Source organism: Pteropus medius, unplaced genomic scaffold, assembly GCF_902729225.1.
Source record: "Pteropus medius unplaced genomic scaffold, Ma_sr-lr_union100, whole genome shotgun sequence".
NCBI classification, from domain to species: domain Eukaryota; kingdom Metazoa; phylum Chordata; class Mammalia; order Chiroptera; family Pteropodidae; genus Pteropus; species Pteropus medius.
Genome location: NW_024349802.1, coordinates 16,601,324 through 16,673,412, shown reverse-complemented (window position 1 = coordinate 16,673,412; position 72,089 = coordinate 16,601,324). Strand labels below are relative to the sequence as shown.

Genomic DNA, 72,089 nt, shown 5'->3' with positions numbered 1-72,089 from the left:
TGTTGTGATGATTGTATGTACATTGTGAAAAAATTTCTCCCATATAGTTAATTAACACATATATCACTTCACATGTTCATCTTTTTTTTTTTTGTCAGAACATTTAAGTTCTATTGTCTTAGCTAATTTCAATTATGCAATATAGTGTTATCAACTATCATCATAGTTTACATTAGATCTTCAGACCTTATTCATCTTATAGCTGAAATTATGTAGGTACTGTATTATTGGCTGTATTGAAACCCGGAAAATTGGACTCCAGAGCCCACTAACTTACACTTTTTAACATTTGGCTCGACATCCAGAGTTCATTGAGGACAAGGATGGTCTTGCTCATCATTGCATCTTGGGCCCCTAGCCCAGTGCCTGGCACATAACTGTTGGTTAAAAGTTTGTAGGCAAACAATTTTCTGAACACTTAAGATGCCTAACAATGGAGCTGGCTGCCTTATGGAAGGCTAAATTCCCCATCTTCAGGGCTAACCAGACAAAAGCAAAAGTTGAATGATGTTCTCTCAGAGACTTGTAACTGGATTCTTCTCTGAATGGAAAGTTGAAGGATAAGATCTTTCTGAATCTATGATTTCTTGATAGTGATAAAAATGCATTTTACAATATTTTCCAGGTGAAAATTATATCAACCCATCTGTGTGGTGACAGTATCTCAGAATTCTCTGGGCAGAAAATAGTCACGGGGCTATTAGGGATTTTGGGATGGTAAAACTAGAATATTTGCTGAATTATGCAAAAGCTGCATTTAGAAAAAGGAAGTTTAGAACCAGAAAGTTTAGAACAAGACTTCTCAAACCCCTCAGAGATACCCCTTTATAGTGCTGGTCTTGATTTTAAAGAGCTTCTGCAAACTCACAGCCATGACAAATGTAGATTCTCCTTGATATAATAACTAATAACAAGGTTTGTCAGTGTCTCATAGGGTCCATTGGAATCAGCATTACCAAAATACTACTCGTGTTCCTGTAGCATCTAACGATTTTCCAAGCATATTCTAATGATGATAATGATGATGATGACGACGACAATGACAACAACAGCAGCAGCTACAACAACATGTATATCATTTAACACTGTTAACATTGTTATATGTTCTGAGTATTTTCCTTCCATGTTATTTGTTAATCCTTATAATAGTTTTGAAAATTAAGTATCACTGGTATTATCTTTAAACCTACACAAAAAGGACTTCTTTGCCATGGACCCTCAAGTTTTAGGCTTCTCTCTAGCCCTTCTCTAGCCATGCCTCTCTCCACAGGGCTAGGAGTTGTAGGACAAAGTTAGCTTCCTTGTTCACACTTAAAATCCTCTTCTCAACTACATCCTGAAACCCTGAACTCCTTAACTCCATTGCTGGGCAGACTTGATCCTGCTTATGAGGCCTCTGTAAATGTCCCCAGGTTTATCCCCCCTGAGGTAGACTGTGTTGCTGGCATGCATATGCTTCACCCCGAGATGTGACCTAGGAGTGACTGTTTGCTGGGGTTTGAGTGAAGATTGGACACGCAGGCTTTGGTGTGCAGGTGTATGTGCACAAGCTTTTCATGAGGTATGACAGGACTGGGGTTGGAGATAGGAGACAGACTGCAGGCCAAGAGAGGGACTGATGCCTTGATGCCAACTTCTCCATGCCATTACATTCCATTGAGGAACTACAAAATCTGAGAACTTTAAATTTCAACCTGGACTTTCATGCTGCAAGGGAAGCTATGTTTGCCAAGGTAGGAAGATAGAATTTTATTTGTGCGTGTTAACTATAAATATTAAATAGTTGGGCTGAATAAATTGTAGACATATGGTACATGGGCTTCCATTTTAATTCTTGTCCTGAGACCCCCAAATATTATGCATGTGCCTGAGTGTATTAATCCCATTTAAAAATATGTCAACAACTCTTAGTTGACAAATGACTAGCTTATGATCATAAAGTGAGACTAGATTTAACGCCAGCACAATTTGGCCTGGATGCCTGTGCCCTTTCTACCACACCATGTTTTCTCTCATGTATTTTCCAACACAATCCTCACTTCAGCTCTATGAAGTGGGGTACTTCTACTTCCATGTTCGCCAGTTGATGAGGACTCATACCCAATGAGCTGAAATAACTGGCACAGCCAGTTCTTAGCATATTTTGGGGGGCCAAGTCTAAAGCGCTCTCCACACTTCTATAAGTAAGCCTTAGAAAGGTCAGGAGCTCAAATTGGTTTCCCTCAAATTGGTCTGTATTGCCAAATGCTATGTTTAGAAGATGAGAATACTTCCTAAGAATTTTTAACTTGGAAAAGAGAAGACTGAACCTGAGCCATGGAACCATTCAACATCTGTAATAGTTTGTCACTGGGAAGAAGAAACAGACTTGGTCTGTGTAGGTACTTCGAGATAGACCTAGAACCCATGGGTAAAAGCTAAAGAGAAAGATTAGGATTCAACATAAGAAAGAACTTTCCAACCATTAGAAGCTTTCGGTTGTGTCCACTCCAAGTTAATGAGTTCTCCACTGCTAGAGGTGTCAAAGCAGAAGCTGTCAGGAATGTTGCAAAGATTTCTGCATTCATTGTCTGGATGCCTCAGTGTTCTCTGAAGTCCATTCTAGAAATTCAAATTTCCAATACTCTGAATCTGTAAGAAGATGACCTTTAGTTGAGAACCACCTCTAGGGTAAGTAGAAAAATTCAAGCAGCCTCAGGGGCTGTATCGGATATCTTTAGTTCTCTTCTCCCTTCTTCACCCCGCTCTGTGCCCTGGGACACTAACTGGTTTGGACTGTCCATCAAAGGGCTCTTTGCCCTGTAGCTTCTGATAGATTCGTCCAATGGGGAATACACACAGAAGGGCGAGGAGGGAGGCTCCCTCCTTACAGGGTCTCCACAGACCGCTTTTCCTTCCATGCGTCAGATTCTGTCGGGTCATCCTCTCCACAGAGGCCTCTCTCCTTCTGGGATTTCCTCCTGTTTCCCCTTCAGGCCTAGGGATGGTAATAGAGCAACTTGCTGTCACTAGATCCAGGTTATGGAATATTCCTTGTGATTTCTGTCCACTATGCCCACACTTCAGTAAACAGTTCCCTAATTCAACTTTCCTGAAAGTAAACAATTTGAGTGTGCCATCCGTTTCCTGCTTGACCCCCAAATGACTCAGTAAGCTTCTCTAGCCTGAGGTAACCACATTTTTCTAAGAAAAAATCTTAGCTGCTGTTCAAAATAGGACAACCTTAGAACATTCTCCACCTTCCAAAAAGGAGGATCCAAAGCCCTTGGGATGTTGAAGAAGGAAGAGAAAGCCCGAGAAGGGAAAGAGCCCACCCAAAGCTGGTAGTTGCTGCATCTAGGGAAGCATATTTCACACTTTGGAATATTTTCCACTCAGAGTACAGTTACATCTCAGATGCCACCACAACAAATTTGGGCCACTGACTTAGTTGGTATAGTGGTGAAGAGTGTGGTTTCTAGAGTCTGAGTCCCTTAAGTAAAAGATTGATCACTCACTGGTATTGCGACTTTGGGTAAATGACATCTCTGAGTCTCATTTTACGCATCTAAAAATAGAAAAAAAATTAGTATATACTAAAAGAAGAAAAGATGCATCTGAAAATGCAAAGGGAAGGACTTGCAGAAATGACCGACTCAGCCAGTTATAGATTAACCAGCTCCTATAAATCTCTAAATGGCCTTCTAGAAACTCTTGCAACATCTATAAGACAAATGACCTGTAAATAGATAAGAGCAGTGGTCTGGAAATTCCTTCCCTCTGGTAGCCCCGTACCCAAAACTCTCCCTCTCCCTCCTAAGAAAAGAAGTGCACATAAAACCTCAGACAAAGGAATTACATGCCCCTTGTATGGACACTGCAAAGGTATATAAACTGTAAGAAATCTAACCAAAGGGAGCTCGTGCTCTGGTGCTGTTAAGCCCCATGTGCTCCGCTGGCTAATAAATTCTCCTTCCTCTAACAAAGTTGTCTGACCATCTGATTTCCTCCGTCGGGTGTCGCTCCCTGCCACAATACCTCTCAGGATTGCTACACAAATTAAATAATTTAATGCATGAAAAGTATTCATGTGCATAGTACCTGGCAAGGGATAAGGTCAATTTCTTGCCTATGAAGAAATTGAATAAAAAAAAAATCACAGTCCTTTTGGCAATAGATGTTTATTTCTTTAACCCTGTTTGTCATTTAGGAATTCATTATGGAGAGAGGGATTATTTTATCAGGATGTTGAATGCATAGCTGCATTCAGTGATGGGCTGTGATAGTTTCAGGGTGTGTTTCCTGGGGTAAGCATCAACATTAATTTACCATTTACTTATTAAATGACCTCTAAGTGTGTTCAGATTCTGTTAGGCCATGGGGACAGAAGATAATTAAGACACATCTCACTCTTCAAGAAGTCTGTATGCTAGTGGTGAAATTTTGCCTATCAGCAGACAATTATATTTCAATGTGACAAATAACATGGAAAATATATGACATGTAATGGTAGCATCAAAAATGGAGCTAGAAAATATTATTGGAAGAGCCAAGAAATCATCAAAGAAGAGAATCTAGCTGAAGGATGGGAAGAGGGCTCTAGTCTCATGTACAGGGTGAGGACCTGGTCCTTCTAAAGCATTCTCACAGTGTTCTAGCTCAGTGATTATTTCATCCTCTCATTGCCTGTCATGTTTAGTATCTATTCTTTGGTATTTATCCTGTGGATTCTTGTACTATTTGTTTGTTTTTGAAAATACGCTCTACATACTTATCTCCCAAGTTCAAATGAAAACTCCATAAGTCAGAAACCATTTCTCTGAATTATCAAAGAATACCCATGGGAGATTTTCAAGTGGAAAATAACACAATAAAAATGCAATTTTTAAGTCCAATTATTGTTTACTTGAGAAGTATTTATCGAGTGGCTATTATATTGAAGGTACTGCAATGGGTACATCATGTCTCTCCAACTACAAAGAAAACTCAGTAAGAGCAAGGACAATGTCTGTTTTGTTCATTATTGTATCTCCAGAGCCTAGCACAATACCATGCATTCAGGAATTCAATAATTGTTTAGTTAATGAGATGTAAAATATTTGTCACTGTGGTTTTAATGACCATTAAGGGTTTTAATGACCATCAAGGCACCTTTCTTGATCTCCAAAGATCAAGTGATCAAATAGGGTATAAAGTATATTTCAGATCAGGTCTTAGAAATAAAAAAAAAAAAGTAACGGAAGGACTTATTAGAAACTGACCCATTAGAACACGCACAACGATATACTGATTCGCTTCCTAGATACTTCAGCCTTGTCCACTTGGGAGGGTGGGGAAAGTCAGAGAGAGTCCCAGTCCAGGGCAGTTCTCATTGTCATACTTCAGGGGATGTCCACAGCTCCTGGTAAAGTTACACTTTCTAGTTATCGGAAGTCAAGGCTATAAGCTTCCTATGTATAAAGCATTTTTCTTAATTTTTTTCAGGTTTTAGTAAAAAATGCACATCAACCAAACAAATCATAGGGTTAATTCCCTGGCCTGGGTTAAAAAAAAAACATTTGTTTTGGGCCCTTTGAGTTACCGATTCCCATTGTTTTCCAGGAAAAATATTTCTAGCAGAAAGAGGCTCTATAATAGTCTATGAGTTATTAATTGTGACTAAAGTAAACCCAAAAGGTTTAGTTTTCATACCAAAACTTTCAGAAAGAATTTCCTTCAGGTCTATTTTACTTAAAAGCATTAAATGTAGAGTGGTGTGTAAAACAAGGCCTTATTTCCTGGGAAATTATTGTCTCTTATGCTTAGACTGCACTATAAATTATTCTAGAACCACCTCACCTTCACAACTGTAAAAATTCAAATTTATTTTTCCTTGCTTCCTGGAAAGATAATAAATACAAATAACAGATACTAAGCAGTAAGCAATTTCTTAGCATCAAACTTCACCATTATAACTTAGAACTTGTCAACAATTTTAAAGGAGATGACTGTAGCCCAAGAATATTGTAGTGACCGATGCGATGCAGTAAAGAAAAATATCTTTAAAAATTAATCACACTGAATTAATATCTTTGCTCATGATTTTATTAGTTTTTATTTTCAAGAAGTCACAATAATTGAGAAACTTTCTTTTATTCCAATTTGTTTGTTCATTTATTTGTTTCTGGCAGGATATAAGGAGATCTGAATAAATTGCCAGATATATTTATGCTTATTTTCCTCATAAATAATACATTTTAGAAATAATTAAAATTAAGGACATGTACTTCTTAAGGTTAAATTATAAGTTTATTCTATTCTATGTTTCTTCATATAATACTAATGTGTTTTTTAAGGTGATCACTTTGAAATTATTAGACTATTTTAGTCTATGCAATTAAGTCTTCAAATCCTCCTTTGGGGCTCCTAGAAAAACAAACTCATCTTAGTTTAGCAAAACATTTAAACCGTTTGCCAGTTTTAAACATATAGAACAAAAAAACATGCCCTCTTTCTAGCTGTCAGAGCTGTCCAGGAATGTATTGTGCAAATGGATAGAGTGAGTTTCCTGCCACTGGAAGTATTCAGCGGGCTGCCTGGCGGGCTTCTTTGTGGTAGAATTTAAGCAATCTATACGTGTGGATGGGATTTTTTATGATTCTCTGACTCATTTTAGCAACCAGCTTATGCTCTGAGAAAAATAACGTAATGAATCTGAAAATCTTATACATCAACAGAATGTTATTCTTTAGAGTAAATATATAGCATATTAAATCTCCCCAAATATCTTCCAAATGAAGTTTATAAAACTTAAATATAGAAAAAAGTAATTTATATATTTGGAGCAAAATGTTAATTTTTGGAATAGTTTTTGCCTAAAGGTTAGTAATTTTTGATATAATTACTCTTCTGTTGGCTGCTTCTTATAAGAAAAATATTTATACATTTTTAAATAATATATATTAACTATTCTGAGCTATTATTGATTCTAGGTATTTTGCTTTTTCAATTAAGTCTGGCAAACTCTTAGTACAAAAATGTGGTGTATAGGAAGGGCTATATGTATTTGTTATAATTATTTTTACTACTTCTGAAATTCTTGCTTAGAGAGAGATTTTTCTAAAGCATGGATTTGCTTAGAAACCATAGGCTTATGATGCTGTATTAGTGTCTGCAAGATGGAAGCTGAATGGCTCAACACCACATACACCAATCTTTGCAATCCCAGGGTACCCTCCTAGGTCTAGGAGAACTCACTAGAAAACCTCCACTTAACCTCCACCCTCTACCCTCCACTAAACACTGTTTCCTTTAGGTCCAGTGAAATTCTCACTGCATCCAAATCAGGGTGATGTACTTTACTAACTCTCACTGTTTCCTTAGAAAATAAATTCTGTTTATTTTTCAAGACTGGCTCAGCCATTCATCCCACAGATACTCTCTTGTCACCTCTTTTACAGCCTGCAGGCTTCCTAGGAAAGCAAAATGGTTAATAGCTGACATCTATGGAACGCCTAGCTAATTGCCAGGAACCCTTGAAGAACCCTGAATGTGGCCTACTTTTTAACTTTTGCAATCCTTTGAGGTAGTTCTGTTAATATTTCCTTAAGAAAAGGGAATCCAAACAAAAAAAAGTTAAGTAAATTTTCTAAGATCATGTAGCTAGTAATTGATAAACCTATTACTTGAACCCAAGTCTGTGACTTCAAAGTACATATTTTTAACTTCTCTAATTTATTATTATCTTTTACTTACAAGGCACAGCCTCAAAGAGAATTAAGGTATCACTCAGTTGAAAGTTTTCACTACTACATATGAGACTATTAATAATTTCAGTGAATCAAAATGAAAAGGTAAAATCATGTCTTCATCCCCCGATGAGTAATTAAAGAGACATGCCATTTTATAATAATACTAGTTAAATATCCTAGAATTCTTACTATGACAAAAGGATATGTTTAGCCTTTTGCAAAAATTATAACATTAGCTCACAGCAATTTGGTGAGGTGGGTTTTATAATTATTCTCATTATATAAATGAGGAAACTGAGGTCCAGAAATAAAAGTGATTCGTTTTAGTTACACAGTGACAAAGCTGGGAACCAACAGAATTCTGACTCTGCATCCGGTACCTTTGGAAACTGCGCTCTATTGGCTTCATTTAACAATGGTTCGAATCTGAAATTCTTTCAGTAAAATAACAGCTTTGACATTTCCATGGATAAATACTTGCCTATATAACAACATTATGTGGCATATCAAATTCATATGTAATGGCTCTAAATAAATGATTTTAATCTTATCTTTTACATATTGAAATGTGTACGAAAGAGATTTTGATTTTGAGATAGAAAATTCCATCCCAACTTTGAGATTATGTAAAAGTAGTAATAATTCTATACCATACATGGAATGATCATGTTCTCTAATCAAAATCAATTATTTTTGAGAACAAAAAAATCTGATTTTTGCTTCAGTTCTCAGCCTGTGCCAGGTAACATGGGGTTCAAGGCTTTGAATCAGAATAATAATCAGGTTTGAGTTATTGAGCAAAAGTAGGGATACTATCATTGCTCTTTTGGAATAAGAATGGAGTACAGGATAAAGGGCCTTGGACTTGGAAGGCGATCATAATAAGGAATTAGTTTAGTAAATAATACCAGGCCATATTCAGTGCTCAGTAAAAATGGAATGGACAAATGAGTGATATATTTTTAAACTTTTAAAATCTTGTGTTAGACAGATGACAGGTTGAGTCAATGTTGATTTCTACTCAATAAAGTAAGAATATCCTAATGACTCAAACAGGCCAAGAATGGATTGCTGTTTTTGAAAAGGGAGTTTTTGCAAAGAAGCAGAAGCTAGGTGATGATCACTTCTCAGGGACCTGCCAGGATGCTTTCTTGTATTATAACCAAATAATTTCAGTCTGGCAGAGTGTAAACATTAATAACTGACAGTGTGTGGCCACAAACAGATGGTATATCAGGTGACCTGTGGGCCTCATAGATAAACATGGAATGACCGGAACCCAGGCAGGCAGCCAAAACAGAGATAGGGCTGCAAGGAAGGTGAGCACCATAACAGAAGTCTGCCAGTGTTTTGGGGTGTCTGCCACTGGGCTCCATTTCTAGAACAAGTGAAGTGGAGAGGAGGAAAGAAGCAATGAGCACAACCCATAAGTGCAAAGAATCAGAGGGTCTGGCAACTGGGCAGGTTAGAGAGGTAGGAGCCTCAGGCTTGGGGAGCGGAGCAGTCATGGTCAGTACTAAGGTCTTGCGCATGTGGAATGAGATTCAGGAACTGGGCGTAGAAAGATTGAAACCCCAAACCCAGGCTTCTTCTTTGTTGAGTCACTCAGGGCTTGGCTGGGGCCAGCCTTAGTTATTTTAACCTCTGAGCCTGTTTTTGAGCATTAAATACCTCATGTTCCAGCAAAGAAGCAACTGGGAGTGATCAGATAGTTTCCTGAACTCTCCAGAAGCATCTTTCAGAACTCTACTAGTTCTTTTCCAGCATTTAAGCAGGCATTCTCAAAAAAGCTTAATTTTATGTTGACGGTGCTTTTTTTCTTTTCTTCTGAAAAGTTTTCAGACTCGTCCACGTGGACGTGTTTTGTTAAGACACGTATTTGTAGATCTGGCTTCTATTTCCTTGATCTAAAATTCCAAAGTAAACGTTTGAGCTTACCTTTGTTCTCTGAGAGACAGGAGTTACCTCTTCCAGAAAGACTGGTTTATTGGATTTTGTAATGCCTGCTATGCTTAAACATGAGGAAACAGAGTGAGATTTCTTAGATTTTGAGTGGGCTTCACTTCTAGTAACAGGTTTTGGCACTGTACTTAATTGTTCTTATTTCATCTTATTTGTGCATCTTTAAAATCTTAGGGCAATTCTCTTTTTATGTTAAAAGTGACAAAGATTTGCATGGTGGTGAGATGACTGTAGAGGACAGGCATGTAATGAGGAGTTTTAGGCTGTGGGTGTGCAAAGTAACCACCATCTCGATCACTCCCTGGCCATCTCTAGAAAAGCATTCATTCATTACTCTCTATTATTTGTGTGTCTGAGGCTTCTTTTTATGGGAACAAGAAGAAGCAATTCAGGGTTTGAGTTGGTGCAGAAAGCGAACAGAATGCTCGCTATACATTAGAATGCTATACGTTCTAATGCCAGAGCTGGAATAGTTGACATCTGACCTCAGGGTTATCTGAAGTAAAATGCCATAGTTTCTTTGCTTATTTGTTGATAGAACTCAAATTCAATTTATTTTAACTTAAATTAGGTAATTTATGAAGCATTAATTGAACACCCTCTTTATTTGTTCACTTTTCGGAACCAAGTAATGCACAGTAGTGTTTTCCTAACTTGAGAAAGAAAAAGACAACAGCTTCAGGTCCTCTGATTTTCCAGTTCCTGATACCAGTCTTAATTGGCCCTTTCCCCCTCCCCAGAATGTGACCCTAAGATGGTCTATTAGACATCTCCCCCAAAGTGAAATAAATCTAGAGGATTTAATTTCTAAACAAAGAGTCAGACATATGTTTATTTCACTTAGGTTCACTTTATTCTACAGAGAAATCAAGATATAATAGTGGCAAGAATATGTGGGAGAATAAATGTCTGGTGTGAATTAAAATCCTAAGATAGATTCAATACTTTCTAAAATGTACAAATTTTAGTTTGTTGTCAGTTTCCCTGTGAAGAGAAAATAGCAACAAATGAGAAATGCTGAAGCCATAGGCATTTCATTAGCATCCAAACTTCACCAATGAATCCCCCAAGATGTACCCAAGTCTCTCTACTTATTGATGTTTTAAGAGGAATGACTGCAATTTAGAAATATTTTAGCAACTGGTGTTGATTACATAAAGATAATGCTCAAAATACATCACAGTTTATGTCCCCCTAAAAATATTTTAATGCATTTTTATTTAAAAGGGATGCATATTTAGACACCTCTTTTCATAAAAGATTATAATTTTTCTTATTAAAAAAGAATGAGAACAATATGCCGTATATATTAGATGTTTATTTTCATCCACATATGTTTTGAAAATACTTAAAAGGAACTATATGTTTCTATATATTCTGGTATGTCATTCATCTTTTAATTTTTTGAGCTGATGCTAATATATCTTGCAGACGATTACTTTATAACCTTTAAACCACTTTTGGTTATTTGATTTTCTAAATGTAATTTTTGTTAGCACTCCAACATATATTTTGTTGAGAAATCATACTCTGAAACAGAACAAGTTCATTAGATTTTCCAGATATTGTCTCCTTTTGTACCAATCATTGGAGGGTTCTAATGTATCCAGACTTAGCTGTTGAAGCTCAACACTACAGATAGTTTATCCTAACAGATGTGGGCTGACATGCCCAGGAGCGGGGATGTTTCTTGTCCCTGGAAATAATCAAGCACAGACTATGAGATGACTTGTTGACTTTTTTGTAGAGGGAGTTGAAGCAATAAATTAGTAGGTGGAAATTTCCTTCCAACTTAGAGTTGTTAGGCTTCTCTGATTGACTATTGCTGCCAGAATATGTAGGGACAGTGACACCAGGGACTCCTAAACCCTATAAATCATGAGAATTTTTTTTCATCAGAGTCAGTGTGAAATGACTCACATATACCTTGTGTTCTAAATACTTCTTCAAATTAAGGTACATTTGTCTTAACGCATAATTACTACACCTTAAATATAGAAAAGTAGCAGTCTTACTTATGGCCATAAGTTTTGCCATCAGATCCACTAATTGGTGCATATATAACAAAATCCTTCTTCTCTTGGTGATAACTTTTTATACTTATTGCAATCGACCTGGAAATACATATTAAAAACCTTCAATTCCTTCAACCAAATTTTTATTCCTAGGATGTAGAATTTTCCAAGCAAGTTCAGAAGGCTCTCAATGCATGTGTTTCTTATTCCAATGGTCTGCTCTCATCTAACCTCTGAAATATATCAACTATAAAGATTTTTCATATGATATAAAATCATGAGTGATAAATTTCTTTATAGCAGGTAAGCAAATCACAATTTATTTAAACATAATATTTCGACTATACTGGTTGATGCATTAATTCCTAACACTCATGGCACATTCACAAGAGCCACCAGTCCCAGGGGAGCACACAGAGTGTGATCAGTTTTCTACGTGTTCTACTATTTCTCTCTTTTGCTTAAAAAGTTCTAGTGAATGCAAGTGTGAGATCTATTAGAAATACTACAGTTTTAAACATTAGTGCACCATTGACAACTTTTACCATTAATTACCAGTAATAAAATTATTTGTTATATACTTCACATGCATGTAGACGGACAAATGTGTTTTAGCATCGGAGATGAGATCCACCGTTTGAAATTCCTAGAGCAAAGCCAAGGTGATGAGCAAGAAGGCAATTACCAAGAAAGGATTTTCTGGGTTTCTCATCTATGGCAAATTAAAGAGTGTGGACAGTAAAGTCAAACACATTGGAATTCAAATCCTGACTATATGACCCTGGGACAATTATTTTACCTCTCTAAGCCTTAATTTCTCTACCTGCAAAATGAAAGTGATATACCTACATTGTAAGATTGAAGTAAAAAATATATAACTGGAAAGATGTGTGTAAAAAGCTTAGCACTACAGGACATGTAAAATATAGAATAAATAATAAAAGCTATTATTTTTATTCCTTGTCTTCACTTCCAAATCTACAAAAACTCTAGCTCTATATAGAAATCCTGCATTTCTAGCTCTTTCTGTCTCAGAGTTCCAAACATGATATTTTACTAATTGTTGAAAATCTCTACTTGGATAACCTGAAATTCACTCAAACTTAAAGTTGAATTCCTCTTCCCTTTCAGATATGTTGTAGTAATTAATTTATTCATTCCTGCAGTTACTATACTCCACGGACCTTCTAAATTATAGGGCTGAGCTGTCTGCTGGCAACACAAAGGCTAGAAAGCATGACATAACAGCAGAAGGGCCTCGGAGGCTAGTGGGGCAGAACAGAAATTGTGGCGCCCCATGGTGAGTCTACACCAGCAGGGCTTCACTTCCTCCCCTTGCCTGCTCAGCCCCCAGTGCCAGAACTGATGTCGTACTCACAATGTTTTTGGAGCAGAATTAGAGTGTAGCCAAAAGGATGGAAAGGCTGTTATAATAATGAGGAGGTTGTCTTATACTTTCCTACCTCATAGCCAGAGTTTAGGAAATATTGGCAAAAAGAAAAAAAAAAAAACAGCGAGTTTTATATTTAGGACGTGTCTGATCTTATGTAGCAGGCATAGGTGACAGAAACTGGACCAGTAGATGAAAAGTCTAGGGAGTCATATTTTAACTCAGTAGTGAAAATAGAATAATAGTTCATGCTGCCAAACAACGGAGTGGACTATTTTGTGAAGTGAAGTCCTCATAAATAATATCAAGTCAAAGCAGAGTCTGGATGAATAGTTCCCAAAAAAGGTACCCAAAGTGTGTGGATAAGAATTTGCCCAGTGTTGACCATTTAGGTCCACTTAGTGCCTGAAATGATACTATGAAACCATTTATTGATGAAGATAAAAAATGCATTTCAAAAAGCTTTCTTTACTATCTGATATGTATATCCCAGAATGATGTGGGCCGAAGATGATATGAGATATTGGCATCAGGGCAGGGGCGGTGTTATGAAGGAGATACTCACTGAAGATGGTTGTAAGTGCCAGAGCCAAGAACGGGACAAAGGCTGTTGCTCTCATGGTGCTGAAGTGGCCAAGGGCAGTCAGATGGAGGCAAAGAAAGTCCTTTCTGGTGTCGGCCCAGCCCACTCGGGTGCTGCCTTATATATACTATCAAGAGTTCCTGCCTCAGTTGTGAAATAGCTTTTTCCAGAAATGGAATTCTGGTAAGTGGTGAGAAACATCTGATAGGTATGGAAATTCCTTTATTGTCAAAGACAAATGGTTTTACATGACATTTTAATAGAGAATAGGACCCGATAGAACTGGTGTTATTTCCCTACCTCTTTATGTCCTTAAACGTTTGTGTGCTTTCACATGATTTGGTCATTAAAAAAAAAATCTGTGGCATAGGTATTACCGTTTTTTCCCCTCTACAGATGAGGAAGTGAAATTACAAGGAAGTAAAATAATTTCACTGCATTTTCTGTTATATTCTTTTTCCAGGAACTGTCATTAGCATGGCAGCCTTATAGGTTTTGCCATTTTCCCAGGTTCCCCTCTTTCCTCTTTTCTTCTCCGGCTTCAGATGAGAAATGTTGCCAGTGGAGACCCCAGACTGGGCACAGAGAAAAGACAACAATACTCAGGTGTTTATTCCACAAACACAAGCAAAAATTCATACTCTTTATCAGGGAGATGGTTTTCCCAAGAATCCCAAATTTGGGGAGATGGTACAACAGGTGGAGCTGGTGAGCACTCACACCACGTTTACCTGGTGTGAGTAAAGCTTTATCAAAGGCCCTTAGAAAGGCCCTCTCAAGGCCAATAATAAAGAGCTCTGTGATCATTTTAACCAAGAATGGATCTAGTGGCTACAATGGCTAGACTATCCCTGAGGCTTTCGCCATGATTTTTTAGTCTCCAGACACAGACTGGTGGTTCAAGAATAAGATGTTAACTTTGCCCTGGGCTATAACTACATAGATGGCCAGTGACATCTTCCATGAATACAATACCTTTCAATAGATAAGCCACCGATCATTTGGCCATGGTTTAAATAAGTTTAATTGTGCTTTCTTCAAACCATGCTTCATTTGAAATCTTTGATGAAGACTACAAGGACACTTATTTTAGAAGTGCCAACTTTCAAACAGAGTGACTCTATGAGATAACCTTGGAAGCATCTCTTGCGGTCTTGCAAAACTGGAAGACACTGTCTGTATCGCTAATGGAAGTAGTGCCAAAGGCTGGGAGACTAAAATTCACATTTCTTTTCAAAAGGATAAAGACAATTGAAACCAGTGTTGGGATGGTCTTGGAGGTGGGGGAAGGGCAGGCATCTTAATGTTATTGACAGGTGAAACTCTAAAGAGTCTTGCAGACATGAATTTATTGCCAGCTTTATCATTCCCTACATTACCTTGTGCAAGTTATTTAACTGCTAGATGCCTTAGTTTATCTTCATTTGATCATTTAGTAACTATTCATGAGCGTTTCGTGTGTCTTAGAGACTACATTTCAACTTGAACATACCATGATTAATCAGAAACTTTGCCACTGTCCTCAGTGTAGCTTGACAAAGACTCTCTCCTTGACCACAATTTAGTTAGGCTCCTCTGAGTCCTCTTCTTGACTAGGTCTTGAACTTGCCCTCAGCCTCCCCCAGCACCTCATGTCTTTGGCCTGCCCAGCCCTTAGCGTAGGTCTTAGCATAGAACCCTGATTAAGTAATTCTCCTACCATTGGTATTTGATCACCCTTGATTTCTGATCAAGTTCTTCGTCCCTCATCTGTAATGTATAAGCCCTTGGCTGACCTCAGTGAGAATTCTGTCCATTCAGTTTAGCAAAAATCCTCCTACCCTTGATATCTCCCGTTAATAATTTTCCATCTGTGACCTGACCTCCTCATTCTGCTCTTTGTCACCCTCATTTGTAGTTAGAGTTGAGCCCCGTCTTTCCTCCCTATTGCAGTAAGGGTACTCAAGACTATGCCTTGAATAATGTCTTCCTTACTATTTTAACAAGTATCAAATAATTTTTCTTTAACAATCTTATAGAATAAATTTATTAACAGCACCATCATCATAAGCCTGCGAGTTCTAAATGAGATTGAGTATACGAAGCATTTTTTTGGGGGGGTCTCACATATATTAAGCTCTCAACAAACATTAATATTTGATGACAATGACTATGATTAAGAATAGGATGACGGTGACAATGATCTGGAGAAAACATCCAGAAAGCATTTAGGAACCATCTTAAGGTAAGCAAATGATGTATCTTTGAGGCCTTATTGGAAATAATGGATCTTGGCATGATAGAAAAAAGGAACTTTGTGATGACCAGAGATGTTTGATAACGACTAGAGGTAATGAGAATCTTCTCATTTTAAGTGTCCCATTGGAGGCCAGGTGACTAACTTTCAGGAACCCCACAGAGGTGACTCCTTGATTGAATGTGAGAATAGCCTCTATCCACATTTTTTTCCCAAAAAATAGTCATAAGTAAGCTTTCATAACTAAAAGAGTCCAATACTACAAACAAATTAAGCTTTTAATATGTAAGACACTCTCAACATAAAGAATTTGTCTCAATACCCACATTACCCAAGCTAGAAACTAGAAATCTGACCACCGTATGCATAACTACGTGCCATTAAATGTCTTCGTCTCTCTCATTAAACATTTCCAATTAATTACTGTGTCTTTGCTAACTATACATACACAAATCAGTTTCTTATGTCTATCACCTTTGCCATGAAATTTATTGATGCTGACAAAAGTTCTAATGTGGAGGGTTGTGCAGTACAGGTACAAGATTATAGAGACTTTAACTAGAGTTAAAAGTGATTAGATTTCGCAGATATTTTAACAGAGGAGTTGACCGGGCCTGCTACTGGATTAGGTGTGGAGTTAGAGAAAGAGAAGAATCATGGAAGCTTCTGACGCTTTTGGTTGCAGCAACTGCTGGACGGTGGTGCCATTTCCTGAGACGGGGGCTGCTGCTGGGGGAGCAAGTCAAGCAGCTGAGATTAAGAGTTCGGTTTCTGGTATAAGCACGGTGGGTGTTCAACATATATTTTTACGAATTGAGAAACTGCGTTCAGTAATTAATTCCTATGCATTTTTTTTCCAAGTTCTGTGCCTTTATATATTCTCTTTTTTTCTTTACCTGGAATTACCTGTCCCCTACCCAACCCTACTCTGATGAACTGCAACTCAAAAGGGGCATTCCTCAACACTCCAGGCTGAATTTGTGTCGCTGACCTCTGTAGCATCATGGCGATTTAGAGATGTTTATGAAATACTAACCATGAATCAAGCATCACACTAATCACTAGGATTACAAAGATGTATTGTCCCCGCCTGCAAAGAGCTTATGATCTAATAGGGGGAGGAGAACACACCCACCAACTATTCAGTACAGCGTGATAAGTAGTATTACATACAACGAGCTGTGAAACAATGGATGAGCGAATGGTACGCAGTCAGGAACAGGCACTAATACTGATCGAGTGTATATTTGTCGCATATAAGGTGCTTTGTGTTATTTCGTTTAGTCATCGCTCCAAAAGCCCTATAAAGCCAAGTGTAATCCACTCAGAGTTATACAGTTTGCACGTGACTGAACTAGTTTATAAATCAACCTCTGACTTCTCAGTCATTTCTTTGCCAAACCAAATGCAGAGAAGGCTCCACAGGAAGGAGAAAAGTCAGCTGAAACCAAAAGGACGAAGGCCATTTCCACAGAGGGCTGGGGGCGGGGTTAGAGTCAGTGTCCTTCAGAGACAACTGGGAAGGAAGGAGCTGGGTAGGTAATACTATGCTCATGAGTCTGGGTTTTATCCTGTAGGCAATGGGTAAGGAAGGATTTTGAACAGAGAAGTAATAGAATCAGATTTACGCTACAGAAAGATTACTCCAATATATAACCTAGTTTAGACTTATGTCACAGCATTTATTAGTGTGTATAGTTATTTTCTAATTTGTGTTTATAACACGAATTAGAACCCCCTCTAGAGTTTGAACTTTAATTGAACCGAACTCCATTCCAATCCATGTATGTGTGTGACATATGTATGTGTATGTGTGTATGTGTGTGCACACACGTTTCTTGGAAGCCATTTGGGATTCCTTGTACAAAACTCTCTCCTGAATAACCAAATTTATATTTTTCTCAGTTTTCTTTGTAAACTGAGATATTATATCCATATCTAAGAAAGAAATTTAAACAGAAGTAAAGATCAACTTTTTGGGGAGGTCCTTTTAATGAAGTGCAAAAAGAAGCCAGTCGGTTAGGCATGAGTTTGAAGGAGAGGACAGCAAGTATCTCCACTCAACAGAGACGACTCTGCACCTGCCTCCACCCCTCCCCCAACCTCTGCTGCGATGAGGGAGGCAGCAGTCTGCGCCCAGGGATGACGAAGATGCGCTGAAGGTTAGCATTGCTCTGAGCCTGCAGATGCGGAGAGGTTAACACCTTCCTTCATGAAGAAACTGAACCTTTCCATCACTCTTCCTAAGGGGAGACACCATTAACAAGATTCGTTAGCACTAGTGTGTGTAATGGCAGAGCTGAAAGGACAATAGAGATTAGAGGCAGAACCTCATTTTGCAAATGAGGTAACTGAGTCTCTGAAATGGAATGTTCTTGCCACAGGCAGATGCTGAAGGTGGGAGCAGCAGAATTTCCTTAGTCCAGTGATACCTCCACCCCGCCTGCTGTTTCCACTGATCCCAGAGCCCAGGCTGATCACCCAGTGTCTTAAAACAACAAAGAAGGAGAGATTCTGACACCAGGGGTTGAAGCAGCCTGCCCCTCTGCCTTCGCTGCTCAGCAGGACCTGTGATGAGGCCGGATCCTGTACTAGTGAGAAGAACTTCCACCACAGGTCCCCTTCAGTGTCCTTAACTATAAGCTGGTTTGTAGGCCCAGGGTGCCATGAGTGCGCATGTTAGAGAACTTTCCCTTTCGTGAAATAAATGTTCCTGCATATGAATAATATTTATTCATGTAGATATATCCTTCTGGGCTCAGGGCCTAACCAGATATTCTAGCTTGTTAAAATAATCATAAAGAAGAAAAACACAAGAGCCAAGATATGTGGCCCAAATTCCGTGGGTCTAAAAGAGGGTCAATGACGAGCAATGTGGACTTGCTGTAAAACAGTAAATGCTAAGTTGCCTGTTCTGCACCAAAGAAGTGACATCTTCCTAGTTGCATTGCCTTCAAAAACACTTTGCAGGTCAAACAAAATACCTAAACAAAACACGTCCCTGTGATTTAGGTCCAAGCACTGACAGCTTGCATTCCTCTATTTTAGATAAAAGGAAAACATATCTTTATGGTAGCTTTATCCCCTCTATCTCCCTTAAGGCTACAGATATTTAGAGCCACCAGGAAATTGTGGAAGATAAAGGCTCTCTAGCCAGTTTGTCTAAGGAACAAGCTGTATTATGACCTCTTAAAAGTCACGTAGGAAATTATTTTTTAGTGTGGGGTTCAGGATCCTTTTTTTTCAAACAAAATGTTATATGAAACGCCACCATTTAAAATAGTCAAAAGCTGCACTTGAAGGTGGAGACCACCCTAAATGATCCCCTGAATTCCTTCGGTGACCCCCGACTTGCCCCTCCAGAATCTCTGGGCTTTGGGACAGCAATTTGAAAACTCATGGTCTTGTTGGACTCCCTCAGTTGGAGGTTCTGTGACCAGTCCAAGCTGGCAGACATAGTGGCCCACCCCTAGTCTGACTGTGAGGCAGTCAGTTTTCTATCTCTATCAGCTGCTTCGAGTGGGAATAAGTACAGTTTATGGAGTTAAGCAGGCTCATGGAAAAGTTTGCGGTGGAAGACACTGGCCCCAACTTCTTTTTTTCCCCATGAGGTACTCACAAGCTCTCAGTGCACAAGTGGCATTCATTTCCATAGGTGATGTAGTCAGAACCACAAACAGGCATGTACGCGATGGGGCAAGGGATGGCCACCACTGGGTACTTCTTGTAAATGCTGCAGTCCACCTGTGACAGACACAAGTGAATGTTCTGCCTTCCTCCTGGCCCCCAAGCTAGGATACCCCAGACTCTATAGTACAAGAAGCAAAATACCATCCTAGTCCCAGCTCAGACAGTCTGATGCTGCTGTGGCTACTTCTATTAGTAATATTATTACTACTAGGACAAATACTAGTACTACTAGGAATACTTCTATTATTACTAGTAGACTCAGTTAATAATTCCTGAGCATTTCTAAGCCAGACATTAAATTTACATCTTACATGAATTTTCTTTGTTTAATCTTTAGGTTCTACTATCATCCCTATTTACAGGTGGAGGAAATTAAGGCTTAAAAGAGAACATTTGTATAACATGAAAGCTAGAAAGTGATGTGGTTGGGATTTGAATCCAGGGCCTGGGAAATTAACCAAGGTCCTGCCCCGCTCACATGCTGTCCCTTCCGTGAGGACTTCACCAGCCCTCGGCTGGAAGTCACCTCTCTCTCCTTTAACTCTGGAATAGTTTATAAGGCTGTGGTTATTTAAATGTGTGTCATATTTCCTCAAACAGCAGAGATTTCTTGATCTGTGCCTACCTCCCTAACCATACGGAATTAATCCTACAGATATATTTCATAAGTATTTGTTGACTGACAGTCGATTGGAATTGAAATAAAAATGCAATTTGGTACGCTCACCGTTGTTAAAGGCAGACTAGCAGCTTCTGAAAGAGATATACAGATGGAAATGTTAAGAATAAAGCAAACACTTGAAGTCTCATTAATTAATGTAAATCTGATCCTATAGATTAAGATTCTGCATTTCCTCTGGCAACAGGTCTCAGCATACACTCTAATCTTACGCAAGAAGATTCTAGCTGTTTGCTGAGGAAGCCAAATGGCTGGTGGGTTAGGTAAGCCCTTGGTTCAGGCAAGAGAATTATCCAAATTTCCTCCCTTCATTACCATGGGATGTTTTCTGAAGCTCATTGTGTCTTTGATAATGGTTCGTAATCAGATAGCAATAGGCAGATATTCAGTGCGACTCCTATCTTTGATATTCTCCCCCTCCTAAGCGATACAAAATCATGTGATAAAATGTCTTTAAAGTGTAAGGATTGATTTAAGCAATGTTTCAACCATATAAAAGTCTAATTGATGACTCCTGGGCTTTGGAGAATTGTGTTTTATTTCAATCCTTCTGGATCGGTCTTGATAGGCATCCGAGTTTTTCTGCATTTTGCACCAAGGAATAGTATCTAATAACCGGAAAATTATCGAATAGTATCTAACAAGTTCCAGTGTCCTTTTAAAATGGTAGACTGATGAAGAGAAGGGTCCATTTCTGTGTTCCGTGGACAGAAATAAAAATCCTTGAAAAGGAAGACACTAGACCCAAATCTCCAAAGTCTAGCAGAAACAGAAGATTCTCCCAGGCCAGCACTGTTTCCACTCTAAATCAATACTCTTTCTATTCTAAACCAGCACACTTTAAATCCACATGACCAGACATTTCTCTCTAATGCTCACATCTCAGGAGAGGTTACTTGGAAAAACAGGCTTAATGGCTGCACAGGGCACTATCTCCCCTTAACTCACCTGAGCTGCTGCAGAAGTAGGTCACTGTACAGAGCAGAAGGAGACCCCCAATAGTCTTCATGCTGGAGGTGGCTATGATGCAGAGGCTGCTCAGGGCTGTCACAACAGCTGCATCAGCCATGCCCTCGGAAAGGGGCCATGTTTATATGGTGACACTTGGCCTCTCCACCTTTCCTATGAGGTCATCCAGAGTCATTGCTGGTTTTGAGAGGCTCTCAAAGCACAATGTCACACCCTGGGTGGTGGTGCAGTCCTTGTCACTTAATTGCTACTTTTTACCTGACCAACAAATTAATCATTTGCGGTAAGAAGTATTTTTCTGTCTGTCTAAGAGGTGGGGATTGTTATTTAAAATTCTAAGAAGAAATTAAGTTATGAAATAAGGAAAAATGTCAAACTTTATTTCACGAAGAGGGTATTAAACCCAGGACAGATCACACTTAGATTTATATGTTGGCTTCTGCAAAAATACTTTTTTTTTAAATTTTTATTTTTGAGGCAATAAACATACAAAGCCAGCTGGGGCCGAGTGGAAGGAATAGTGACTCTAGTATTTATGAAGTTCGGAGAAAAGCATTGACATTTTCTACCTCTGTGATCTCGGGTAAGTCACTTATGTGCTGTGAGCCTGTGTCAATCAGGAAGTCCTGGTTATGTTGTAGAAACATACAACCCCAAGATTTCTGTGACTTAAAACAACACAAGTTTATTTTTCATCCAAGCTGTACAGTCAGCTGACGGTACTGCGTTGCCTTCAATGAATCCCAAGTGGGCAGAGTTGTCACTATTTGGAATGTCGTTCACTGTCCAGCTGAAGTGAAAATGTGTTCTTGAGCATTTCCCCTTTCAACAATCAAATGTTCCAGGCCCAAAGTGACACCATTATCACTTTCCCTCAGTCGCCATCACATGGCCTGGCCCAATGACAGAGGTTATGGAGTGTGACCTTACCTTGTTCCTTAAAGACCAGGTGGGAGAGAACTGGAAATAGTTGGCAATGACACAGAAACCACGTAGAGCCTTAGATCCAACCCTGACGAGTGGTAACTGTTGCTTCCCACGTTAGACTTCACATCACTGGCGTCGTTTACGTGAAAGTGCTCTAAAGTGCGGTGCGTGCAGTTGTAATTGTGATTATCACTGCTACTGATGAGCCAAGAGACTCTGCTACGGGCTGCTGACATTAGCTTGTAAACTGCGCTGGGCAGGCACGGCTGTCCAAATGACTGCTGTTTGTCTACTGAGCTTCAGAGCATATGTATGAAAACCTTGGAGAAAGCAGAGGACTCTGCTTCTCCAATGCTTTGGTTGGCAGGTTTATTTTAGTGCAGTGTGAAGCACAGTCTCCAGGAAAGATAAAAAATTAATAATAAAAGGATAATAAGCTAATAACATTGCATGACTCCCTAAAATTTTGACTATTACATCTGTTTAGGGAACAATATAACAGTCAAGAATATGGGCAGAGAGCCCAGTGGATTTTATTTGGAATCCTGTTTCTAATTAATGTTGACGTTGCGACTTTGAGTAGATAAGTTAAACTCTGGATGTTTTAGTTTCTCATCTGTAACACAGAAATAATATTTACCTCACAGAATGGTTTTGAAAGTTAAGTGAGATTATGTATATATTTATAATGTCGTGTGTGTGCGTGTGTACGTATCAGAGTGCCAAGATCATAATTAGAGCTTGGAATATGGTAGCTAATGATATGGAACGTGAGCTTCATGACAACTCATTGAGAAAGGAATTTTTATTGCCCTCATTTTACCACTGAGTAAATTGAGGCTCAGAGGGTTTAAGTAATCTCCCCAAGATCACGATATGAATTAAAGGAGAAGACGATGTTGGCTTCAGTCACGGAAAAGAAGGGAAGCGAACGTTCTGATAAAGAGAACTAATTCTGTTTTATTGTTGCTATGAACATTTGAAGAGAATGAATCCTGAGTAAAAGCCATTATGTTTCAAGAAGAGGTGTCTTTTTTTGCAGTTTGAAACTATAACTTTATCAAAGATGAGTGGGAATGGGATTAAAGGGTGATCAGAATGAAGTGGAAAGATATGGTTATAATATTTTTTGGATGTTTGATAGCAAAAGGGAGGAGGGAAATGGAAGAAGCTAAAGCTTTAGCAAGATCTGGGATGACTGAACATGTCTTAAAGCTAAAGGGGAGAAGAAAAGAATAGTATATGCGGTGGAGGATGGCTAATGAGAGGAGTACAGAAAAATGGAAAATAAGATTAAAAGCCCAGGTGAAACAGCAGTCCCTCTGACAGAGCGGGCAGAGACGAGTAGATGAATATAAAGACAAAGATACTTTGAAAGGGAGAGGAAGATGAAGGAATCCATTGTAAGGTTGGCTCCAGTTGTTAACTTCTGGGGTTGCTACTTGCTGTGGAAAAATTATATTGGTCTGGAAGCTGGAGAAGGATGGAGAAGGCTTGGCGCAGACATTGATGAGAGCGTGTCAGACAGTCGACAGGGATATAAAAATTAATGGTCACTAGACAAAATTAGCACCAGATTTTAGCAGTCTCAGTCAGAACCATCCTAAATATTTCTCTCAAAATATGTTATGACGCTGAGTGAGAAATAGAAAAGGGATTTTAGGGATGGGGGTGTGTACTTCAGAGACTTGAGGGGGAGCCGTAAAGACTGTGGTAGGCTTGGAAGAGAGTCAGATGTTCAAGAGGTTCAGATGGGTTATGCACGGAGTGAGCAGTTAATCTGGTTTGGAGGTCAAGGTGCAGGCTACATGTGAATTGAGTAGATGTGCGGAATGAGAGTGATTGTTTATGGAGGCTGCAGCTAGTAGGCCAAGCGTCAGGTTAATGTCTCAAGGGTGGGACTGAAGTAATGACTCTCAGGGTGTACCCGAAGGTAAAGCAGATAAAGAAAGAGTGGAGAGAAAGGTCTTCGAATTTAAAAAGGTGAGGAAAAGTGAGGTCGAATGACCAGGTGTGGTTCTCTTTGGGTTTTGGCAGCTGTTTACACAGGAAAGGGAATTTTCAAGCCAAACCCTGAGCCACAAACGATGGAGGGTCCTTTGCAAGTGAAAGAAGGAGTCTGTGAAGATTTTGAAAAGCAGTCCACTCTGCACAGAGGGCAGTTTGTAATTCCTCCCTGTATTCTTAGAGGGGCCAAAATGTGAGGCCTTATCAGAGAGGACCTCAGTGACAAAGGTTTTATTCTAGGGAAGGCAACACAGAATTCAAAACATCAACAAAAAAACATAAGGATGAAGGAGAAGTTTCAGAGTGCTGAATCCCTAATTTCTTCTCCAGTGGATTTGGGTGTCACAGCGGGGGAGGAGAAAGGTGACCATCAAAAAGTGGAGAAGGGTGAGAGAATTAAACTGGAGCGGGGCCTGAATGGGGAGCTCCTGGGTTGTGAGCTGGAGGGAATAGGGGAACCAGCGCCACAGCTGGCAGTAATCCAGGTAAAAGACAATGGCTGTAGGAAGCGAAAGGTATAATAAGAAAATCGGCCATACTTTAAGCACGCGCTGTATGCTAGAACTGTGCTACACCTGCTATGGGCGTGATCTCATTTAAGACTTACAGTGATCTTAGGAGAGAGATGCAGTTATTTGCCCTTTTATGTAGCTAAGGTAACAGGGACTTGGACCGAGTGGCCAGTTTCAAGTTAAGAGCCAAGGATTTTAATTACTTTGGTGTACTGCCTTTAAATCTAAATTTAAGGTAGATTTGGAGACACATTGAAAATTAGAATAACAGAAGTAAAACTGGCAGATTCAGAGCAATCGGGAAAGACAGATGCTATTTTAAATCACCAGGCAGAGGGAGCCCAGGGCTGGAGCGGAGTGCATGGCATTTTCACCTGTGAGCATCATCTGGCAAGGAGGGGCCCAGCAGGAAGAGGGGATGCTTGAGAGGCAGGAGGCAAGGGTTCTTGCCCCATCCATCCACCCTCATCAATCCAAGGTGCAGTGCTGTGACAGTCCCTTCTATACTTTGTGCCTTCTGCTTCCCAGACATCTAGTGAGATTAGCTTAGGCTGGTGCTTCCAGTTTTCCAGTTAAAAAATCCCTCCTTGGAACGCTAATATGTACAAATGATAAATAAGGCTGAGGATCGGGGGTGAGTGGAAAGAAGTTGGAACTTTCCTTCATTCCGTTTCCCCTCCTAATTGCTGCTCTGGCCCACGCCTAACTCCCAGGCTCCGTCCTTGGCGTCCAGCACACACTCCATCCAACACCCTGAAGCCTTCTTATGACAGTTTAAAATCAGTGGCCTAGCTTGGGCTGGACTAGCTCTAGCCTTTTGTCTGCCTGCTTCTCCCTTCCCTATGTGATGCCTTCACACTCGAGCTCTTTTTTACCTTCCTTTTCCTTTTCCATGTTCATGCTTCTGTGTGCACTGAGGTACAATGACCAAGAGGATTTTTGCATTTGGATCTTGTGTCTGGAAGGACCTTGTTCCCTGCCTCTCATGGGAACCGGGAGTTAGCACATGCAAGGATCCTATGTTTTGGTTCTGTAGAATTTTCTTTGAATCACTGAGGCTACAGAGTTCCAGTCATTGAAGAAGATAATGCGTAGAAACAATAACAACTCTTGTTTCCTTTTGGTTTATGTTGCTCCTAGGTGGAGCAACTTCACACTATATAGATCTAGATTACACACACACACACACACACACACACACACACACACACACACACACACACACCTCCCAGCTCCTATTAGTAAAATCATGTCTCCCTTGTTCAGTGCTGAAGGAATATCTGTAACCCCAGAGTTAGCCAATATTAGAGACTATATTAGCCTTCCAGGGCTACCATAATACCAAAGAATGGTGATTTAAACAACAGAAATTAATTTTCTCACAGTTCTGGAAGCTGAAAGTTCAAGATCAAGGCGTGGGCAGGATGGTTTCTCTTGAGGCTTCTCTCTTTGGCTTGTAGATAGCCATCTTTTCACTGTGTCCTCACATAGTCCTTGTGTGCATGATCCTTGGTGTCTCTTCCTCTTCTGATAGGGATGAAAGTCCTATTAGCTTAGGGCCACATTTTGATGACCTCGTTTAACCTCGATTACCTCTGTAAAAGCACTGTCTCCAAATACAGTCACGCTAGGGGTTAGGGCTTCTACGAATGAATTTTGGGGAGACGCAATTCCATCTATGACATTCTGCCCTCTGCACCTTCCCCCAATTCCTTCTCACACGTGGAGAATCACAAATCAATGTCCTTCTTACATGTAGAGAATCACAAACCATTGATCATCAAGACCCTTTTATCCCATGAAATGTTTAGTATTTCTTGACAAAAGAATTCCTTGGTCAATCAGATTTGAGAAACCGTGGATCTCTATTTCATTTGGAGGGATTCACAATGCACTTTATTTTATTAAAGGCTCTATAAGTTTTTTGCAATACAGAAAACTTTTCACTTAGTTTAACTCAATTTTACCCCAACTTAATTTGTCACAGTTTACTTATTATTTTACAGAATATTTAATAACATCTAAAATGATGCTAGTGCTTTCTCGGACATTAAGAAAGAAAGATATACTCCAATTTCCCATAAAGTTATAGTGTCTAATATACAGAGTCGTTACCAAGAAAGATCACTGAATTTTTCAGTCTGCTTGGACTGCTCAGAAGTTTTTACCATATTGAAGAGAACTCCTTCTCTCTGCAGCTTCCATACATTCTAGTTCTCTACAACGGAGCCTGATAGAATGAATCTGCTCTATCTTTCTAAGTGAATCCCTTCAGACATAAAAGGCAGCTCTAGAGTGCCTGGAAAAGTCCTTTTTCTCCAGACGATATAGATCAGCTTCTTTGATATTTCCATAGAGTCTGTAATCCTGTAAGTCCTCCCTATCCTGACGCATTAACATAACATTACTTCATAACAGTGAAACACAAGTAAAAGTCAACTTCGTTTCCCTTCTCTGTTCCATGCAGTATTGTCCTCACTAGAGGTTCAGAGATGAACAAGAGAGCCAAGGACTCTACTTCTTGGAACTTATTTTCTTGTAGATTAAAAAAAAAATGACCATAGACTATAATAAAATGATTTCATATGCTGATGAGTATTTAAAAGAAAATATATCATGATATTGGGCTAGAGAATAATATGGAAATGGGGGCCAAATTTGATTGGGTGATCAGAGAAGGATTCTCAGAAGAGGTGCTATTTGAATAGACGTTTGAATGATGAGAAGGAGCCAGTCTAGATTGTTTCTCCGATTCCAGTATTCTCTAAAATGTCTTGTCATTATAAAACATTCAACTTGTAAATCAGACAGGCTCTAGCCTGTGTCTTGTGATTGATTAGGTTAAATGTTTTGTACTGAATTCTACGTGAGATTGGATTAAAAAATTCTTGCACTTATTTTTTTAATTGCCTTTTCTCCACGTTTGTCTCTTCTTATTATTTTCTATCATGAGCTTTTCTTATGGCGATTTCAAGTAGAGTCTGTGTTTAGGAGTTCATGGCCTCAAACATTCATTTAGTGTCTAGCTATTAAACTTTGATTATGTGTCTCACTTGTTATATGACCTTGTTTTATTCACTATCATCACAGCATTCATTACTACCTGCCATTGCCTGTTCCTCTATGTGTATATTATTCATCTGCCATCACTAAAATTCGGGCTCCACAAGACTTGTCTGTCTTGTTTGCTTGCTTATACCAACACCAAGCACTGTGCATTGCACAGAGTAGGAACTACTGAATAAATAATTACTGAATAAACGAGAGTCCTAAGATTCCATATTATGTCAAAAAGTAGAGTAACACAGGATTCGGCCAGCATTTGGGAGAAAAAAAAAATCTGTTTTACACAGTGAATTTAAAAAGAAAGAAAGCTTATCTCACTGGAACTTAAAACAATTCAACCATTTTCGATTGAACTTAATTTCAATAAGAAGAGGAAACCGTGACATGTTTAACATTCTCTTCCACATTTTTTCCAAATAACTCGAAATCATCTTTAAGTTGAAATCGCTGTCGTCTGAGTGAGCAAGGGCCCTTTTGCAGCCTTCTCTTCAGTGGCAAAGGCTACAAGGTAAATGTATCCCGACTGCTGACAGAGAACCTCCACCTACTTCTCAGTAGCTACCGCCACTGTGACAACGCAAGGAATCCACCCCTCCCAGCGGTGTCCAAACATAATCTACAAAAAGAAGATTCATTCAGCTGATCGACAGGCTCTTTAATCAAGGTAATGCCTGCATAGTTTACGATGAGTACTATCTAAACGTAGCATGTCCAGACCAGAAAGAAATAATAAAAAACAAGGCTTGAGAAATGACTGAAGTACCAGAGTTTTGTTTGCGTTTGTTTTTCCTGGAGAAAAGAGACTTGAGTGTGTGTTGCGTAGAAGACAGAAGATTCATCTTCTACTGTTAACTGGGAAAGAGAGCAAACTGTTTTGTTAGAAAAGGCTCTGATGGTTGAAAGCATCGTGAGTGTAGGTTTGGATTCCAGGTAAGCAGTACTCCCTTCTAATTGGACCTCCATGGCAATGTTTTTGCTCCACCATAGCAACAATAAAACCATCAGTGGGAAACCCTGATATATGCTAGTCCATTAGAAATATTGTGGAAGTCAGACTGTTCAGATGATCTCAGCCCTCACTCCAACTCGGTGAACCTATGACTACCTGAATTAGGCTTTCAGTCAGTGCATTTTGGGTTTAACTGACTTCGTTTTATTCATGTTTGTAGGGTGACAAAGACGAAGCAGTATACACAGTGATGCTAATTATATAATAAAATGCTAATTATATAAAAGTTATATAACTTTTATTATCAAAGTTAAAATTCTCAGAGAGACAAAGTTAGCCCAGAGAGGTTACCTTCCCGATGTCACTTCTTCAGTGACTTCATTACCTGCTCTTTCCATTTGGCCAGCTGTTGAGGATATGCAACAATAGGGGGACTCAGTCTAGAAATGACTGTCAAATGTAGATGTGCTTTCCCCAATTGCCTGGAGAATTAATACAGAACACAGATGCCCAGGCTCATTAAAATACGGTATGCTTAGGCCTATCTTTGTACAAAAACTTGTGCAAAACCAAGGAAGAAGGAAGTTGTAAGGTGCGTCCTTGTTGCCAGCAAAGGTGTTCTGTGTGTTATTAGCTGGAAAGGTGATTGAGAAAGCAGAGCTGTGCGCCCTCTTCTGGACACGTCCGGTTATATAAGGAACTAGTCAGACTAAGCTAGAAGAGGCTGACATCTAGTGGCAATAACAGGTAATGACACAGAGCACACAACCAAAGGCCACTTTTTTCACCTTTCATTTTCCCCAGCCTCCAATGTAGTAATGACGTCATCTCCTTGTATTAGTCAAGATATTTCTGTCAGAAGTGACAGTTTATAAACCAGATTAAGCAAAAAATATAAAACAGAATTTGTTAACTGATGTAATAGTAACCGTGGGATGGAGTGAGAATTAGGTATGCTGGAATGAGGGGGTTAAATGATATGGATTCACTCTTGCTCTCTCCAAAACATACCTGCCTCCCCAAAACGCCCCCCTTCTATTAGCAGGTGGACATTTTTCTCACCTAATGAAGATGGGCTTCATTCATTCATGAATATAAGGTAGAAAGCCTCATATTCATGAGTATTTTCTCTTTTGCTCACGTCTTTAAGTGAGATTAGTAGGGGCAGAGTCTGACCTTGCAGAGGAACCTGAAATTTGCAGTAAATTTAATTCAGGGGCATGTCAAGTAAGTCTACTTAATAATAGACCTTGGACATAAGCAAAATGAAAGCTGACTTTAAACAATCAGCAAGCACACAGAGATGAATATCTACCATTTCTTTTATTATGTTTATTTGTAATAAATGCGATATTTGATCCTCCATTAGTTTAATTCCTTTGTTTCCGATTTGGTCCAAATTTGGGCGCAGCGTAGAAGTGTGTTATTACACACCCTCAAATTCCAGAAGAAATGATTTTCAGCATTTAGTGAAAAGAATAAGCGAGTATAGTACTCTGTTATCCATTAATCACATTTTCCATATTTATGAAATTCAACATTATTAAGTTCCCTAAAGAGAAGAGAATAAAAGACTAGTATCACAAGGAAAGTGGGCATTGTTTCACATTCCCGTATCTTCCAAATGACATCCTAATGAGGGGATCTGCTTTCACAATTCCCTTTATACCCATCTCTTTTCCATTCCTGTTTGTCACTACCATAGCCTGCACATTTCTCCCCGATGTCTTGATTATTCAAAAAGTGTCCTGTGAAGTGTTTCAACAGAGGATCTTTTGTTTCTTAACCTATTCCCATTTTGATACCTTTCCATCAAACATAGCTATGCCCGATTTTTCTACCAAGAAAAGACAGCCATAGCAATAATGAGATGCATAGTAATTCACATATTTCACACTATAATAAACTTTTTACTAGGTTTACATGCCTATAGACTATTCTATTCTCCTTACTCTGGTATTTGTTTCCCAGAAGACTAGCCTTTGCCTATCTTTCCACCCTGATATATTACTGTTTTCTGGATATAGAACATTCATTTCAACACAATTTCTTTCTTTATTATTTCCTCCAAAGACACTGCCCATCTTCTCAATTCCAAATATTTTTCCAAGCAGTGAACCCTGTATAAATTGCCTATTCTATTTTCTTTTGCATTTTGTTTTCTTTAAGAAGTCTTTAACCTTCTCTTCCTTCAAGAGACTCCCTACCTTAACCTCTATATCAAGCATACCTTTGATGTAGAACTACTCACTTGGATCAGGGCTGTAAACATAATTGCTGGTAGGAGCCAAGTTGCTGATATAAATGAGTGAAGTGGGCCACCTTCACCACAATAGAGAGGTGAGTCTCTAGCTACCTGGAATGCCTGCACTCCATCTGGATGGGCAGCTACTATGAACCACCATTGCTTATTTCTTACATGCAAAAATTCTAGCTTCCTATTAGTACAATGTTTGCTTTTTCAAAATAAGTTGGAAATCAGAAAAATATTTTCTGATTTTTGAAATACTGTCAACCAATCCAAAACTTACTAAAATACCATTTTGGTTCCACAAAACCACTGCTGTTCTCTATTATCATGAATTCTTCTACCCATATGTTCTTTTTGCCAAATAAGACTGCACACTTCTGAAGGGTCTGGGATCTGTTTCGGGGACCTCTAAAGATAGGGGCTGTGATTCTGTATCCATTCTGGCCAAGATCCAAACTCTTTCGTTTTCTTTTTTCAAAGGATTTACACTGTTCGTAAATGGTGGGTATCTCTCAGGACTGGGAGTCCAGTTTGCCTGGATTTTTCTTCACAACACTACAAAAAGCAGACAGGGCGGAATGACTCCCCTCCCTCCATCACTCATTCACCTTTCCTTGAAACCAGTGGTAGAAACTTGGTTAATTCACTGTTTTCAGTTCTCATTCTTTTCCTTTCAAGAACATTTCAATCATCCTCTGAGTCCAGTACTTGCTCTGAAGATGAGCAAATCTTTTCTTTGTTGGACAAGCTTCTCACCCTCTTTCCTTTGGTGCTCAGCAATAACCCTCATGGGACGGGAACACGACGCTGGACGCCCATGAGGATTCCTCTCAAAGGAAGACGCACGTGAAGAAGCAAACTCAGCAGACCTGGAATGCTCTAATTATCTCTGGCAAAATAACCTATAAACTCTGCCTGATAAGAATGTTTTGTAACCCAAGGTCATAGGCCTCGCCAGATTGTTCATGCTCAGGCGAACGCCTGTTTTGTTCCCCAGTGGTCTCAAGCCACTCTGTATCAGTTTGAAATGTTTTTCTGGGAGGGGGTGGGGAGGTGAAAGACTAAGAAGTTGTCTGCAGTGCAGGTGCTGCATGCCTAGGTGGCTGGCCCCCAACACATAGCTGGAAATCAAGATTTTTGTGAGCTTCCCTGGTTCGCAGTACTTCATACCTGTTGTCACACATCATAGCTGGGAGAATTAAGCATTGCCTGTGTGAGTCCACCGGGAGAAGACAACGGAAAGCTTGTGCCTGATCTCTCCTGGACTCCACTGTGTGAGACTTCTGCCTCCACTGATTTTAGTCTGTATCTTTTCATTGTAATAAACCATCACCGTGCGTTTAACAGCTTTTCTGAGCTCTGTGGGTCCTCCTAGGAAGTTATCAAACTTGAGGGTAGCCTAGGTCGTGAGGAGTTACTGACAAGTCAGGCTGGTTTGTAAAAAATGATTTCTAATGGAGATAAAATAAATCACAAGGAATATTAGTTTTTTCATCTAAACTTTCCTTGAATTGATTTGAAAGTCAAAAGGTTATTAAAAGCCCACTGTTAATTTTCACCACACAAACACTTGGTTACTCATGTGTATCTACACCTGGATCTATGTCTATATCTACATCTGTATTCACATCTATTTATATCTTCCGAACAACATTTAGGGGTGTTATTTATAGGTACGTCAATATAAGTTGCTACAGAAAATTTGAGTGATTTTTAAAAATTGGATTTCTATAGAGTATCTGCTAACATCCCTACACAATTCAATCAAAATATTGTGTAAGATTTTCTTCTTTTTCTTTAATAAGTCAATTTTGAATGTTTGCTATGTTAAAAAAAAAAAGACATCACTTTATGTGTAGTCTGAAATCTTTTGGGAATAATAGAGGCTATTTTCTAAAAAAAAAAAATCCCACGAATCAGTAAATCCAAGTTCTTTGGCTAAGATTATTTAAAATTTCTGTGAAGAAATATAGAGGAAAAAAATGACGGTATTTTATTCTGAACTTACCATTGAGCGACACAAAAGAAACACTCGTTCTTGTAAGTGTGGCCGTTTGTGGCGCAAACGTACGCAGGCACATCCGGACACGGATAGTCTTCGTCAGGTTCCATGGGGTAGTACATTTTACACGGGGGCTGCAAATATTAGAACATTCCCCCGCCCCAATTTATTCTTGTCCTGCCACTTCTGTCCCACATACAAATAATGTCAAATATTCCTAGTTAAATGATCTTTTTCAAGGATTTCCTCTCCTCTGGGCTTTGGTCAGCCGAGTTTTTTTTGTTTTTTTGTTTTTTTTGCTGAGTGCAGTGCCTTCACCCATCCCATCATTTCTTAAAGTCATGAGCACTGTAATATCTCAGTTTGAAACCCACATGCAAAGTTTCCATTTAAAGTTGGAGTCTCAGTGTCAGAAGATCATTATAAGAAGTATGTGAGTAGAGATATTTATGTGTTTGTGAACTTCTAGAGAACAGGGGCTCAAATGCTGGTAAGAGTGAGGTTCATACTGAGACTGGGAATAAACCCTGTATTTAACCTTGTGACCTTGAACAAATGACATTTGTTATTTCATTTAATGCTTAGAGGTATATTTTACCATTATCATGCTTGTGTTATCTGGGAGTAAATCTAAGTCTGAAGAGGTTAAGATATGTGCTCAAGGTCACATAGAACACTGTTCTACTTCACCACTATGAAGTTGAGGTCTCTCAAGTCAAGAGAGTGATCAGATAGAATCAGAATTCAGAACTGAGGAATTTAAATTTACCTTAGGCCATTTAGAGAAGTCACGGTGTTTGAGTGCACCTGCAAATAAAGTACAGACACTATAGGTTAAAAGAAACGGTTTTCCATGGAATCTGATTTTACCCACTGAAGTTACTGACTGAAGAACCGTAATTTAATAACTCATTTGCACAAAATTATATAACAGAATTTGTGGGTGGTGACTACTTTATCAATTTATTTGTTCCTTTCATTTTCACACGCCTGACTTCATTTATCGATTGGCTGTGGCACTGAGGAAGAAAGAGTAAAAACCATTTGGGGTTGGATGCATAACTTGCCAACCTTGTCATTTTCATTAAGTTGCTTGACTTTTGTAGGCTTTAGTTTCCTCTTTGCTACAACTAGATTAGTATACACATTGAAAGTCTGTTATAAAAATTAAATATAACATAGGAAAGAAAGGATGAGGTCAGTTCCTACCAAGAGGCTGAATTAAAGATGACGGTGAAAGAGGATGAGGAAATTCAGGAGTTCCTTGGCTCTAGAGAGACTAAACCATGGTGAACTGTTTTGTGTGGGGGGCGCTGGTGTTGCCTGGGGACAGAGAGTGACCAGCTAGCTGTGAGAGAGCAAAATGAGAAAATACCTGTTATAGTTCTCCTCTTCTTTATTTCTCACTGTTGAGATGATATTTCAAATACCCAAGAATAAGTGTTTTTAAATGAGAGTATTATGCTAAGTGAAATAAGTCAGAAAAGAACAAGAACCTATTGTTTTCATTCATGTGCGGGATATAAAACAAAAAGCAACAAGGCTAAAACAAGCTCAGATGTTCTTTAGCCTGCTATCTTTTATGCAAGAAAGTAGGAAGAATAACAAAATATACATATACATGTTTATTTGAGCAAAAAGAAACACAGGAAAGAGAGAGACTAATGAGGCTGGGTACATACAGGGCGAGGGTGGGATTGGAGCGAAAGGAAAAAGGTACAATGACACATCTTTGAACCTAAACTTTGTTCATTTGGCTTCATTTCGTTTATGTTCAAAATGATTTTGAATTGCCCTTTTGATTTTTCTTGACCCACGCATCACCTAGAGGTATGTTACTTAATTTTCAGGTATCAGAGGATCTTCTATAGCAACTCTTTCTTCCAACAGTGCTGCCCGATTGATACCGATTTGCGTTACCAAGCTCAAAGGCCTATGTCTCAGCAAAACATCTCCTATCCAGCCGCAAATTATTCTTTGTCTTTCTTACAAGTAAAATAAATTCGATGTTTCTTTCCCAAGACCTGTAAGTTTGCTTACCTGAAAAAACAGTATGTGTCAATGTGGAGAATACCAGGAAAAATATGGTGATGCGAGGAAAGGCAGCCATTTGAGGTCCTCTAATGTCCTGCTTTGGTGAGATCTGTGAAGATGCTCAAGACAGTTTATTCCTAATCTTGCACAACTGGCTTTCCAAACATGAGAGAACCTACTATCCTGCGGTGGTGCCATTTCCGTAAACTTGGCCATGGTCGTTTCACACTGCCCTGGTCTCTAGGGATTCAGACCTGAGAGGGCCCTTCTGCTCTAAAGAAGGAATGAAAACAGTTAAACCAACTCTTTACTTTCTCTTCTGCCAGCAGCCACTGTACAATCACAGTCCTGGTTTGGAAGAAGAATTAGGCACACTGTAATGCATGTCACCCTACAATGCAAGTCATCTGAGTCCCTGGAATGCACCAGTCTCTCCCACACTAAAGCCCCACTTTTCCTCGCTAAGTCTCTCCTTCCAGGCCCGTTACTCTAATACAAAGCACAGATTGAAAATAGAACTGTTGGTCCTGGGTCATAAAAAATATGGATACCTTCACAGATTCAAGAATCAGGATATATATCAATAGCTAGATCAAAATATAATTTTTATGACTCATATATGGGTACTCATATATAGGTGTAGACATATACATGTGCATATATCTGGGTTCAAATTCTAGCTTCAACATCTTTTTTGATGTGAGCCTCAGAAGAAGTATGAAGTTCATAGGATATTGAGAAGATCAACTGATATTAATATAAGTAAAGAATGTAACTATATTAAATTGCCAATTTTGTTAGCTAAACTCTTCTTTTGTAAGGATGGAAATATTGAGGCCGAGAGAAGATACTTTCCAAGTAATTTCATCAACGTCCTCATGCTTCTTCTCCAAAATGCAGCTGGCAGACACGTAGAGAAATGAGGGAGAACCATATTTGGAGAGGAATTTTCCCTACTTCCATGTGGAGAGAAAACAAAAGGAGGTTGCTGGAGGAAAACAAACATACAGGGAAACCTACTGACAGAGAAGAAAGCCAAAGACATTCCATCACTGATTTGGTCTAAGAAAAGAGGTGAAGAGCTGTTACCTGAATAAACTTGCTACAAAACGTGAGCCTGCTGTAGTCACTCTGAGGTCACAGCTAGCCCTGAGCAAAGTTGCTGCAGTCAGGGACATCTAATGGCTGTTTCCTAGTTTGATCCTTCTCTTGAACCACCTCCTCTGCTATTTCATGTGCCAGCAGGCAGGAACAGACCTGGAGGTTCTGTTCTTGTGGTTTCTGATTGTGAGTCATAAGAACAAGAAGAACTTGTATCCATTTGCAAATCAGATTAATTATCTACTACATTCCAGATGATCTGGTGAAACTTCTTGCTGAATACAACACTGGTTCTAGTCTTCCTGGTCTCCTTTGCCTCCAGAGGTCACCTAGTCCATCCTGCTTCTCGGAAGGTTTACCTTTTTTACTTTCTAGGACATGATTTCTGTATCAGCCTGGGAAACTCTGGCACTGCAGCCAGTAATCCTCGCAATACTCAAAGCCTTCCAATTTCTCCACTTGTTTCCGCCTACTACGTCTCAACGTAAGCAAGTCTGAAAATTATTTGCCATAATCTGGAAAATTTCCATCTCACAGACTTCGAGCTCTCCTAGAGTAGTTGGTACTCCTTTTGCTGCTTTGTATTCCTTTCTCAGCCTGAGTTCCACAGTCTGACTTTTCTATTTAGCCCTTTGATGTGACCGTACTGTCTTGATATCTTGCTCTTTATTCTTCCTCTTTCTTCCAACCTGATATAAATTCGGTTTTCTATTTTCCTGCTCCAGAGATTGGTTGTGGAGTAAGGATAGAAGAAATTCCGTACAATGGACTCCACAATCCTACTATCATCACCCTTGACCTAAGCCCCGTAGACGCCTAAAGATGCCTCTTATTTAATGTCATGTTGCTTCCTATGACACCCATCTCCATATCATTACCTTTTTCTGATCTAAAACGCAAATCTTCTATTGGCTTTTCATCGCTTTTAACATTATTAACCAACTTGACATAATTGAAATTTATCAAATGCTACAACTGCTTCTGGCCATATGTAGTAGGTATACTTTCCCTGTTCCTATGACTAAGTACGACTAAAACACAAATAAAATAAACATAAGAAGACCATAAAGTGGAGAGAAGGTGGATGGGCTGGGGACCTGAGGACTTGAAGCATTAACACAGTGCTGAGTTTCCTGGGCTTTGTTTTGGCTTCATGTATCCTGGACTTGGAGGTGAAGAAGATGGCAACCTGGAAACCCCAATAGGCACAGACAAAAAAATCCCCAACAAAGCTGCCCTTTCTAGCTAAAGGACCAGAAAAGGAGCACAAATGTTATCTGGCCTTAAAAAATATATATCCACGAACCCATCACTCTCAGCAGCCCATTTTGCTGCTAGGTTTCTTGTGAGATCTGTTTCATAAATAGTAAGAAATAAAGGCAAACCAGGGGTAGCTGGACCCTCTACAAGGCACTAATGCCTTGTCTACATATTTCTCCTCTTTTATTCAATTTATGAGGTCTTTTTTCCTGATGGAATCAAGTAACACATTCATTATAACTATTTCTATGTAATTTACGACAGGTGTAGTCATGTTATTGACATTAACCAGATGCCAACAGGTAATAAAGAGGACCAGAATTTAATCTGACTCTACAATCCTTACTGATTACTCAGTAAGTGCTAGGCATTGTGCTAGGTCATAGAGACTGTATAATGTCCATTAAATGACTGCCCTGATGGATCCTAGAGTTTTACTAAAAGCAGGTGACATTCAGAAATTCAAGGAAGCAGTGTGTTTATTATCCAGATTTGGGGAGGTAGTACATGTAGTCATACAGATATGGTGTAAATACCTTACCCAAGCTAGCCTAGTCAGAATCTCATTCAAGAGAGCTTGGAATTAAAGCAGAAGACCTGTGTTTGGGTTTTTGAACTAGGAAGTCATAGCAGAGGTTGCTAGGTGTCTACCAATCCCCTTTGTCTATAGCAATAAGACTGTAGCTGGAAACCTGCTAGCCCAACTAGATTTGACATTTCCAGCCTCTAACAGGTGGCCATGTTTATGTGATCCAGTTCAAATTAAAGGACTAGGAGTGGAAGTAAGGCATGCAACTCCTGGATTATTTTTCTCAAGTGTCTACTAGTGCTCCCTGGAAGATAACAAAGAAGCAGTGTATTTTCGAAGCAGTCTCATCCATGCTGGAGAACTGACCTGATAGTTGACTGCCATCCATCCACCACAGGGCAGGAACAATCCTACAGTCAAACGTTAAGCAGCACATTAAGATATTAAAAGTCATGGCCTTTGCTTCATGAGAGCTTTCTTCATATCCAACTCCCTTCCTACCTCCCCAGTAATAAAAAGCATAGGGAGCAATGGTTGTACTTTTAATATTATGTAATAATATCTGCTCAATGCAGAAAGCAAACATAAAAAGCAATGATGGTAGAAAAGAAATGGAAAGCCGACCGGAACTATGAATGATCTTATACCGCCATCATGTCACCGTATTTACTAAACGAGTAAAACTGGGACAAATTCTCATTTGGATATTTAAGAGTATTGACCATCTCCATTTTTCTTATGGGTATTGGAAGCCAGCAAGCCCTCATAAATTTCCTGACCCCACTCTGGCACAGGAGTGGTGGGTAGACACTCCATGCAGGAGCGTCTGGGTGATGGACTTAAGGGTTGGCTTAAAGTGCCACAGTCCATGTAAGTGGGTATCAGAAGCAGCCGAACTGTCTCCATTTGATACAGAGTGGTGAGGATCTGAACATGAGAGCCAGTGGATGTGCTCTTATGCTAGGATGAAAGTATAACTTTCATGTCAGTTTACAGTAACATGGAATTGAAATTTAGACATCAGATGAAGACAAAAATATCTCAGGGAAGCCAGTGTAGAAAGCTGATAATAATTAAGAATCGAGAAGAACAATGTGCTTCTCATCTGATGCCAGTCTGAGCAGACGCCGAACTCTGAGACCTGTCCTCTACTGTTATTAGTCTTTGCCACCCTGAGGAGGAAAAAGGAAGAGGAAAAATATAAATTGAGAAATGGCACTTACATAAAATACTGATTTACTTTAAACTGACATATAGTTTGGGGATAAATGAAGATTCCAGATAAAAGCTAAGTTTATTACTGGAAAATAGATAGAAAAATAGAGGTACACTTCAGGTACACCTTATATACTTTGAATCTTTGCATTTGGAATTCCTTTCAGATCCTAAAATAATGATTACAAGGTCACTTTCAAAAACTACAACCTCTGCATTATCAGTTTCACGCATCTAACTTTCTTACAAACACTTCTTCTATTTCCAGCTCACTTCCTCTAGTACCCCAAACCCAGTCACGTTCTGATTCCACTTCTTCTGCTTTGAATTCACCAATAAGGAGTGAAACTGCAAAGCCCAAGACACATATCAATGGAATAGAATAGAGAGTCCAGAAATAAACACACATACATGGTTAATTAATTTACCACAAAGGAGCAAGAATATACAATGGGGAAATGACAGTCTCTTGAATAAAGTGTTGGCAAAATCAGACAGTCACATGCAAAATAATAAAACTGGACCACCATCTTACGCCGTACACAAAAATTAACTCAAAATGGATTAAAGACTTGAACAAAAGACCTGAAACCATAAAACTCCTAGAAGAAAAACACAGGTGATAAACTCCTTGATATAGTTCTTGGAGATGATTTTTTTTTAATCTGATACTAAGAGCAAAAACAACAAAAACAAAAATAAACGAGACTATATCAAACTAAAAAGCTACTGCACAGCAAAGAAAACCATCAATAAAATGAAAAGGCAAACTACTGAATGAGAGAAAATACTTGCAAATCATATATCTGATAAGAGGCTAACGTCCAAAATACGTAAAGAACTCATGCAACTCACAAAAACTCAGACAATCCATTAAAAATGGATTTTGTGTCAGAAGACACAAAAGCTAAACAGATGAACTGCCTAACAGGTATATGAAGAAATGTATGAGGAAATGTTTTTTCTTTAATATAATAGGATATTGATATTCTATGTCAATAGTTTTATATTTATATACTTTTTAAAAAGTTTAAGCATGATGGAGGGTATAAAATGACACAGTAATTAAACTAGGAAATGAGAGAAATCAAGAATTATAATTTAAACATGACAATCACTATTTCAAAATATTTTGCTTTAGACTAGATTTGAAATACTGGATAGTGGCTACAGGTGAGGTCAAAGAGTTTTTATATTTTACTGAAGATTTGTGAATTTGTGTGTATTTTATTAGAATAAACAAGCATGTTTAATTTCTGATGAGACAGAATAAAAGAGATGTTGGAGAAAAGAAACAATGGGGAAATAATAATGGTTCAAATAAATCAAACCCAATAAAAAATCTTCCTATGTGTAATAATGGAATAAATACACAATTCCCAAATTAAAAATAATGGTCAGAAGATCTGAATAGGCATTTTTCCAAATAAGTCATACCAATGGCCAACGAGTACATGAAAATATGCTCTAGATCATTGATCATCAGAGAAATATAAATGGAAACCACAAGGAGGTATCATTGTGTATATAATATAAAAAATATAGGAGATAACAACTGTTGGCAACCCTTTTACACTGTTGATGCTATGGTCTGAATACGTCTCTCCAAATTTGATGTTGAAATCCTAACTCTTAAAGGAGAAGATATTGGGAAGTGCGGCATTTGGGAGAAGCTTAAGTCATGAGGATGGGATCCGCATGAATGGAATCAGTGCCATATAAAAGAGGCTCCAGAGAGATTGCGAGTCCCACTCCAACATGTGAGGGAAAAGTGAGAAGGCACTGGTTAAGGACCAGGAACAGGCTCTTCACCAGGAGGTAACCATACTGGCACCTTGATCTTGGACTTCTCAGCCTCTAGAACTGTTGTTACAAGCTACCTAGTCTGTGGTATTTTCTTACAGCAGCCTCAATGGACGAAGAGGGTGGGTAGGAATATAAAATGGTACAGCCACAATGGAAAATGGTATGAAAGTGCTTCGAAAATTAAAAATAGAACTACCACTGATCTAGCAATTCCACTCCTAACTGTACATCCAAAAGACTGAAAAATCAGGATCACAGAGAGATATCTGTACTCTTATGTTTACTGCAGCATTATTCACAATAACCAAAATATGGAAACAAGCCAAATGTCCATCAACAGAAAAACAGATAAAGAAAAAGTGATATGCACATACAATGGAATCTTATTCAACCTTAAAAATGACAGAAATACTATCATTTGCAATAACATGTCACGGGAAGACATCATGCTGAGTGAAATAAGCCAGTCACAGAAGGACAAATGCTGCATGATTCTATTTATATGAGGTATCTAACGTAGATGAACTTATAGAAGCAGAAAATAAAGCCAGGGGATTGGGAAAGGGAAAAGAGAAATGTTGTGGCCTAATCAGTATAAAGTTGTACTAGATGAAAAGTTTCAGACGTCTGCTGTAAACTTAGTGCCTATGGTTAAAAACACGATCGTGCCCCCTGAATTTGAAGCAGATTAGTTAAATAGTGCTGACTAAATCTCTTCCTATTTCAAACCCTTCAGAGTCTCCCACTTAACTCTGAAGATCTGTCAACTGAGCATAAATGAATTAGGTGGCTTTATGAAAATTAAAAATGGCAAAGTTTTATGCAAATCGGAAACAGTACCAGGTAATACCCAGAGTATTTCAAAGAAAAGAGCAAAGTCGAGAGTTCTTACAGTAAAAAGTACATTCTTGAGAAGAATCAGTCCTGCATTCTGAACCTCTGGATTGGTCTGAGATGGTAATTTTCCAGATGTCTGGTGTTCTGGTTAACAGATGTCAGGCGGTCTGGATAATCTATGTTAGGCAGTCTGGACACATGAACATTCTTTCCTAAGTTATTTATTCTTTCTTAAGTCCTTCAGAGGGTTATCTATGGGAATATACATACCTCCAGGAGGCACCGATGCACAACTGAAAAGTTCAAAAGTTTAAATCTTCAGGCTAGTTAGGACAAAATCCAATCTATTCCTCATGCTTCAGCCCATTTGGTCTGACCAGCTTTGTCAGCTTGACTATACAGACTCTATTCTAAGTCAGCTTAGCTTTACTGACTTCATCTTGTTTTCTCCACTTATTCCTTAGATCAAATTATTCAACATATAATTTAGGGCATTGTCCCCTTGTGCGTATCAACTTCACTCTCGAGCCTTCCTTCTCTCCTGATCTCAATATTCACATGCTGTCCTCCAGCCCAGGTCTCAAAGCTGGCCACCCAACACTCATTTGGGAGCTTTCTGAACATTCCTGGTGATGAACTGATACTATAATTTTACAAGGTGTTTCTTTTGGTCAAAAGAAACACTAGAACTCTCTGTACTCGTACTTATAGCTTTATGAGACTCTCCATTTATCTCAAAATAAAAAAAAGTTTAATAAATGTCAAATTTCCAATTGAGTTGGAAAATACTGAAGATCTAGGTATGAAAATACTGAAGATCTAGTTACAGTTTCCCACACTTATTCTTCTGTTTCTTGCTTTGGTTCTCCTTTCTTTCCAACTCGGTAGTTTAAAAAGCTTTCACATCTCTTCTCTATTTTAGGGTTTCAAAGCACTACTTATTATTTTATTCCCACTCCATATTTCTGGGTACATCAGATAAAATTGTTTCAAACCTCCTGCTGAGGGAAGATCTACTGAGAATTATTTGTGCGGCATCTCTCACAAGCTACTTTACAGCCTCCAGGCAGTACTCAGAATACCTCGATGTCTTATGTGTCACGAGCCATCTATTTTACCCCCCATCAAGCTCCTCACCAATGACTGAATAAAGGAGACTCCTCAGCTGGGTGGAGGTGATTGAGAAGTAAAAGTGAACAAAATAGACATAGTCTCTAGAGCTGTTGGCCGGCCTCACTCCCCACTGCCTTCTCTGTTTCAGGTGGGTCGGGAGGGGATGTGCGAGGGTGGCCCTGGTGTGCAGCACTGCTGTGAGAATGCTCCAGATCGGTCCTTCCGGAAGTAACTGCTGCGTATTCTGAGGAAAACCTGAGATTCCAATGCGCATCTTTCCTTAAATGCAGTCAGGCTCCTACGGGCTGGGCCGAGGGCTGGAGAATGAGCAGCTCCTTCCTAAATGTGCTAAGAGAGTATGTCCTGGTGTTTCTTTTAGGTCTCTACCAGGCCTTCTGTTCACGTGTTTGTCTTCTTGATCCTGTAGGCTGGAGGAAGAAGAGGGAATAGTGCACTGTAATTAGGAATTTAGGGGAGCAATGAAGGTCCTTTGCCTGTAACAAACTTTCATTTGGAAATGGGCAATCCGTTTCTGTGCCATGTGTTATAAACACCTTTTGTGTTCCTTCCACAGACTTGATAAAATGTCTTTCTTTTCATCATGGATCAAAGCTATTTTCATCATTGCCTTGGCATTTCCTCTTTACTCTGGTGGGTCCATTTTTCAGTTCACACGCTAACAAAATGCAGGAAAACAACTACTATGATGTAGAAACAGAGGAGCTTCTTTTACTGGGTTTGTAATACTTAAATCGGCAAAATTAAATACCTTTAATTAAATGCCAAAATTAAATACCAAAAATAAATACCTTTTTAAAAATTACATCAGTGGATTGCCTTTTCTCATTTTCCGCCTTGGAGAGGTGGAGATAAAGAGGTGGATTAGAATGAGCAGTAGAACTTAGCTTTTTGCTCATTTATGACTAAAGACAATGAGCTTTTTTTTTTTTTCTTTTTAGAGGTCAGACTCCATGGTTGCTAAATGCAGAGTGTGGGGAGTAATGATGTCTTCTAGATCTGATATCCCTTGACCATCTGATTTGTTGTTTGCCAGTTATGAGTCTATTAAAGTCAAGGCTTTGTGTAAGGAGAGAATTCATTGATCCCTCTCCTGACAATTCATCTTTCTTTAAGCACAAGAGGACTAATTAATTTCAGAGTAAAGTAGATAAACAAAGGTGAAGTGTTGAATAGCCTCCTGATATTGAACTGAGTAGTAATTATATAGTAAGTAATTTCTTCATGTCAGTGGATTTAACCAAGGCATTGTCTTCTCTGAGTAGGATATCTCATCTATAAAAGGAGCAAAACAACTATGATATCTGCACAGGAGGGTTTGGTGATTATTAAACAATACATACAACTATTGTTCACAGAGTGAGATTAATTTGCAATTATGTTTTCAGATTTGAAGTTTTTTGTGAACTTATTATTTTGTTACCGCTGCAAAAGGCTCACCTCAGAACTTGCAGGTCTTGAGTTGGCAATTTGCATAGTATTTTGCTACTAAAAGATATGGGTACTTTTCACCAGAGGCTGATTGCTTTTCTCTTCTTATTTTTAAATTTTTAAATTTTCATTCATGTGCCTATTGCAGAAACTGCTTTTATACCTTCACCAGCCATTCGTATGACGGTAAGTTAATATTGATTAATTTGGAAATTGAAAAAGATAAACATAATTTTTTTATATTTTAAATTTTAATAGCAAGTTTCACCAAACAATGAGACAGAATGATTCGTCAAAAAGTTTTTTTTTTAAACTTTACTACGTTAAATTCAAGAAATAGAATCTTGCCAGCCATATAGAGCCATTTGGCATTTTAGACAAGGTAAAAATATCCCATTATTCAAAAAATTTCATTATTGGGTATAAACCTTGTTATACGCAAACATCTGATAAGGGTTAAAGTAGAATTGTTTATCCTAGCAAAACAAGAGGATTAAAAAAAAACAATTTTCTACTTAAAGGTGGATAAAATAATAATTTTCATATACTCAGAGTGGTATATAGAAGTGAAGAAAATGAATTACAGTTTTAAATATCTGAATAAATAAAGGTTACAAAGACATGTTAAAAGCACGTCATGTAAGAATACAGACAATATTATTTATGTAAATTGCCAGTACTGCCATCACTAAATTTTGTATAGTTATATACACATTTGCAAATACTAATATATATGAATATATACATATGTGGTGATAATCTGAAAGTATTAAAATATCTAGCAGTGGAAACACAGAAAGACAAAGGAACTGTAAAAAATTCAGTTTTATGATTTCTTGTGGTACAAATAATGAGGGGAAATATGAGCCAGGTATGAGAAGAAGTTGGAGCAGAGTGGCTACATTATAAAAAATACGTTCAGCCATTTGTCTGTTTCTTTAAAAAAATAATATTGGGTTTGTAAAAATATATCAATAGTATTTCATGTCTAAGTGGGCTGTAGGTAGTCTAATGTTTATTTTTAAACCTCAATATAGAATATTTTTATTCCATTTTGATGCATGGTATCTTGTATTAAGAATAAAGAACATTTTACTCAAAAAAGTTCATTATCTGATCAATTTTGTGTTGTTCTTTATGTTTCACAGCTAGACTGTAATGTGTATAAAGATCAGTTACATTTTTGCACCAAAGAACTGGATCCACTCTGCGGAACCAATGGCAAAACTTACGCCAATAGATGCACTTTCTGCAGTGAAATGCTGTAAGAAAACATGACTAAATATTGGCTCTTCTAATATGATAAACCATCATAAAATGAGAGGAAAATTCATGTTTCTGATAGCTTAGGCACAGCATATACAGAAAATAATTATTATCTCTGTAAATGCCACAGAAACACACTTTTACCTTTCTCTGAAGTTCTCATTTCTAAAAATAGTTTTTTATTTGACTTCTCAATATAACTTTGCTGAATATTCTGCTAATGCATAAATTAACTAATGTAAGTTAATTTAATTCTTAAGACTAACTAAAGGTAGTCCGTGACCAATATATTGGATTCTGAAGTCCAGATGATAACTGAAGACCAACTGTAGCTTCAAGCTACAGGAAGCATAGTTGAGCAAGAAAGCCTGCTGACTACACGAATCCATCACAGTGGGCTCCTTCATGCGAGGAAGCGACTTCTCTGCCAGTCCATGTTTTCTCCTAAATTCCACGATGGGCTCCAAACCTTTCTTAGAGAATAGGGCATTCGAGGACACTTCCACCCAAACTCTCCTCCTGTCTCCTGCACTCCAAAGGTGTTTGCAGTATAAAGATTCAGTCAGCCTTCTTACCTCCATCCTCATTTTCTCTCATAGATGTTTTCTCTTATTTAATCCCCCAAGTGGCTTCTACTTATAGAGAACCACTAAAACAATCTCTAATCCTCTCCTCTCTTAGGTCTGTGTGGGTTCCAAAACTGAGTCAGGACAAAGCAAATAAGGAGGACACTTGGGAGAAGGACATGTGCAGGGCTGGGGAGCAAGCGGGTCCCAGCTGCTTATGGAAGTGGAGTGCAGCCTCTCCACACTCTTCCGTAGTAAAATTCTCCTCATTTAGAAGCACTTAATGTAATGCCCAGGTAATTTTAAATGCTCTTTTTAGTAATTTTTTCTCTCTTTTTCTTTCTTTACAGAGAAAATAGTGGAGCATTTGAATTTAGTCATTATGGTAAATGCTGACTCCGCCTGAGCACACATTCCTATGGTTTTTATTGCATCCTATTTTGCAGTGGCTTCTACAACCAATTGGCATCTTCTCAATCAGGGTTTAAATTCCTAGATGACAACACAAAGTACACAAGATGAAACACAGGATGTTGAAGAATTTTTCCAATTCTAAGATCTTTTGATTGATTTTTATTCTGTTCAATTATTAAATGGCAGTTGAAAAACTATCTGAGTTTTGTGTTTGATAACAAAGTCTAATGCAATTTACAATCATAAATAATCAATAAATTTTAAATAATATTATCTTTATTAAAATACCCTTTTACAATTGATTAGTAGGTTAAAACACATGAACACTTTTGATAACTATAAACAAGTAAATATTTTCAAAGTTGAAAAAATAATACATTACTTGGGTGTTTATTAAAATTATAGACACTTGGGCTCCTTTTTATCTGAAAGAATCAAAACCTCTAGAAGAGGGATCTGGGCACTTGAATTCTAACAAGTACCCAGGACAATCTCATGATCACGAATGTTAGGCAATATGGACTTATATTCTAAAACACAGGACATGTCTATAATTCAATGAATTGTACAGCTTCTTCAAAGATATTGTATGATTTCTGAGGCTCGGGGGAAAATTACATTATTTTCTTTGTTTCCCACAGATCAGTCAAGACATAGGTTGGTAGTCTTTATGTAATCTAGATACTAGGCCTTTAGTATGACTTGCAAATGTTTTCTCCCATTTTCACATTGTCCTTTAACTTCATTAATAGTGTCCTTTGAGGCAAATTCTTTAAAATTTAATAAATTCCAACTTATCTATTTTTCCTTTGTTACTTATGCTTTTGGTGTTATATAGAAGAAATTGCTGCTTAATCCAAAAACTCAAGAAGATTTACAGCTAAGTTTCCTTCTATGAGTTTCACAGTATTAGTACTTGCATTTAGATCTTTGATACATTTTGAGTTAATTTTTGTATATGGGTGCAAAGTGATAATTTTGCATGTTACTATCCAGTTGTCATAGCACCATTTGTTGAAAGGACTATTCTTTTGCCATTTAATTTCTTGGAACTCTTGTCAAAAATCAATTGATTAATCGAGACAGTGTAGTACTGGTGAAAAAACAGACAGATGAGTGGAACAGAATAGAGCACCTAGAAATAGATCCATATAAATATAGTAAACTTATCTTTGACAAAGGAGCAAAGGCAATACAATGGAGCACGGATACTTTTCTCAATAAATGGTACTGGAACAACTGGATATTTACATGCAAAAAACCTAGACACAGATCTTACACCTTTCACAAAAATTAACTCAAAATGGCTCATAGACCTAAATGCAAAATGCAAAACTATAAACTCCTAGAAAAGGACATAGGAGAAAACCTATATGACCTTGGGTATGGTGATGGCTCGTTAGATACAACACCAAAGCCTTGATCCATGAAAGAAATAATTGATAAACTAGAGTTTATTAAAATTTAAAACTTCTTTTCTATGAAAGATAATATCAAGAGAATGAAAAGACTGGGAGAAATATTTCCAAAAGCCACAGACTGGGAGAAATATTTCCAAAGACACATCTAATAAAGAAGTATTATCCAAGATATAACAAAGAAATCTTAAAACTCACAAATAAGAAAACAAACAACCCAGTTAAAAAATGGAACAAAGACCTTAACAGACAACTCACCAAAGAAAATACACAGATGGCAAATAAGCATATGAAAAGATGCTCCAAATCATATGTCCTCAGAAATTTTAATAAAAAAAAATGAGATACTTCTACACACCTAATAGACTGGCTAAAATCTGGATCACTGACAATATCAAATGCTGGTACGGATGTGGAGCAACAGGAACTCTCACACATCGCTGATGGGTATGTGAATAGTACTGCCACTTTGGAAGACAATCTGGCAGTTCCTTACAAAACAAAATATACTCTTACCATAGGATCCAGCAATTGTGCTCCTTGGTATTTACCCAAAGGAGTTGAAAATTTATTTACACATAAAAACCTTTATTAGTACAGTAACTTTATTCATAATCCTCAAAACTTGGAAGTGACAGACATCATTCAGTACATAAGTAGATAAACAAACTTTGGTATATCTGGACAATGATATATTATTCAGTGATAAAAAGCAAAGAGTTATGAAGCCATGAAAAGACATGAAGAAAACTTAAATGCATATTGCTATGTGAAAAAAGCCAATCTGAAAAGGTTACATACTATATAATTTCAACTTATGATATTCTGTAAAAGGCAAAACTATGGAGATAACAAAAAGATGAGTGGTTTCCAGGGGCTGAGCAAGGACGGGGGAGAGACATGAAGAAGCACAGCATGATGACTTTTAGGGTAGTGAAATATTCTGTACGATATTATAACAATTGCTACAATTCATTAAACTTTGGCTATAGCCATAGCATATATAACACTAAGAGTGAATTCTAAGGTAAACAATAAACTTTGGGTAATTATGATGTCTCAATGTAGGTTTATCTTTTGTAAAAAATGTACCATTCTGGTGAGTAATGTAGATAATGGGGAGAACTATGCAAACTTAAAACTGCTCTAAAAAGATAAAGTCTTAAAAAATCAATTGAGCATGTATGTATGAATTTATTGTGACTATTTTATTCTATTCTTCTATAGGTCTATCTTTATGCCAGTAGCATATTATTATTATTACTATTTATCACTATAGCTTTGCAGTATGTGTTAAAATCTGGATATGTGAATTCCCCAACTCTCCCCGCCCCCACAAGATTGTTTTTTGCCACACACGGTCCCTTGTATTCCAATATGAATTTTATTGTCAGTTTGTCAATTTCAGCAAAAATCACAGCGAGAATTCTGGTTGGGATTACACTGAATACATTGATTGCTTTAAGAATTATTGTCATTTTAACAATATTAAGTCTTCCAAACTATGAAAATAGAATGCATTTTTATTTCTTTAGGTCTTCTTTAAACTTTTTTAGCAATGTTTGTTATTTAGTGTACAAATATTTCATTTACTTGGTTAAATTTACTCCTAAATATGTCACTCTTATTGAGTGAAAACTGTTTTCTTAACTTCATTTTTTGATTGTTAATTGCTAGGGTATAGCAATACAATGGTTTTTAAAAATATTCATATTGTTTAAATATTAATTTTGCTAAACTCATTTATTTGCTCTAATAACTTTCAAAATTTTGTATTGTGCTAAAAAATATGTAATATTTATCATCTTAACTACTTCCAACTGTGTAGTTCAGTAATGGTAAATATAAACGAACAACTAATTACAAAATCTTAGTACATTCATGTTGTTGACACTCTTATGCACAGAATGCACAAAAAATAACTAATGTTGCTAAAAAAGACAAAGGAATACACTTGTACCTTTCCTCGGAATTCTCATTTCTGAAAGTTGTTTGTATATGAGTTCTCAGAACATAATCATGCCGGCTGTTCTACAAACATGCAGATTAACTTAATTTAATTGATTACAAATTAGTAATGAGAGATTTGCAACCAATGTGATGAAATCCCAAAGCCCTAATGCTAAACACTGTATCTCTACTTATACTCTGAAATCTATCAACGAACCCATTCATGCTAGAAACTCCAGTGATGGTCAACTTTGCCTCCTGTGCTCTGTAACAACCTTTCACACCTTTCTAACATTGCAGGGCATTCTAGAACTCATCCACCAAAAGTCCCTTTCCTCTTTCCTTTACTCTGAAGGTATTTGTGGTCTGATGGCTCTGCCAGGCTTTCCTGTCTTACCCAGATTTTTTTCTTACAGATGTTTCTTCTCATAAAATTTTTGCATTTATAATTTTCAATTGCCACCTTTTTCTTAAAGACTACTCTCACAATTCCTAATTCTCTCCTTTCTTGGGTCTAGACAGGTTCTAAGCCTGACACTGGGGATGAGCAAGTAGGAAGGGTCAAGTATCCCCATAGTGGGAGACATGAGAAGGGCAGGTCCTGGGAGCAGGTGGGTGGGGCCCAACTGCTTACAGTAGTGCAATAGTTTCTCCTTTTGTCCCAGGTTCTAATTACCTTCATTAAGAATTTGCAACAACATGGATGGACCTTGAAATAATCATATTAAGTTAAATAAGCCAGACAGAAAATGTTGAAAATCACATGATATCACTTATATGTGGGATATAAACCTTATAGCAACAAATGAACAGGACAGAGACTCATGGACATGAACAATGGACTAGTGGTTACCAGAGGATGGGGTAGGGGGGATAAATAAAAAGTTAAACAAACAAACAAACAAATTAAATAAATAAATAAATAAATAAATAAATAAATAAATAAATAAATAAAAAGTTAAAAAAAAGAAGCTCTTCGTGCATTTCTAGGGAGGCTAATGTATTCATGTAATAATTCCCTTTTCTTTCTCTCTCTTTCTATACAGAGAAAGTGGTAGCAAATTCAATTTGGCTCCTTATGGTAAATGCTGACCTTTGATGGGAGTTATATATTCCTAGGGATTCTATGTGATCCCATTTTTACAGTGGATGCTACAGCGAATTAAGAGTTTTTGATGTCAGGGTCTTATATTTTTAGAAAGCTCAGGTGAATACTCCTATTGGACACAAGATGGAATATTGTACATTCAACATTCTTTCCAATTCTAAGATCCTGGGATTTCCGTGTTTTTATTTTATTTTATTTTATTTGTGCAATCATTCAATGAGAGTTTGAAAGACTAATATCTTTATTGTATATTCGATAACATTTAACCTAATGCAATTAAAATCCTAAATATTTTGCTTAATAAAATATTAAATGGTATTATCTTTGAAAATCCTCTATTTCTTTGGTTGAGTAGTGAGTTAACACAAATGTGTACTTTTGGTAATTATAAGTAAAATAAAGTAAGTAAAAAGTTAATTTCCAAATATTGCATTTCTTGGGTATTAATAAAAGGTAGAGACAGCTGAGATCTTCCCTTTCCTAACGTACTGGAAACTTAGGTTGTTGAGTTTGAGAACTTGGAATTTCTGACAAGCACTCAGATCAATGTTATGGTCAGGAAACCTGACAATACTAACTTAGACTCTAGGATTTGTCTAAAGTTGAATGTACTAAAGAATCTATACAAAGACAATGTAAAATTTACGAGGTTTGGAAGAAACCTATCATATTTTTCTTTCTCACTTACAAGTCAGTCAAGATGTATAAGGATGATCCTTAACTTAGGACTACCTTTACTGTATTCAAACAGATGTTTCTCCATAACAGTCTTTATGTGTGTGCCTAAGGCTCATATAAAGTTTGAATTTAATTGTAGAAATGTAGATTTGAAGACAGCTATAAATTCATGTCATATTCTATTCCATGCAGGCTGTCCTTTTCAATAAATATTTTCACATCTCAAGAGTGAACAATGTACTGGATATTTATTCATATAGTATCTCCAATATGAATTTTAAAGAACTATATTCATTAAAACATTAATTTTTAGAGCTATATTTTAAAAATTATTCACCCAGTTACATAGCCTTTTTCTTTACAGAGGGCTTGTATGAAAATTAATTCAGTGAACACTGGTATATTTGCTTATGTATTTTTTTTAATTCTTCATATTCAACGAGGGCCTACTATATGTCAGACACTATGGTAAGCAAAAGCAGAAATAGATACTGTTCTCTAGGAGCTTTCAACGTACTGGTTAAAGTTCTCATCCATTATAGAAAGGGAATTTTTTATTGAGTGAGTATTCACCACAAAGGCTCTGAGAACTTCATACATTACCTTAGCTCTTAGTAGAATATTGTTAACTATAAATTGGCTCCATATGTTAGCCTTCATGAAAGTGAGTCTCAGGGAATTTAACAATATATAAAATCTAACATTCAATAATGAAAAAGCAATTTTAATAAACAGTTATTTTACTTTTTTAAAAATACCTTTATTATGGTATTTCCATGTGATATTTATCATTTATAGAGTATAATTTGGTGATTTTTTTTTTTTTTAGTAAATACAGACTGATAATCAACAATTGCTACAATCAATTGTAGGGCATTTCAATCCTCAAAGCTCCCTTGTGTCTGTTGGCAGTCATCCTCCTTTTCACTCCAAGCCCCAGGCAATCATTAATCTATAATTATCCCTATCTGTTTGTCTTTTCTGGATATTTTATATAAATAAAATGAAACAATATACAGCCTTTCGCATGCACTGCTTTCTTTTAGTGTAATGGTTTTGTGATTCACCCACATTGTAGATTGTATTAGTAGTTCATTATTTTTAATGATAAATAGTATTCTACTTTGCATTGATAAACCACATTTTAAAATTTATTTACCAACTTCATAGGCATTTAAATTGTTTCAGCAATTTGACTATTAAGACTAAGGCTGCTATGAACATTATTGAACAAGTCTTTTTATAGATTTATGTTTTTGTTTCTTCTGGGTAAATTCCTAGAAATGGGTGGATCATATGGCAGGTGTATGTTGAACTTTTTAAGAAAATGCAAACTATTTTCCAAAGTGGCTGTACCTGTTACATTTCCGTCAGCAATATGCTAGTGTACTGGTTTCTATGCATCCTCACCAACAGTTGTTTTACTTGTATTTTGGATTATAGCTGTTACAGTGGTTGAACTTATTCTTGTTATAATAATTAAAATGCAATTAATTCAGTATATTAAATTCATATGTATCTATATACTATGGCTTTAATTAAGAAAATAAAAACAAAAATTAATAGAAGATAATATACCAAATATTAAAGTGGTTGCCTCTTGATGATGAAATTATGTGTTTACTTTTCTAACTTTCTGAATCTTTCATCTTCATGAGGAACATGTTTTACTACTATAAGAGAAAATATAGCCTTCAACAAAGCAACAAAATATCTCAAGTTTTTCTAATGTTAAATAATCTATGGTTATCTACCTTAACATTCCTAAGAAGTGATAAACATCAAAATGTCCCCTCCATTTCCCAGGCTGACACTCTGAGTCAGGACGGGCTTTATTAAGATCTGGAGAAGTGCAGAAGGCTTTCTTGGTGCTCTCAATCAGGCCGGATGTGTGCACACACAGCCATTATTGCCATCCGTCCCACTACACTTCCTAGCTACTACCTGGGCACACAGACCTGGGCTGTTCTAAACCTGCTTGTTCCTTTACACATATCCTAATGCTGCTTAGTTCTTCTGACACGCATGTATAGGAGCTATCACAACAAACTCTACAGGGCATGTATTATGAGGTAGTTTCATGTTTTAGTGAGGATTACCAAAGCTTTCTCATTCAAAATTGTAAATGTCACTTAGTTAGCACAAATTGGAAATCTTGTCCAAATTAATACTTTCCATTTGTCCAAGTGCTAATGAATTAACTATGTATATTGCACCATTCTGGGTACCACCAAAGAACCTATAATCTTACAATGAACTATATACCCAAATATAGGGAGCTAAGTGTCTTAATGGAGACATTCATGAAAGAGTCTAAAGGAGTTTGAAAAATGAACACTTTTTTTTTCATTTGCATGATAAAAGTTGTTTTATGGAGATGGTTACATTGACTACTGGGTATCAGTTGATTATGGTACCCATGTTTATGGAGGCACAGGATGTCTTAACACAAATATCTAGTGGCCAAAACCAAGGGAAGAGCCTCCCCACCTTTCTCATATCAAGCTTCTCTTTGGCCCTTTTACTGTATTCATGGCCCTACTTCTTCTTGCTTTTAGTTACTCTCAGGACACATAAAAAGACCACATGCCATGCTTTAAATGATGCCTCAGGAAACCATCAATATAAATTACCATTAATTCAACTTGTCCAGATCAAGAAAAACCTAAATGTCAAAACAAGACTGTTGTTTGTTCTATACCATGACATTGCACTTGAGAGCCCTACAAAATTTTTAAAATAGAGGGACATATGGTGTTCATGGTTGGAAGGCTAAAAATAGTAAAGATGTCAATTTTTTTTGAAGTGATCCATAGAGTCAAAAGAATTTCTGTCAAAATCCCAACAAGATTTTCTGTAGATAAAAGCAAATTTATCTTAAATTTTATTTGGAATGACCAAGAACTAGAATTGCAAAAACAATCTGAAGAAACAATTTAGAAAAATCAAAATAGTCTTAGGTTATATATATACTAAATAGCTACAATAATCAAGACAGTGTGGTGCTGGTGGACATATACATATACATATATGTACACATATGGATATAATGCATATATAATATATATACTTTTTTATTTTTTAGTCTTGCTAAAGTCGTACCGATTTTGTTTACTGTTTCAAAATATTAACTCAGTTTTACTGATCTTTTCTATTGTTTTTCTGGGCTTCATTTTATTTATTTCTGCTTTAATCTTTGTATTTTCTTCCAATTTTGGCTTCATATGTTCTTCATTATCTAGTTCTTTGAAGTTTAAAGTTAGGTTATATATTTGAGATCTTTCTTTTTTCTTAATGTAGGTGTTTATCTCTATAAATCTCCCTCTTAAAACTGCTTTTGCTGCATCCCATAAGTTTTGGTATGCTGTGTTTCCATTTTTATTTGTTTCAAGAAATTTTTTCAGTTCCCTTTTGATTTCCTTATTGACCCGCTGGTTCTTTGTAAGTATGTTATTAATGTCCAGGACAACTGTGTGTGTGTGTGTGTGTGTGTGTGTGTGTGTGTGTGTGTGTGTAATATAAAAGCCTCTCAACAGCTTCAACTCTAGGCTTCAGTTTACTTTTCCCTTTTACCTTTCTGCACCAGAAAGATTGGTCTATCACAGACATCTCTGATGTTGTCTACATAAATAATTCGAAGAGCTGGTATAAGCATAATCGTTACTTTACTATTAAATGTGGGTTTTTTTATTAAATTGACATGGAAAATAATTAATCTTAGATATTTCTTTCTAAATCCCAGTAAATTTCTTTACTGTGAAAAAGAGTAGGTAGGGGCAGAGTAACAAATGTCCACCAACTATACAAATTAAATGCAACAGTTCTAACTGAATTCCCCAGCAGCCTTCTCTCTCTCTTTTATCCCAGAAATTCATATCTTATGCTCCGGCCCAGCCTTCCCCAAAGCTTGCTGGTCCCAAGACTCTCCTGAAAAGTTTAAAAACATAACATTGCCTGGGCCTCACCATAAACACTTGTTCCCCAGTCTTGGTGATGACACTGAGTACCCTAAAAATCTCTCTAGTTAATGTCAAGTCTTGATTGTAATACCGTACAATAGTCTTATAAGACACAACTATTGGGGTAAACTAGTCAAACTGGTTCTCTTTGTATTATTTCTTACAACTGTAAATCTACAATTGTCTCAAAGTAAAAAAAAAAAAAGTTTAAGACAGAAATATTTCCAACAGAGTATAATTCAATTCAGGTATTGAAAGGTGCTGAGGGTCTGGGTATATTTCTAATTATTCTTCTTTTCCTGCTTAAATTATCTTTTTCCTTTCCAACTCAATTGTTTCATAGTTTTCACATATCTTAAATCTATTAACATATTTTATTACTATCTCCTTTCTCCATAATTCTGTATTCATCAGACCAAGTTGTTCTCAAGCCTCCTGAGGGAAGATCTATGGAAAAGTATCTGTGAAGTATCTCTCATGACCTACTTTACAGCCTCCAGGGGGAACACAAAATACCTCTGGGCTTTGTCTGCCTTGGGATCTTGTTTTCCTCCATTAAGCTCCTCACTTACATATCAATAAAAGCGTCTTAAGGGGATAGAAAAGATTGAGGAGGGAAGGTGAACCAGATAGTCACAGTTTCAAGAGCTGTGGGCTTCACTCCCCATTCTCTCTCTGTGTCAGGTATGTCAGGTGGAGGATTTAGAAGGTAGCCCTGGTGTGTAGCGCTGCTGGGAGGACTACTCCAAATATGCACCATTTCCTTAAATGTAACTGATCTAATGAATTGGGAAAGCAAGCGGTCTTTTCTTCCAGGTGAAAACAGGACTTTTCCCCAGGCTTTCTCACGTATCTATGGACTTTTCAAGAAATATGTTATGTCTTGTTAATTGTTATGTCATGTTGAATCTGAGGTTTGGGAGAAGAAAAAAGAAAATAGTTTACCTAAATTAGGAATGTAGGGGATTGGAACAGTTCTGTTCTTTTATCCGTAAGAAATTTTTCGTATGTGGACTGTGGATTCTATTTATTATTCATGGAAAAATCAGGATTTGCCCCTCTTCGTGGGTTATAAAGCATTCTGAATGTTTCATTCACAGACCTGACAAAATGCCTTTCTTCTCCTCACGGATCATCATTTCCTTTGCACTTCTTTTCTGTTCTGGTGAGTAAATTTTCCAGTCTTGGGTAAAACACTTACGTATTCTAGAATATTCAGGAAACACTGGTGTAATTTATTTTATCAAATCTGTAATACTTAAACTGGTAAAGCAAAACTGAGTATGTTACATATTTCTTCTTTAAATTGCCTCAGTGGATCACTTTTCCTTATTTCCCACATTAGAGAAGTGGAGACAGAATGGTGGGTTAGAATATCCAGTAGGTTTAAGGTCTTTGTTCATCTATCACCCAAGAACTTTAAATTCATTTTTCCTTTTGGGGGTTCACTTTCTATTGTTATGAAATGCATAATGTGAAGGGAAATGACGTCTTCTAGATCTGGTATTCCCTGACAATCTGATTTGATGTTTGTCAGCTCTGATTCCACTTTCTCAAGGCATTGTCTATGGATGGAACTCATTGACAACTTTAGTATCAAGTTATCATCCTTAAAACTTATGGTAGTTCTTCAATTTCAAAATAAGGCAGTTCGTAAGGTTTTGGATAAAGGCACACAATTACAGTGACCAACTGATTAATGAAACACTGGTTAATTTCCTTCACATTTAAGTGACTTTGGCAAAGTATTGTTTCTTTTGACTAGGATCTCAATTATAAAGGTGAGAAAGCAGTTGTATCTCTTAAGCACAGTGTTGGGAATAATTGAAAAATAATGAAATCATTTTTCACAGTGAGATTAATTTGGAATTAAAAATTTTCTTGATTTTCTTTTATGTTGTGAATTTAATGTTTTGCTACTGCCATAAAGGGCCATTATATTATTTGATTTTTTACTGTTGGCAAATTTCATACATTTTTGCTACTAAGAGATGTGTTCACTTACTTCTAAAGACTGTTTTTGTTTTTTTTTAACTTTTCTTTTATGTCATTTTCATCTCTCTCTGTGTGCTGTGTTTTTTTTACAGAAGCTTCTTTTCCATTTAATAAGGTAAGGTAATACTGATTCTTTAGGAAGCTAAAAAAGGTACACTATTAACATTTTTTATACTATAAATTTTAACAACATAATTCACCAAACAAAAGGTATAAAATGAGTCTTCAAAAAAGTAAAAATCTGTATTATCAATTCACTAAGTATAAGAAATTGCATCTTGCCAGCAATAAAATATCATTTGGTATTATCCTGACAAGTGAAAATATTTAGGATATCCTATTTCCTAAAAATTCTATTTTGAGGCATCAACCTTATTGTATGCAAGCATCTGAGAGAGGTTAAAGGTCAAAGAGTAGACATGTTCATCCTAGTAAAACAAAAGGAAAAAAAAGAGCTATCCCAATTACTCATCTTTGTATTTACACAGTGGACTATTACACAGAGTATAAAAAAAAAATTAATTACAGCTCTAAATATCAGAATACTTAAAGGTCACAGAAAAGTGTAAAATATAGGTCATATAAAAATATAAAGAATGGTTTTATTTATGTGAATTACCAAAACTGTAAAAACTAACAAAATTATGTATGTGTGTGTATGTGTGTGTGTAGTGAAATTATAGAGAAATAGAGAGATAATTAAAACAGAGAATACTGCTTTAAGATTTATTTGGATATGATCGATGATAGAGATGTGAGTTAGGAGAAGAGAGAGGGCATTATTCATTGAAATTACAGTCTTTTTTGTAAATAATAGGAGACATCTTGATAATGTTTTACATTTTAAGTGGGTGGTGGTTACATTGACGTTTGTAGTTAAACTTGCATATAGAATATATTTATTCCATTTTGATGTGTGGCATTTCATATTGGAACTGAAGAACATTTTATTCAGCTGCTCATTAACTGATAAATTTCATATCGTCTTTCAATATCTTACAGCCAAACTGTTATTTGCACAAATATGCACCACTTGCTTGTACTGGAGAAATTAAGCCAGTCTGTGCAACCAATGGCGAAACTTATCGCAATGAATGTATTTTCTGCAGTGAAAAGATGTAAGAATACGGTAGAAAATATTTTCTCTTCCAAAGTAATAAAGAAGTCATTACAAAAGAATAGGAAAATCTGAAACCTAAGCACAGCATATACACAGAATAACTGTCATAACTCTGTAAAAGATGTATGTTATATACTTGTACCTTTTTCTGAAGTTCTATTTCTGAAAAGTATTGCATGAGAGCTCTCTATATGTCATGCTGAATGTTCTGAAAATCAGTTAATTTGACCTAATTAATTTTATTATAATTGACTAATGATATACTAGTGACCAATATGTTGTAATTCAGAAACCCTGAGGCTGTACGGTAAATCGTGGTGATGCCGTGAGAATCAGCCTTGCAAGATCTCAAGCTTCAGGGAGTGTGATTGACGCAGGAGCCTACTGCTGAGCTCTGAACTCAATCACAGTGGACCATTTATTCTAGAAATGCATTCCTCTGATGATTTCCTGAACCGTCAACACAACATTTCTAACATTCTTGAGACTTCGGGGAAGTCCAGGACACTTCTACCAAACTTCCTTCCTTTCTCCTTCACTCTGAAGAGTTTGTGGTCTGAAGGTTCTGCCAACTTTCCTGTCTCCTTTCCATTTTCTCTCACAAGTATTTCCTTTCACAAAATCTTTGCATTTAGAGTCCTCAAATTATCATCTCTTTCTCAAGGACCACAAACACAATCCCTAATCCTCTCCCTTTTCAGGTATGGGCACAATCCAAGAATGAGTCAGGATTGAGCAAGTAGGAAGGGTCAAATATTCCATAATAGGAGATGTGTAGGACAAAGAAACAGGTGAAGCCCAGCTGTCCATAGAAGAGGAGCAGAGACTCTCCCCACCTTGTCCCAAGTTCAAAATTCTCCTTGGGAAGCACTCAGTGCACTTTAAAATGCTATTTTAATAATTTACTTTTCTTTCTTTCTCTATAGACTTCTTCGAAAAAATATAAAATTTGATCATTTTGGGGTTTGCTGAATTTTGATGAAGCCATACATCCATATGGCTTTAATGGGATCGCATTTTGCAGTGGATTCTACAACTAGAATTAGAGCCTTCTCAATCAGGGCCTTAAAATCACAGATGATCAGGTAAACCTTCCTATAAAACACAAGATGGAATACAGGATCTTCAAATTTAGTGCTACCTCTAAGATTTTATGATGTCAGGATTTTGATTTTCCATGTCCAATTACTTAATGACAGTTTGAAAAGTAACATCTTAAGTAGTACATGTTTGATAACATAAAACCTATTATAACTTAAAATCTTAAATATTTCACTCAAAAACATTAAAAGATTTTATCTTCATTAGTCTTTTTTTTTTTTTATAATTAAGGCAACATTTTCCATTAGAATATAAAAGTACATTCACCTGGTTGCATGGCTTTTTTTTTTCTTTATAGAACCTTCTAAAATAGTTCTTCAATAAACATGGTATATTCCTATATGTTTTCTTTCTTCAACACATTACATAAAAGCCTACTATGTATCAGGCACTATCTCAGACAATAAGGGTAAGATGGTCAGTAAAATCAAATTTCAATATTCTTGAGAATCTTTCATTGTACTGGCTAAAGTTATTAACTATTAACAAATTAGAGCTCTTATTCATGGAGTGATTTTTGCTTATTAGACAATAGCTCTCTTTAGTCAGATGAAAGTAAGATGGGGAATTTCACTATATTTAAACCTGCCATTGCAGTAATGAAAAGGCAATTTTGATAGATAACTTGCTATGCTATTACTTTTAAAACAGATTTATTACGATATTTACTTACCAAAAACTTAATAATTTTTAGGTATAATACAATATTTTTTATAAATATATGGAAATAAGCAAGCATCACTACAATCCATTTTAGATTATTTACATCATCCCATGAATGTTCTTCTGACCTGACTGCAAGTAATCTTTCTTCCCACTTCCATCCCCAGGCAACCACCAATCCATATTCTCTATTGTTTTGCCTTTTCCAGCCATTTCATATAAACAGAATGAAGTGATAGGTAGTCATTTATACTTGCTTCTTTCACTAGGCATAATTATTTGGAAGTTCATATACTTTATATCATCCATCAGTAGTTTATTAATTTTAGATGATGAATGATACTCCATTTTGCACTGATCAACCACATTGTTTATTTAATTACTAGTTGATGAGAACTTGGCTTGTTTCCCTTTTTTCCTATTATGAATAGTGCTACTGTGAACATTAGTGTACAAGTATTTATATGGACATATGTTTTGTTTCTTTCTCTCTTGGGTGAATAGCCAAAGTGGAATGGATGGTTCATTTGGTTGGTATATGATGAACTTTTTCAGAACCTGTTATCCAAAGGGGCTTCTTACATTCCCATCAGCAATGCATGAGGGAATGTAAGATTATAGCTTCTCCATATCCTAACGAATGCTTTATTTTCATTTTTTGATTATAGCCATTGTGGCATTTATTATTTTTATAATCATAAACCATCTAAATCATTATATAAAATCTATGTATATACCTATGGTCATATTTTTTAAAAGGTCAAATCTTAATAGAATATACCACAATATTAAAATCAGTTGCTTCTGGGTGACAGAGTTAAGGTTTTCCTTTTTTTGCATTTCTATATCTCTCTTTTTGGTAATGATGATATATTTACTAATAAATGGAAAAATTAATTTCGAAAGGTAAAAAAAAACCCAATGTGTGTTATTGTTAATATGACATAATTTTATCCAATTAAACATTCTCCAGTAGTGACATTAGATACCAAAGTTTCTGTTCTAGTCCCCAGAATGATGTCCAGAGTAACCACTGGTTTTATTAAGCTCCAGGGAAGAGGTGAAGACAACCCTGGGCACCCTCAAACCAGCTGGATGTCAGGACGCACCGTCATTATTGCCATCTGCTATATACTAAATATTTGCGCCCCCGCCTCCAAATTCATATATTCTAATCCCAACCCCCAAGGTGATAGTACAGAGAGGTGGTAGTATAGAGAGGAGCCTTTGGGAAGTGATCATGGCATTAGGGCAGAGCCCTCATGAATGGGATTAGTGCTCTTATAAAAGAGATCCCAGAGAGCTAGCTTGTTCCTTTCACCACGTGAGGTTACAAAGAAAAAGACTACCATATAGCAAGTGGGCTCTCAACAAACACTGAACCTACTGGCACCATGATCTTGGACTTCCCAGCCTCCAGAATTGTGAGAAATAAATATTTCTTGTTTATAAACGACCCAGTTTATGGTATTTTTGTTATAGAAGCCCAAACAGCTAATTCGCCGTCCATTACACAATGCTTTCAGAACCAGTAATTGGACACACAGAAATTAGATTTTCTGAACCATCTTGTTCTTTTACAAGAATCCTCTTGATGTCATGGCCTTTCAACTCTTATACATTAGAGCTATTATACCAAACTACATAAGGCACACAGTTTCAAGTGTTTTGCATTTTGCTGATCATTGCAAAAGCCACCTCATTGTACATAATTGTAAAGGGCATTTAGTATATAAACTGGGAAGCTTGCCCAAATAATATTTTCCATCCATACAACAAATCTTAATTATGCAACCTGAAATTTTGGCATAAGAATTGAATACAGAACTCAGAGGTCCAGGGAGAACAGAATGGCTTAAGACAAGCATTTTGTGGCGAAGACCAAGAAAAGACCCCTGCCCTGTGTTCCCCTGGACCTAGCACCCAATTGCATCTGCCCTACTCTTTCCTCTGAGTCACCACCAAGAGTCCTTCTTGCTTCCAGTCACTCTCTAGACACATATTCGAAGAGTAAATACACTGAATTATATAAATGCCTCAGACAACCATCAAGCCAAATGCAGCTAGGGAAATGTACTTAACTTGTTCAGTATGAAACATCCAAAGTTTTATTTATTCTATACTATAATGCAGCATTCAAAATCCATACATCTTTTAAGGTTATAACATTTAATAAAAGATTAATCTGACTACATATCAAATGCCATCATTTCATGTTACAGAATATTTTCAGCTAATTCAAACAATTAGCTGAACTGTTTGAAATAACTTTTAGCATCAAGAGCCATGGCAAAACTTTCTATGGTATTTGTTTGATAAATAATTGGCACTAAATAGTAAGTCACTTAATCTACTATGGATTAAAAAAAAACTATTGTACATATAAATTGTTGTATATCCATATAATATAGGACAAAGTACTACCTGATGTCAACTTCAGTCTCCAGCCTTTTGTTTTCTCGTATTCCAGAAATTCACGGCCTGTGCTCTATCCCAGGGTTTCTCAAACTTGGTTGCATTAAGTCCAGGACTCATCTCTTAACAATTGATTCACAATCACATAGTGGAACGGTACATCCTCGGCCTTCAAAATTTCTCTAGGTGATCCTAATATTCATTTCATTTTTAAAGCTACTAAGGATTTAAACGCTTGTTGTATAAACATTTCTAAATGCCCTCTTCTTTTTCCTGTTTGATGACCTTGTTTCATTCCAACTTACCTACGTGGAAAGTTTTCATATATCTTCTCTATCTTAGAATCTGTAACCATATTTACTACCTTCTCCCCTTCACATATTTCTGGGTTCATGAGATCAAATTGTCCCCAGGCCTCCTACTGAAGAAAAATCTAAGGAGAAGCATTTGTGAAGCATCTCTTATGATCTACTTTATAGCCTCCAGGGAGAACACAGAAAACCTCTGTTGTCTTGTCTGTCCCAGGTCACCTGTCTTATCACATAAAGTTCCTAACTCACATATCAATAAAAGAGACTTAGCTGGATGGATATGAATGGTTTAAAAAAATAGTTGATGTGATTTCAATATTCTCATTTTATTATGACTTGTTTTGTGACCTAAAATGTGATCTGTCTTGGAGACTTTTCCATTTATTCTTGAGTGGAATGTGTATTCTGATTCTGTTGGGTAGAATGTAGCAAATATTCTGTTAGGTCCTAATAATTAGTCTGTAGTGTTGTTCAACTCTGTTGTTTTCTTACTGATCTTCTGTCTGAATGTTTTATCCATTACTGAAAGTGGGTATTGAAGTCCTTAACATAATTCTATAGAGGTATTACAATATATTATTATTTGTTGCTGTAATATGTTTTGATTCCTTTCTCTTTTTCTTTCATTTCTCTTCTGTAGTTACCATGGGGCTTACATAAAACATTTTATAGTTATAACAATCTATATAAAGCCGATAATAATCTAACTCCAATCATATATAAAAACTCTATACCTTGACTTCTCTCTCCCTACACTTTATGTTATTAATATCATACCTGTCCATTTCAAATTTGGATCTTTTTTTAATAAATCAGGGCTTTTATTTTTATTTTTTAATTTCTATTTTTTTAGTGCTCACATACTAAGAAATCATTCATCGTCTAAACTAATAAAACTAAAGAAAAAATAGCAAATAGAAAAAAAGAGAGAGACTACATGCAGAGAAAATAAAGAAAGGAGAAGTTCAACAAAATTAGATAAAAAAGAATGAGTCAAGGCCCAAAATTTTGGTGGATATAGTGAAAACAAGAGTAGTGTTACCAAACTCATAGGGTTCATTTTGCCTGCATGTGTCAAACCCAAAAGAAACATGGGAGTTTGCATAAAAAAAAGTAGAGGTTTATTTAAGGAAATGGTGCCAAGCCTGGAGACACAGGTGAGCTAACACTCAAAGACCTAGCTCCACAAATTTGATTGTTTTATTGTTGAGAAAAATACCATATTTTTTATTTTTGAGTTGTAAAAGTTCTTATGTATTCTAGATACAAGTCTCTTATTTGATATATAGTTTGTAAATATTTTTCCAATTCTATGGGTTTCTTTTTCACTTTCTTTATGCTGTCCTTTGAAGCATAATAGTTTGGGTAAAGTCCAATTTATCAATTCTTTTTTATTGTTGTTGAATGTCCTGTTGAGACAAATAAAAGAAATGATTGCCTAATCCAGGTCAGGAAGAGTTTCTCCTATATTTTCTTCTAGGGATTTTATCGTTTTAGCTCTTGTCTTGTTTACATTTAGTCTATGATTCATTATGAGTTAATATTTGTACATGGTGCAGGGAAGGTATCTAACTTCATTATTTTGCATGGGGACATCCAATTGTAGCAGCTCTTTAAAATTATAAAATATTTGGGAATAATTTAAACAAAAAGTATACGATTTGTACACTGAAAACTAAAAGAAATTGTTGAAAAATTAAATAAGACCTACATAACGGGAAATACATCCTTTACACATGCATTAGAAGACAATATTGTTAACATAGCAATACTTCCCCCAAATAATCTATAGATTTAACACATTTAAAAATCCCAGGTTCCTTTTTTGAGCAGAAATTAATAAGGTCATAGAATATACTTTCTATAATTTCAATCTTTTGAATTTCATTTCATTGTCTAACATTTGTTATTTCCTATAGAATGTTCACATGTATTAGAGAAGAGATAGTATGCAAATACTTTGGGGTAGAGTTTTCTGTAGATGTCTATTAGGTCTTGGTTTATAATGATCTTCAAGTCTTTAATTTCCTTGTTAATCTGCCTACTTATTCTTATTAAATGTGGGATATTGAAGTCTCTTGTAACTGAGCAAAATGGCTCTAAGACACCAAAAACACGACAATTTCTTAGACAGATTTGGTAGTAGAGCTAACATAATTCTATATAGGTATTACAATTTTTATTTGAGAGTACAGTTCTATAAATATTTTAAAATTTCATTTAAATCTAAAATTCTTATAATAAAAATTTAAAAATTAAATAAGTCAATTGACTCTAATGTGCATCTAGTATAGGAAACTCCTAAGAGGTCATGCTGTGTCTAATTCTAATTCTAATTCTCGAAACTCTTGTTTTTCTAGCTTTGAATCTCATTTGCTTGGAAAACTTGCTCATCTATCTTAGACTCTATAATTACTCTTATCATCTTTTGATTTCCCCATATTTGTGGGTTGAACATATTAAATTGTCTTTGTATTGTCTCTATCCTCGCATGAGCTACTTTTACAGCATCTACGCAGAACATAGAATACTCCTGTGTCTTATTTGCCTTGGGCTATCTTACCCCATCCATCTCCTCAATCATAGATAAATTAATGAACTCAGCTGGATCAATGAGAACGAAGAGAGAAAAGTCAAACAAGATGACCAGTCTCCTGAGCTGTTAACCTCTGTCTTCACCACCTTCTCTGTTTGAGGTAGGTCATGTGGGAAGTAGCCCTGGTGTGTAGCATTCCTTCTAGAAAAAATAGTTCTTATTTTCCTGAGGAAAAAAACTGAGATTCCAAAGTAAATGCCTTCTTTAAACACAGCATACATTTGTATAGGCTTATCAAAGGACTGAGAGAGTAAAAAGCTCCTCGTTATATATGTAAGAAGAACTTTATCCCTATGCTTTCGCTCACGTATTTAGGAGGCCTTTTGTTCACATGTTAAGTCTTGCTGATCTTTGGGTTGGGGTAAGAAAAAGTGACGAGCTGACCTTAATTAGAATTCTAGGTAGTTGAAGCTGCTCTTTTGCAAGAGTAAATTTTAGAAAAGTGGACCAACATTCTGTTTATCCATTGCATATATGTAGTACATACACATACATTTCCTTGCACTGTCAGCTGAAAGGGCCTAGAAACAATTCAAATTCAAAATGCTTCCCTTAAGTTATTAAAAAAAGGGGGAAAAAAAAGATGTTCAGCTTTACCACTTCTTTTTAGTATTGTTATGAAAGATCTGACCAGTAATGCAGCAAGAAAAAGAAATTAAAATTTACCATATCGAAAGGAAAAACCAATTCTACCCTTATTCACAGATAACATGATTATCTATAGAAAATTTAGTGGAGTCTACAAAAAAATATTGGAAATTATGAGTGTAGCAAGGTCAAAGAACAAAATCAGTGTACTAATGTAAAATATTTTTATACAAACTAGCTATCTTAAATAGAAAATTAAAATTTGAAAATACTATTTATAAAAACAGAAAAGTAAAATGATAAAACTGATGAAAGATGCAAAAGTTTTACTGTATACTAAAACTTATAATCATCTGATGAGAGAAATTCATGAAGACCTAAATTAATTTATAGACATGACCTGAATTTGGTCAGAAGACACAATATTATTAAGATGCTCGTTCTCCTCCATATTAACCCATATTTGCAATACGAGCCCCTATAAATATTTAGCTAATTCTAATATTCATATAGAAATATAAAGGACATTAAATATCCACACAAAATTTGAAAAATAACATATTCAGAGGGCTAATACCATCTGTTTTCAAGATTTATTATAAAGATACAATAATTTAGACAGTATATATTGACCACAAGACAAACAGACCAATGGAACTTATTGTAGAGTATGAAAATAGATTCACTCAAATATGGACAATTGATTTGATAAAGGTGCAAAGTCAATGCAGAGGATAAAGGATAGCCTTTTTATCAAAGATGCTTGAACATGTGGATACTCATATGCAAAAAAAACCTTTAATTCATACTTCACGTCATATACAAAAACTAACACAAAAAGGATCTTAGACCTAAATGTAAGATTTTAACTGAATTTTAATAAGAGAAAAGCTTTGTGATCTTTAGTTAGACAAAAAATGTCTTAGATATGACACCAAAAGTATAATTCAGAAAAATAAAAACTGATATGTTGGATTTCATTTTTAAAAAAATCAGTAAAACAATTTGGCAGTTTCCCAAAAAGCAAAACATATACTCATTGTATGATTCAACCACTCAATTCCTAGTTAATTACTCAAGAGGAACTATATATATGTACAAGAATATTATACAAATATATATACAAGAATATTATAGCAGCAGCTTGGTTTGTAATAGAAACAACTGAAACATCTATCAACAGGTGAATAAATAGGCACACTATGGTATATTCATAAAAATGGGATAGTATTCTGTGATTAAGTAAAAAGAATTACCTATAATACATATAACATGGGTGAATCTCAAAAATAATTGTGAATGAAAAAGTCAGGAAAAAATAATACATTCTAATCTATAGTGACAAACAGAAGATCAGCGATTGGTTTGGATAACCCTTCCACCCTCCTTTTCTATTATTCGGTTTTTTTGTTTGTTTGGTTTTTTTTTTTTAAGAATCTACATATATGGATACATTCTCTTTTTCTCATAAGCGGTAATAAAGTATGAATAGCTTTTAGTAAAATAAATATTTATACTCTTCCTAAAGTATTCATTATGCCTAAGCCAAAGAGACCTTTCTAATTAGGAGTGTAGAGATGATAGACTAGAGGGCAGAGATATTCCTCTGAGATGAGCATCCTCTGGACTTTTCTTTCACTGACCACTGAGTGCCAACACTAGCATTTGTGTCTTTTCAGACTGCTATCTGAACTCATTTCTTTTCCCAGAGCCTCATTACAAGTTCACAGATAAGAACAAATGGCTTTCTTTCCAATGATCAAGGGCTTTTCATTCTTCATTTTGGCATCTTCTATTTTCTCTGGTGAGTAATTTTCCTCTTAGTCAATAGAAAACTTTTAATTATTCAGTAGTTTTCCAAAATTGGGCTAACTAGGAATAGGGACCTCACTGATGATCCCGTTGCTGATTTTTCTTGATGCTCACGCTCCTCAATGGATGATGCAGGGGTGCTTTTTAAGCAAACGAGACTCAGAGTAAGTATCATGAATTTGCGGATTCTACCCCTTGAATACTGAATGCTTTCATGCACATCAATGCTCTTACTACACTTCAATGTTCTTCTCTACCTGTTTTGACAGAGTTGTTGATAAGAGTTATATAAACTACCATGTGAGAGTATGTGATATGTAGCCAGATTCACAGCAGATATACATAAATGCATGCTGATTGAGATTTAATCAATATGCATTCATGTATTTTGGATTTTTCGTGCCCACTGATATCTAGTTTGAGCAACAGAGACATTATCAAAAATACATTCTTTGTTATTTTTTTTACAAAGAATAATATTATGTATTCTGTTTTTATATGACTACTTGTCAAAAAATAAGTTGTTTATTATAATTATAATAATTATTAATCGATGCTTTGGTTGCAGGTATTGTCTTTGGAATTCCAGCAAGTTTGGAAACACATCCAGTAAACTCTCATTTAAACGATTAAAAATTCAAAGTTTGTATTTGTTATGGCCTCAGAATATATGACAGTATATGTTATCTTCTCCAGCAGCACAGTGTCACGTTTTTGAGCAGCAGTGAGAGATAGCAAGACTGGCCTAAAGCTGAGTTGTTTGAGGAAGTATGTGATGGGAGATGATGTGTTGTGAATATGTTGAGGATCTAAGGGGCAAATGAACTACATATAACAGTGAAAGAAAAGTACAGAAATTGAACAAACTGGAAAGATCTCATCACAGTATAAGATGACCAGAAGTGAAAGATGAGAGTCAGGAGTAGTCTCATAGGCTGTTAAGAATTCTAATATTGATCCTAAGAAAAAAACGAGCAGTGTTTTTAGCAAAGATGAAGAGATTCAATAACAACTTTTGGAAGCTATTAAAAGAAACTGTAATCAGATCACTTGGACACACAGATACTGCTGTTGTCCTATAAGAGGTGGCAGTAGCTCAGAACAGGATAGTGGAAAAGGATGGGAGATAGTGTGTTGCAGATGTGTTGGGGATCTAAGAGGCAAATGAACTACAGATATAAATAGGATATGTGGCCTAGCTTCATTTATTTACTCATTCACTGTAATTATGGAGCCCTTTTTATGTTCCAAGACGTACTCTAATATTCAAATTAGATTATCTACATATTCAAATCATGAAAGGACTAAATTTTGTACACATGGATGCTGACAGTGTGTGGAGGATGTTACTCATATTGTTATGGTAATTTTTATTATTATCACTTATCTGAAAATGTCTCTGATTTCATAGCCTGACTGTGGCAAGTATGCAGATAACAAGGATGGATTGCACCACTGAATACTTTCCTGTCTGTGGATCAGATGGCTACATATATAGCAACGAATGTGTTTTTTGCAGGAAAGTTAGGTAAGAAAAAAAATTTACATATTTGATTATCTTAAATATTAATGATTCATTTAAGAATTCTAGGATAATCAGTACTGGCATTAACTCAAACACATTCAAAGAACTTAGGCACAAATGCTATACCAATATAAAGGAATCACCATTTCTGAAGTGTTTTGTTGTGAGGCTATCTTTATAATTATTCTCATTTATCAAGACATCGCATCCAAATTAATTAAATGAATGAAATTTAATTAAGTTGTTAACAACACTAGCCATAGATTAATTTACTTTACCTCAAGATAATTTTTGGCTTCTATTTTAATTACACTAAAATAGTATATTCATCACAAATGTTTTAAAATTTTCTATCTCTACAATTTCCTTTTGGCTTTTTCATATTTTTATTTATTCATAATCACAAACCATCCAGGAAAAACAAAATGATGAGGTACAATAAAACACTATAAAGTAGTCATGTGTTTTAAATACTGTACTTTAAACTGAATTTCAGAAATTCTGTTATTCTTTTAACTCTTAATTAGGCCTGATTTTCATGCACTCACTTGGTCATAAAATATTCTATTAGGTCTTATTTAAAAATAGAATCTTTAAAGATTCCAGTGTGACTCAAGGAAGAGAATAAAACACAAAGTTTCCCTTCCTGTGGAAATGATTCAAAATATCATGGTTTTCAGAGATTAGATTAATATGCTCTTGGTGCTTAGGAACAGAGAGCAGGATAGAGAGGAAGACAATTCTAGAGGAAGAAACTCGGGGAAGTTCAGTTCAGCATGAGGACTGTCACAGCTGGAGAAGTATCAGTAGAGAAACTGTAGACCTAGCAAGCTGTGGCAGCTGACCTCTGTCCTGTTCCACAAGGCGAGTAAGAGGCAAAAGGGATGCCTTCGTAGGGAAATAAGGGTAAGGAAATATTTAAAGACTGTTTAGATGATCAGCCAGCCTTTGAGATACACCTCAATGTGATCTGCCCAAGGTGTTGTTCCCTGGGGCAAGTTGGGATTAATAGAGCCACAGGAATTTGTATGGAGAGCAAGGTCAGAATCGAGACAGTGGGGTACAAAACAGAAAACTCTCATACTCTACAGAAATTAAATAGGCAACAATGTCAATTAATTTTAACGCAGAGAAGGCTGTTTCTTGTTCTTATAAGTACACTCTTTTCAGGTGAGAATGCATGCTTTTGCAGAAGCACACCGAGCAACCAACTGTGTTGGCTTGTTTTGTTTTTTTGTATTGGCTTAAAGAAGACAAAGCCTGGGCACTAGAAAATAGATTCCACCATGCTGCGTCCTTTAGTCAAAATCCTACTTTTGGGGAAACACGGTGAGCCTCATACAGGATTTCCAATGTAATAATCTACAAGTTTTTTTCTTTTTTCTTTTTAGAGAACTTAAATTTAGTCAATATTTTTCATGCTGATTCCTAAATGTAGCTTTATGTATGAAATGACTCCTCTTACTCTTCCTGTTTCACTGAAAGATACTTCCATGCTTTTTTTCCCCATGCATTGGGTAAAGAATCTCAGTGCACATAATATATGTCCTATACATTCTTTTGGATTAATATTCAGGAATTCTTGAATTCAGTATTTCTGACTCTAGATGATTTTAATGAATTTCCTACTTTAGAAAACATAGGGCATAGTTAATTTCCTATGAAAACAATAATCTCCTGAATAAAAAGGATTAACCATGCATAAATATGTTGTCCCTTGTGGGTTCTTGTTCTTTGTCACTCTCAGATCTCTAAGTGGTTGAAGGAACACAATGGATACTTAAAAGATTTACTTACAGTTAAATAAAAAATAATTCTGTACAAAGCTCTTGTGAGGAAACTGATATTAGAAAATTACTTATATTTCCAGAAACATTATAATTGTTCAAGAAGTGACACAATGAGTTTTATAGTACTATTATTGTAGATAATTGAGGTTCCATCTCATTTCAAATCTTTAAATTAAAGCCCATGAGCCACTTATCTCAGTCTACTGAAATTTTCCCTTTGTTGTCATGTGTTGTGCACTTTGCCTTTAGGAAGTGTTGGTTTGAAAAAAACTTTTAAGTTTTTTGTTTTTGTTTTTTCATTAACCAGGGAAGAGAATTTCTTATGAAATAAGTATGTTCTATTATCAAAGCTGTGGTAAGACCTTATAGACTTGTTATTTAATCTTCATATATATGTGAGTTAGGGACAGTTAAGTAATAATTACTTGAAATTATAGGTTACTGAAGTTCTATTTTAAATTAAATCATTAAAGCAAAGCCCATGAACCACTTTATCTAAGTCTATTTAAATACTTCTTTTATT

General features: G+C 36.5%; 3 protein-coding genes across 3 annotated transcripts; 1 reads left to right on the top strand and 2 right to left on the bottom strand.

Annotated features, from left to right (window-relative positions):
- Positions 1-17,884: 17,884 nt before the first annotated feature.
- On the bottom strand, positions 17,885-22,367 carry LOC120581167 (serine protease inhibitor Kazal-type 7). Its single transcript, XM_039835916.1, has 5 exons — positions 22,164-22,367; positions 21,213-21,336; positions 20,313-20,338; positions 19,515-19,639; positions 17,885-18,138 (listed from the first exon to the last, which is right to left on the bottom strand). The coding sequence occupies exons 2-5, from the start codon at positions 21,331-21,333 to the stop codon at positions 18,093-18,095; spliced, it is 318 nt and encodes a 105-aa protein (XP_039691850.1). The 5' UTR covers positions 21,334-21,336; positions 22,164-22,367; the 3' UTR covers positions 17,885-18,092.
- Positions 22,368-29,998: 7,631 nt separating this feature from the next.
- Positions 29,999-36,273, bottom strand: SPINK13 (serine peptidase inhibitor Kazal type 13). Its single transcript, XM_039836483.1, has 5 exons — positions 36,071-36,273; positions 34,988-35,090; positions 33,717-33,754; positions 32,954-33,081; positions 29,999-30,246 (listed from the first exon to the last, which is right to left on the bottom strand). The coding sequence occupies exons 2-5, from the start codon at positions 35,055-35,057 to the stop codon at positions 30,201-30,203; spliced, it is 282 nt and encodes a 93-aa protein (XP_039692417.1). The 5' UTR covers positions 35,058-35,090; positions 36,071-36,273; the 3' UTR covers positions 29,999-30,200.
- Positions 36,274-42,869: 6,596 nt separating this feature from the next.
- LOC120581166 (sperm-associated acrosin inhibitor-like) lies at positions 42,870-46,717 on the top strand. The gene is made up of 5 exons (XM_039835915.1): positions 42,870-42,990; positions 43,417-43,493; positions 44,440-44,477; positions 45,440-45,555; positions 46,474-46,717. The coding sequence occupies exons 2-5, from the start codon at positions 43,427-43,429 to the stop codon at positions 46,517-46,519; spliced, it is 267 nt and encodes an 88-aa protein (XP_039691849.1). The 5' UTR covers positions 42,870-42,990; positions 43,417-43,426; the 3' UTR covers positions 46,520-46,717.
- The last annotated feature ends 25,372 nt before the right edge of the window (positions 46,718-72,089 follow it).

Bases quoted from the DNA above. Each gene is read 5' to 3' on its own strand.
- LOC120581167 (XM_039835916.1), bottom strand. From the start codon at position 21,333: ATGGCTGATGCAGCTGTTGTGACAGCCCTGAGCAGCCTCTGCATCATA. The intron at 20,339-21,212 runs GTGAGTTAAGGG...TATCTCTTTCAG, and splicing joins CTACTTCTGCAGCAGCTCAG to AAGCTGCTAGTCTGCCTTTA. The intron at 18,139-19,514 runs GTGAGTACCTCA...GTCTCCCCTTAG, and splicing joins CACTTGTGCACTGAGAGCTT to GAAGAGTGATGGAAAGGTTC.
- SPINK13 (XM_039836483.1), bottom strand. From the start codon at position 35,057: ATGGCTGCCTTTCCTCGCATCACCATATTTTTCCTGGTATTCTCCACA. The intron at 33,755-34,987 runs GTAAGCAAACTT...CTTTATTTGCAG, and splicing joins GACACATACTGTTTTTTCAG to GTGCACTCAAACACCGTGAC. The intron at 30,247-32,953 runs GTAAGTTCAGAA...TCTTCTCTTTAG, and splicing joins TTCTTTTGTGTCGCTCAATG to GGAACTTAATAATGTTGAAT.
- LOC120581166 (XM_039835915.1), top strand. From the start codon at position 43,427: ATGTCTTTCTTTTCATCATGGATCAAAGCTATTTTCATCATTGCCTTG. The intron at 43,494-44,439 runs GTGGGTCCATTT...TGCCTATTGCAG, and splicing joins GGCATTTCCTCTTTACTCTG to AAACTGCTTTTATACCTTCA. The intron at 45,556-46,473 runs GTAAGAAAACAT...CTTTCTTTACAG, and splicing joins ACTTTCTGCAGTGAAATGCT to AGAAAATAGTGGAGCATTTG.